The sequence below is a fragment of the Ictalurus furcatus genome, chromosome 19 (assembly GCF_023375685.1).
Source record: "Ictalurus furcatus strain D&B chromosome 19, Billie_1.0, whole genome shotgun sequence".
NCBI classification, from domain to species: Eukaryota; Metazoa; Chordata; class Actinopteri; order Siluriformes; family Ictaluridae; genus Ictalurus; species Ictalurus furcatus.
Window position 1 is genome coordinate 16,942,798 of NC_071273.1, and position 72,089 is coordinate 17,014,886.

Genomic DNA, 72,089 nt, shown 5'->3' on the forward strand with positions numbered 1-72,089 from the left:
AGGCCAGACTTGTGAAGTCTGGACAAGAGGCTCAGCAACTGGACAGTGATCCAATTCAAGTATAAACATGACAAGGACAAAGCCTCAATATGATGCGCAACAACAACCAAAAAAGAAAAGGTTCAAATAAATACATTGTATAAAAGAAGTGAATCAGACACTATCCTCCCACCCCATATAACAAACTGACTTATGCACCAAATCCCTACAGTGTCCTGACAATGATCTCTGGAGGCTGTTTTACATAAAAGCAAGCAGAATATGAATAATCTTAGTAATAAAGTTGCGTCAGTGTAGCGGTTCCAGCAGATTTGCTGAACCAATAGGAAAGAGGCAAGAGAAAGAGCTGAGTTGTGCTCAGCTGGACAGGGCTTTTTCTCATAAAAGGAAAAGAGAAGCAAAGTAATAGAAATAAGGAAACCCCCTCAACCTGAGATCTTATATTGACATGGCTCCCTCGCTCCCAGCTGACAGGACTACATTTATACCTTTTCATCACTCAATGATTGTTTTCCCTTTTTTTCATTATGGTCCTTAGCCTGAGAGTGAAATGGGGGTCAGTGGAGAGGGGTCTAAGAATATGCTTGCATTTATTTTATTTTTTTTTGCAGGATTTGATGTGTGTATATTTGTGTGAGTTGTCAGGCCATGGGGTGGATTGTCTCCATGGGGCCGTGGGTCTTAAGGGCAGGGGAGAAGAAGGATCATTTCAAAAGAGCCACAGCAATATCCAAGACCAGCGTCACTTTGCTCAGGGGGACTTGCAAAACCCCCTTCTGCACTCACAAAAGTCTCTATGGCTATTCTGTACAGCAGTGCCCCATAGTGGGCTTTTCTTATGTACATTATCAAGGATAAGGGCTGGAGAGGATGGTAGTGCTTTTGGTGTCTGACCGCATGTCCCCTTTCAGGTCCTCTCTCAGCTCTATCCCCACAAGCGAAAGTGCCATGTAGGGGTCAGCGGACCTGCGGGGCATAGCCTTCCTTCATCAGCCCCTCTTCATAGTCTGTCTGACACAGGATCATGTTGTTCTTCAGGAAGAATTTGTCCCCCACACAAAACCTGAAAAATGAGAAGAGACACAGAGAGAAGGAAAAACAGAGAGAGGGGGGGTTTATTCAATGTGAGATAATCATAGGTGGTTTCCATCTGGCATCCTAAAGCATTCTTGGGTTTGTCTGTCTGGGGAAACCCTTAAATCTTGTAAGTAGAAACTTTACAACCAAGGGTTTCCCCATTCACACAGGATTCCAAGAAGAACCCCTTACCATGAAAGAACATTTGAAGGGTCAGCCGTGCGCTTCACTCAGCGAAGAGGCTTCCTCACACAAAGATAGCCCTTTTCCATTGACAAGGTGTTTGTGCTAGTGCCTTCTCAAGCTATTCTCTACTATTACTTACAAACAAATGATGAACACTAGGTTCTAGATGTCAAAATTAGTTTGATTCCAATTAACGATCCAAGGAAGCCATTTCTATATTGACACTGAAGGATTTGATATTGGTTGGTAAAATCTTCTCAAAGCTTGACATACAGGATGTAAAAGCTTTCACAGTTGTTATAACATTGTCGGAAACAAGGGTTCTTGACAGGTTCTTTGGATGGTTAAGAGTCCCAGCTGATATGAAATGGCATAATGATTATTATGGCTGCTGAAGTGAAGCACAGTAGTGGTGTAAAAGCATGTTTTTTTCTGCATTCTCTCTGGGAGTCCAGAAAGGTGGAATGGGGCATGGAGAGTGCTAGGGGTGCTGGTCATTAAGGACAGGGTTAAGCCTGCCAAGGGGAACTTGGAGTGCTAGGAGTGGCATTGCTAAAAGCAATAAAACACACCTGCTTATAACAGTATATTTGTGCTGTGTATTGTTGCTTAAGCGTTTGACTTTGGATGGTAAAATATGTTCTCAAGGCTTGCAGTATACGTAAAAAGCTTGTAAAACACTCAGCAGCATTAATATACTCACAAATCCTAAATCTGATGGTTCAGCTCTCAAACATGGGTCTCAAAATTGTTTTCATGTTCTCTGAACCAATACTGGCTCTGGCACTGAAAAGGTGTATGAGAGAACTGAGATGAGGGAATTTGAGACAATGAACACTAACCTGACCTCTAACTCTGAAGTGCTTGAGAGGACCTGACCTGAGGGAAGGTGCTGTGTTTACAGTGTGCATCTCTGGAGTGTATCGGTAGCGTGAAGCTGCTTCTTCACCTGCAACATGAATAAATCACAGCCTGGCCTCCACTCACTCTGCCCAATGGGCCACGGTCTCACTTGACCTTTTAGAGAGGAGATTATGTTGGCGAGGAGAGAGAGAAAGTGTGTGAGAAGGGTAATGATATGTTATACATAGGGAGGGAGAGAGACAGAAATGGAGAGAGTGAGGAGAAAGAGAAATAGGGTAGGAAAGATAAAAAAGGAATGAGAGAGAGAGAGAGAGAGAGAGAGAGAGAGAGAGAGAGAGCTCCTCTGTGTGCTGAGTTGTCCTAAGGGCTGCTTATCTTGCTCACAGCGGGTTCGACAAGGTCAGACTACAAGTGCGCAATTCTGTTTACCAGTGTGCTTCCCCTCCTTCTTTCTTGCCGCATGTGTGTGTGTACCTGAAACTCCCCCATCACCATTTTAGCTAGAAGATTAAAAGACTAGTTCACTTCTCAGCTTGAGGCTGGAACAGGAGCGCAAACAAACTCAGCAGGCTTCAATCCCCCTGCGAGCCCATTTGCCTCCAATCAAGAGCTCTTAAATGTGCTCTGTTGACCACACTGCATTGTTTTAGGGAATGAAAAGATCAATTGAACAGAGACACGTTAACCTTTCCATCTATCTAGCAACCTAACAAGCAGTGGAGACAGCCCTGCATAAACTGTTTCTAATCACAAACTCTTTCCCTGTGAAAGTTTGTAAAAGATTGTATTAGTCACAGGTGACAGTGTCAGCCGGCAGCCGCAGCCATTAGGCAGAATCAAGTATCAACAAGTAATATCCATTAATTGTGCTTGTTGACATGGTGATTAACACAAAGCAGAGGTGTGCTTAATGTAATGGTGTCGTTGGCACCAATAAAAACGTCCTGTTTAAATGACACATTCTTCCCAGGAATCCATTAGTGTCCATCTTTTTTGACACCCGGGACCCTCTCCTCCTCCTCCTCGTACCCCCATCCCTCTCTCTATCTCGCTCCCCCTGCTAACAGGAACCTTCGGTGTTTATTTAAAGCCTGTGTTTTCCGGCTGCCTTTTTGTCCCATCACCGCCCAGTTTCACAGCACCAAATTGTTTCTGCTTGGTGAAATGTCAACAGTGCTGGTGACATCTGAGCGCCAATTATGACAAGGATATTGCAGGCAGCCCATCAGAGGTAGCAGTAATAAATGCCCTTGTGCTGCCCTCCATCTTGTGGTTCCTGCAGTCATTACAGATCACCACATGTTCCAACTACCAGCATTCAAACCCCAGCTTCGTGTGTGAAGCCCCCAATAACACTTTCTCACAGAGTTCAAATGCTGCTTCACTACCTTTATTTTTTTGGAAATGTAAATGTACGAATTTAAGCTGACAGCGCTCTAGTTCGTTCTTTCTTTCTGTGTTACTTTCTTTTCTTCCTTCTTTGTTTGTTTCTTTCATATTCTTTCTTTCAAATTTAAAATGATTCATTTTCAGAATTTATTTCTTGTTGCCTTCCTTTAGTCATTCTTTGTCTTCCTCATTTATTTCTTCCCTTCTTTTCCTTGCTTAGTTTCTTCATCTTCCTACCTTCTTTCATTCCATTTTCCCCTCCTATTTATTTAATTTCCTTCTTTCTCGTCAATCTTCCACTTGCTTCCTTCCTTCCTTGTATGTTCCCCTTAATTCCTTCCTTTCTTGTTTGTATCTCTTCTTTTTTTATTCATTTATTGGTCTTCCTTCCTTCTTTGTTAATTTCTCTCCCTTCTTTTCTTACCTCTTTATTTATTTCTCTTCTTCCTCTTTCTTGTTTTCCTTCCTTCCTTTCTTCTCTTCCTTACCTCCCTAACTCTTCCTTTCTTCTCTTCCTTGTCTTTACTTCCCCTCTCCCCCTTCCTCCTCCTACTTGCCCCCCTCAGGTCTGACAGTTGTGATGAATATGTCTATTGAGAGCCATCTAGCTGAAGAAAAGATTCCAAGGCAGCACCTAATGATGTATGACTACTTCTGCGATTTGCCTCGGAGGTCCATGTTAACTATAGTAGTAACATCTCCAGGACAAAATAACAGGCAGCTGCTAAATGAGGGATAGAGAAGAGTAGGGAGAACATGAAGCAGCTGGAGAGACTAGAATCAGAAAAGAGAAGAATAGAATAGAAGCAACTATTTCGTGCAAGTTCTTTGTTTCTTAGAAGTAACATTTCATTTGGTGTGGATCTGAGGGACAAGGTGGCCAATTGCAGCACACAGACTGTAGAAGTTCAGTCCCCATAGCAGTCTACAGACGAATGTGGCTCCGGCAAGCTCCCCATCTGACTTTGACCCATGCTTGTGACCTCCTCCTGCCTGGCACCTGTGGCCTGAGCCCCTGTACCAGTCCCCAGAGAGTCTTTGGGCAGCAGTGGCCAGCCTCATCAGCACAAGGCAAGCCGTCTATAGTGGGCTGATGAGGCCAGAGTGGACAACAGACTCATCGATTAACTGTTCCCCTAGCTCTAATCTGTGTCTAATGGGTTGCTAGAGTCACTCAAAATCTAACACAGACACACACAGACACACACAGACACACACAGACACACACAGACACACACAGACACACACAGACACACACAGACACACAGACAGAGGTCAGTGCCCATTAACTAAGCTGAAGAAATAGCTCCAGAGTTTGTCGGGTTGTAAACTCTGATCCAACTCTAAAAAACCAGACCAGGCTTCTACTAGAACTTGGTATTGTGCTATATCCTGAAATACAGTGACTATGAATGATTATCTCCTTGCTTGAATGGAGACACATAAATCATATCTGAAACATGCTATTCTGTGCAACTGATTCACATTTTGTCCATCTCACAGCAGAGAAATGAATTCAGATACAAACAGAGGCTGAGCTTTATATTTCTTTGTAAAATGTCTCTTAAAATGTCTCTCTAAATGGCTTCCTGGGCCTGGAATTCAGTGCGATGAAATCGGGATAATCGCTGGCAGTATGTAACATTTTCTCCTCTCAGCTGTGCTTTTGTGTGGGCTGCGGTGACTAATAAAGCTGCTAAAAGGAGATGATGGTTGTGTAAATGTGTGTGCATGGGGGAAGGGGTGGAGGGGCTGAAGTGTGTGTACAAGTCTGATTGTATCCATTTAACCACAGAGTGGGAATGTTGGGCCATGGTTGACCCTTTAGAAGGAGAATAATTACGTGCTGTGAACCCTGCTAACCTCAAATAGCCGTCTACGTGCATCACGAACCCACCGTTAGACCAAGGTAGCCATTTTGTAAGACAGATTAGATGTCTTCATGAAAGGCCACGGCATTTTGTTATGTTTGTTTGAAGCAGTGGAATGAAAAAGCAGAGGCACCAGATGGATAGGGGTGCAATGCTGGTTAAATAAGTAAACTATAGAAATCGATAGCTTTCGATTTCTATTTATTTTCACCAATCAATTTTCTAACTTCTTGTATAATATTACTATGAATGTACGAGGGCTGCACAGATCCTTCCCAGTCTCCAAAAGAGAATATGGCTGATTATGTCCTTAAATGCCAAACAGGGTTTATCTCCTGCTAAACTGGGCTTTTAGGGGGTGTACTAGTTGGCGGTTGTTATTTATGTATTTTAAATAAATAAATAAATAAATAAATAAATAAATAAATATCAGTTCATTTTCATGCTTGTGATTTCCCCATTTTGGTTCCTTTGTACTTTGAACTAAATGTGGAAAGCAGGCCCAGAGTGCACAGCACTGGAAGCTCCTGATAAGCAAATCAACATTCAAACCCAATTCAGCGCAAGTGCCAATTGAAAGCAATGGGAGTGTGTCCACCCTCAAATCCTTTTTAAATATCTATTGCCATCGCAGGCAGCTGACAGAGTCTGGATGGCCTTACTGATGTTTATCCAAGAACACCAAAGTGCTGGTAGGCTGAAACCGGGTTGTAGTCCTGACAAAACTGTAATGGAGAGGCTTTCTATTTATCCATCTGTTTTTCATTCAGAGAAGTGCATGAAGTTTTGTGAGGTGCTTTTCATGAAAAGTGATGCACAACAAAGCTGCGTAGGCGTGTCAGATGACATGTCTATGCATGTCTGTAGAGATAATACCATGTCAAGTTGCTGACAAATGAATTGGCATGTAGGCTAATGAGGTGGATTTATATATCACACTGTTGATGCTCCGTTCTCCAGTGTTTTCAGCTCACAAAGAAAAGAAGGTCTTGCCAATATACAGTGGGCTGACAGCTAAATATGCATCTTGAACTCTCAGTATTGAAAAGATGTGTATTTGAGACTCAGCTTGTGCATCTCTGTGGGTGAATTTTCGCCGTGTGTTTAATTGTCAGTCATGATTATTTTTTTTATATCAGCAGTTTTGCAGTTCCGGAGTCCACCATACTTCAGCCATTTCCCTGCTCAAATACATACATATTTGAAGGACCATGTGACTTCCAGACCCGCCTATAAAAATTCTTCTAAACACCCATGTTTCAAAGTGTCAAGAAACTGCTGCAAAAGTCTAGCCTCTGGGTGAGAAACAGCAGCAATTAGTGCAGACACCACACCATAAATCTTGCTGTGAGGGCGGGTGAAATTGTGATGGGCAGGCGTGGCGGCGTAGAGAGGCCTCAGCAGCGAGAGTGCATTCCTGACGTCGATTTTATTAAACACTTGATTGGCTGGCCTAATGTAAAAAGAAAGATTTGCCTGGTTCTAAATGGGTTTTAATGCCGGGAAGGCCAGTGGACCAGGCTAGGCTCTCGCTGATGAAGATTAGCTGACTCCTTGCATTAGGAGAGTGTGTCTCGCGCAGACAAGTGAAGTGGCAAGACAATAACCCGGTGCTAATTGTGCGTAACCAGAACCTGCAATCTGCCCTTCTGATGTGCACTGCTCTTAGGGTTTGTGTGTGTGTAAGAGAAAAACTGAGAAACAGACAGAGGTATCCACTCCACTGGCTCTTCCAAGTATGAAGGAGATTGATGCTTGCAGTTGTCCATGGTGAGCAGTGAAAATGGACTCACACATACGTTTATCTCATCAAGGAATAAGCATAAACTTAAAACAAAATACGTCTGAAAATAGCGAGTGAGGTAATTCAAACTCAAACACCAGTAAAGACCCTAATAGGGATGGGTGATTTTGCTGACACAGTTATAGAGTGAGCAATAATCACTTTTAACTATTTATTTTTGTTTAAAAAAAATGAAATGTTTAGTTGTCAGTAAAAAAAGTGTTTATTGTAACACCAGGGCCAATAGATTACCAAAAAAAAAATTTGATAAGCGTGTAACAAGCATTTCTTTATAAAATTTTTTTTTACTCATTTTATGTTGATTTGTGTGAAATAGTGATCACAGAGATGCTGAAGCAGATTCAAAGTGCATAAACCTTTGCAAGCTCTCATTTTGAACTGAAATCAGAAACAGTTTAAACGACAGTCATTGATTGCAATTTGGATATCCTTCATCTTGGATGACACCCCGAGCATTTTTAGATATCCAAAATGCTCACACACTGCCGATTTAAAGTGTTGTTTGTAGTGAGAATAAAGTTGTGGTGTCGCATCCCTCTGTCATTGTTTACACCATGTCTGCTCTCTGTAGGTGTCTGATTAGCCGAACTGAGCAAGCGGCACTCCTCACATTCACATGACTCGCTCGTGAGAGGAATTTGCAAGGCAACTTAGAACACTGATCAAAAAAAAAAAAAAAAAACACTGAATTTGACAGAGGATTCTAATGTTTCTTTAGTTCATAAACCATGATGATTTTAATACAGTGTTTCATGACTAATACATGCCCAAGTAAGGTCTGCTGTACAGGGGATCATTAGTGGGCTATGTCCTCCAAAATGGGATACTACATCTCCTAATATTTGTATTTCATTCATTCGTTCGTTCATTCATATTCAGTAACCACTTCATCTTGGTCAGGGTCATGGTAGATCCTGGTACGATAGGTCAGAGTCTATCCTGGGAACACTGGGCACAAGGCAGGAATGCCCTCTGGATGGGATGCTAGTCCAAGTACATGCACACAAAAATACACCAAGCCGTAAAAGTTATATTTTTGGGAAATGGGAGGAAATTGGAGAACTGGAGGAAACCCAATTGGACACAGGGAGATCGTACACTATTTTTTTTCCTTTCTCAAAAATATTTCTACTTTTAATAGAATGAAATAAAGTTCATCTCCATGTTGTTAATCTTAAAATTAGGTTTCCCTATAACATTTAGTGGAATGACAGGTTTTAGGAGTGTGTGTGTGCATGATTGTTGAATTTGCTGTCAATATACCACTGACCTCTTAATTTTGGGTAGCATTAGCTGTTCAATTGCTAGGGGAAAAAAGCACATGTGGAAATATTTCCGTGACGCTTCCCGGAAGCCTTCATCGATGAGAGCCTTTTTCTATCAAGTAAGTGAATTAAGAGAACTTGCCAGTTTGATAAGAACCTTCATTAATCAGCAAATATGCACCAACACCTTTATGCTAGTTCAGAATCTCAACAGTTGGTTAGTGGATTAGTGAATTATGACTGGTGGAAAGCAAAACCAATGTGTGTAAAAGATAATCAGAGTGAATATGTATTCTAAGATATTTAGATATCTTTGAGTGTGTATGTGTGTTGGCTGTCCAGAAAGTTCATTTCCCAATACAATTTTTACTACTGAATGCCTAAAAACCTTTCATTAGACTGGTTATGGCAGTTAAAATGTGTGTATTTGTGTATTCTGTGTTTATGAAGGGGGGCAACGACGACAACACACTGCTGATTAATATGTAAAAAGATAACTGATAGACATCACTTATATCTAAGTGTCTTCACGCCTCATAAACATACGTGCTTCTGAGCTTCAGAGTTTGATGGAAAATGCCAGCAAACGCAGTGGATCTGATCAAAGCTCGCAGGTTGGGTAGAGACAGACAGGCAACGCTCACCTCTGGTTACAGAGTTGGCAGGCAAAGCAGTCCAGGTGATAGACATTCTCCTTGGCTCTCATGACCATCTCGAAGGCTGGGATGAGCTTGCTGCAGGCTGCACAGTTCCCCGTCACACCAAACAACCTGCCAAAACATGGGAGGAATCGAGTGTTTTGAAAGACCATCACTAGATAGCTAAGGTTCAATACCACAATGCAATAGATTGCACAGGGTTGCTTCTTTGGTTTAGCTCTTCTCCCCATAGCTCCTCATTACGTTTCAGTGTGATGGGTTAAACAATCATAATAATAATGGCTTCGAAGGTGCCCTAAAGGCACAAGCGACAGTTCAAGTGCACTGGAAATATCACGCAATGACTAGTGCTGCTGACACCGACTCGACAAGGTTAGCACCACAGAGGCCGAGCAGGGACTCGGCCCGGGAAAGATCTTATTATTTGAGAAGGTGTCCTCAGAACAGAGAGAGAGGGGAAAGAAAGAGAAAGCGCGCGAGAGACAGAGAGACAGAGAGACAGAGAGAGAGAGAGAGAGAGAGAGAGAGAGAGAGAGAGAGAGAGGGAGAGAGAGAGAGAGAGAATTCATTAGGGATTCATAGCTGTGACTGTGCTGCAACCTAGTCTGAGTAAAAAGGGGGAAGAAAAAGAGAGAGAGCAATCTGATAACAAAATCATATAACAAAATAACCTATTAGGCAGGCTTCTCCAGGCACTTTTAGCCGTCATTGTTAAAATGATAAAACTGCATGCCACTCTCAAAGCCTGTAAGAGATCGCAATCTGATAAATGATCTCCAGGCCTGTGATATGCAGGGTTGTTTATTAACCTTCGGAAAAAAGCATGTTCCCCACAGGCAAAGCATACAGCAGATAGACTGCGCTCTTATGAATACCTACAGAATTAAGGGATCCCCTCAACACACCTTGGGACAACAAAGGCTATCGTCTGTAGCGGTCAAACTGACTAACGGAGAGCAGAAGGAGGCTTCGGCTGCAAGTTCAGTGGCAAAAATGATTAAATCAAGTACGTCTCTCCTTTTGAGCTGTCTAAATATAGCTACATTTGTGTTATCTTTTTCATCCTACTCATTTCTCTCCAAATGCCTCCAAAGGGCTTAATATGAAATACATGAAATAATGAATCTGTCGTTGTAAGAAGCCTTGGATCTAAAATTGCTAAATGTGAATGTAAATTTGCACTGTGGATTTATAGTGTGATAAAATGCATCCCCAAACAAGCATGTAAGCAAGGAGATGTACTTTCATACGATTATACAGAATTAAAATTGAAATGCAGTCAGACATGCGCACGTATGACTCCAAAAAAAAAAACAAAGTTAAGATTAAACCCTGCTTTGTTTAAGGTGGAGAAAAACATTCCGAGTTTCACCTGATGAATGACAGATGATGCCCATATGAAAAAGTGACGCCTCCAGCTTTTTTGTTGTCAGGTTGAATCAAAATGGCACTGCATTTTTTCCCCCCACTCACACAATCTGTCTTCTTCGACTTCCCATCTCTTGCAAATTTAAAGTGGCCCATGCCTTTAAATGGACATGTCACGCTATTTTCATTTGAGTGAGTGGGTGCAGAGCTGTGGGCTTTCCAAATACAAAAAGCTTTGCTTGTCCCACTAAGTGAGGAATAAACCTGCCTTTATCTGCCTGCTGTCTCTCAGCTTCAACCCAAAAAGTGCACAGTGTTAGGAACATAGGAAATCATATCAACAGCTGGACTGCTGTTTTAACAATCTACAAAAACACAGACCGCTGCATTGATGACAGTTTGTACAAAACCGCACATGTAAGGTTAAAGATTGTTTGACAGGTCATTGCATGCATCCAAAGAACGGGATATACTGCTAAATACGCAAAGACTGGAGCTAAGACAGTACAGGCAACTGATACAAAATTAATAACAATAATAATAACAAAAGTAATAATGTGCAATAGGTGATTTTGTGCTTAAGGACATGGGACTACTACAATTTAATTTTAGCACATAATATAGTTTAATGCATAAAGGAAAATAATATTTAATAATTGTAGTTTGCAACAGACAGGAGTCCCATCCAGGGTGTATTCCCATCTCATGCCCAGTGTTCCCAGGCTAGGCTCCGGAACCTTCTAGACTCTGAGCAGGTAAAAGTGGATATTTAAGCTGAATGAATGAATGCATGGGAAAACTGAAGTTCTTATAGAAATGTTATTGTTAGACAAAATATCTTTTCATTTGAGTGTACTATTTGAATTTTTATTTTTAAAAAATCTTATACAATCAATTTTGCACATTCTTTTGAAGGGTGCCATTAAATCCGGATTTGACTGTAGCTGAGCACATTTCACACTAAATAGCTTCATGTGAACCTGGTGACTTTGTGCTGTGGTATTGCCCAAACCTATAGTGCATTTCAACAAATAATCATAGCACGATGTGCTTTACAAAGGTGCACAGGTGAAATCCCTCAGAAGAATTGCTACAGCACAAACCCTGGACCAACTGGCTAACAGGCCATTAAACAACACACTCTCTCTGGGACTCCTGCACCCAAGAACACTGTGACAGAAGAAAACAAAACATAATGCCATGTCCATTATAATTCTGTATTCACTGCCATACTGTGTGGAAAACTTGTCATAAAGCTCAGATGCTCAGAAAACCCCCAAAGAAAAGGCTGGATCCTGAATGCCCTGCAAGAACAACTGTTTACACGGAGCACTACTGCCCTCGCTGACTGCTAGCGGATTTCACGATACATTTTTTGGCTAGACAGACACACACACAGCAAAATATATCCCTAGTCATAAATACCAAAATAAAGACAGCACAACTGAACTGATAAATGACCAATTAAACTGCAAGTACCCTCTTTACTAAAGGTTCGTGTGTGTAAAAACCTAAAGACGTGCAAGCTTATTTTAGAGTCTACAGAGGATTACATCTTTTAAATGAGTAAAATATCAATCAATGAATATCAATGAATGCTTTCTTTAATAAATAAGGTTATGAATATCAAAAAAGTACTATCTAAAAGTACAAGGCAGTGTCAGTAGAAATAGATTAAATAAGCACCTGCAGTATGAATTATTAGCCACAAATTAATATGACCAAAGGGCAGGTATTATGTGTCTGATATTTGAGCACAAAAAAATGAAAAAAGAAAAAAAAAAGGCAAAAAAATTCTCTCTAAAAATACGTTCTCTAAAATTTAATTCTTGGAAGTAGTTTTAGCTTAAAAAATAAATTTAAAAAAATGAAAAAAATTCACAAAATTAACCTTAAATCCAATCTTAATCCAAAACTGAACTCAGATTCCCAGGATCCTTAGCCCCAATTATCGAGCTACAGGCAACACCGACTACGGCACATACAGTTCCCCGATCTGAACTTTTGATTAAGCGCACCTGTTCCCTTTCTCTCTCTCTCAAGTCTTGCTCTTGGCCAGTGATGAGTCCAAGCGTGTCTGTTTTTCTTTTTGAATGGCGTTTTGCTCTTTTTTTTTTTTTTTTTTTTTTTTTCAGTTCTATATAGTTTAAGGGTCTTTCTTAGCATGGTGTATTGTATGGTCACATGACATTTGCTTGTCGTTCTTTCACCATTGGACTCTTTCAATAAACCTGCATTTGCATCTGAAGTCTCCCGACAGTCTTGGTTTTCAAACAGTAATGAGGAATTTTCTAGAAATCATATCATTACAGCAGTAAAGCTACTTTTATAGCAGCTATTTGCCACTTTGGCTACCGTGGATACCAACAGCATTCAAGGAGTCTGCACAAGGTTTATTTATTTACATATACCTCATGCCCATTCATGTTTGCACTCCAATTTTGTGTTCATATTGTTTTCGGAGCAATTTTGTGAAACAGCTATCCACCAGCTCGACACGTAATTATGAACTGTTTCAGTTTAATCTTCCAGGAGTCTTATTGGCATCTAAACTTTATTCAATATTCTGCTTACTCATGGCAAACAAATCTATGTTACATCCATGTCCCATAAGAACGCACACCAAAACTGTACAAAGAAAATGCAGGGTTTTGATCTCGTAAGCGATGAATGTCCAAAAAAAGATGTTCTTTTCCTTAGATGCTCGAGGAACAATGAGTAGAAAATGAGCCCAGGTATTTTGGGAATATATTTCCCAACTTGTTTTCAAGCAAAAAGCACTTTTGAATTTAGTTTGTCTCTTGTTCCTCAGCCTGACAACTTGAGTTGTCAAGTTTCAAAAAGCTTATGAATAAAGGAAGAGGCATGTGTCCTAACAGAAACTCTTCTTTTCTTGTTTGTTCCATAAGGCATTAAAATGTAAGACATTCGTTACTACAGATTCTGTGTTGGCTGCAGTTGAGAGAAACCATTCATATTAAAGGCACAGTATTATATGGATAAATAGTTTGAAGACATGTTGCTGGGTTGTTATTTGTAATATCCTCAATATGGTCAGCGGTTCAACAGTACCACGGGTACGATGGTAAACATTAAAGCTGACCCATACAGGACTAGAGCACAGTACGTGTCTCATAACAAACGCTCTATCTAATATGCACTCTATCAAAAGTTTAGAGTTATTACAGATGATGAAGGTGCACCAAATACTGATGTCTCCTGAGAAGGACCTGAGTCCACGCCATGCAGGAGAGGAAGGAGGGAGGAGGCGATGGATGAAGCCCTACCTGCCACTTGTCTTTGCTTGCTCCGTCAGTTTGATGCCAGAGACGCTAATGGTTCTCTGGGGAGGCAGCAAATTAAGTGTGCTTGGCTAGTAATGAATTCAAAGGGCACATGTTCTCCAAATCTGGTCTCTAAGAGGAGCAAAGTATAAACCTTGACATGCACAGACCAACACTGGATGATAAAGTACACAAACGTACTCTTCTTTTTTTAGGGCGGGTTGATTAGCTTGAGGCATGGTTAACTTTTCTGTCTGGCCAGGAGCCCAGTGGGAAGCCTGTTACAGAGGAAATCACTTTTGCTCCAACTCAAAGCTTGACAAAACAGCATATATATTTAAAGAGGCTGAAAGAGGCAACACGAAATTAGAATTCATCGCGCCGTAGATTTCAGCAGCACCTTATTGGAGAGAAAAGGTGCACAGCAGTACTTCATGGCTGAATGGTAAGTATTTGATGAGAGAAAAACAGATACCAATTAAATTATTCCACAAGGCTTTAGCCCAGTGGGTGCAGGAGCGAAACCCAGGCACTCAGCTCGCTTGTAATGATTAGACAACGGCCTGTTGGAAAAAGCACAAGTGATGTCACCTCAACATGGTCACCAAGTTGTACAATTCGTATAATTTACTTGCCGTCACACTCGAATGAGAACATTTTATTATTATTATCATGTGCAGAAACAAACCGAAGTAAAAGCAAGACGGCTCAAAGCACCTTTATGAGTTTATCCCATGTTTTTTTTTTCTCCCTTCAACCATTTATGTATTCTCTAAACATCAAGGGCAACAAATTAAGCATACTTTCTTTCAGGGCCAATCATTACTTTTTCCCTTTAAAGTAAAAAAAAAAAAAGTAAAAAAAAAAAAAAAAAAAGAGCGAGCGATAACACCGCCACCTCTAGAGCCATTTGAAATTCTGACAGTGGCTCCCTCTTTCTCCTTCCTCCCCTTCCCCTCTGCCACCCCGCCACTTCAATTGCTCTGGCCTCGGCATGCATTCATCAGCTGCCGAATTAGAATTTGTTTCCTCACAAACCATTGATCATCGGCCTATTACCAGGCAAATGACAGTTAATTACCCACTACATTAACCACCGGGACCCGGGGACCAGCTCCGCGTGCCATCAGTCAACATGATGAATGTGGCAAGTTCAGTAATGCACGGCCGTTCTCTCGTCCGCCTGCCACGCTGAGAGCAACCCCTGGATCTCACTTCCCGGCACCCAGGGAAAATCTATGGCAATCTGCATAATTACAGGCTCAGGGTTAATAACAGAAAAATGATTTGTTGCGTCTCGAGCAGCAGGCGCCCCACGCCAGCATGCGGCACCGGCTCCATGGCCCACGCTGGCGTAAGCTTGAAAACGTCAGGGTTTAGTAAGGGAAGAGAGTCGGAGTGTGAGAGCAGGGGAAGGGAAAGGAGAAGGGTGGGTTGGTTGATGGAGAGTGGACAAGGCTGGCAATGCGATCAGACGTCTGCTTTCTTCAATTTATACCCTCCTGTGTGTGCGATTTCCAAAGATTAAACAACTCTTGGGGCAAAATTATTTCAATTAAGGGCAGCCATGCTCTGGGAATTGGCTGTGGGATAAGATTTTCCTCCTTGAGTGCCCTGCTTTGCCTGGCTGCTGGCCGGATCACTTCTAATCTGCACCTGGACTCTGATATCCTAATGATGAATTATGCGCCTCTCTTCTCTTCCTGTTGCTGCTGCAGTACAGATGGCTTTCCGCCCAAATGTCAGTCCGCTCGGTCTGATGCAGGGATCTGAGCTAATCATCAAGAAGTACCGTTTCAGTCTCCCGAGCGTCTCATGAGCATCTCTCACTGATGAGGCTTCACATCCTCTATTTCTTCCACTCTATGCCTCTTTCGTGGACACTGGAACAGTAGTCCTGTAAGCCACGACATTTAATATGGAGAAACATGCTTCCTAAAGAGGGTAATTGTTTCCTGACAGCAAAGGTTACTGGTTCTGTTTGCCACTACAAGATAATTCATTGTAAACAGTTTTGTAAGAAGACAACAAGTTCAGAAAATGACTACCTTATGAGCGAGATTACATAGATGAACAAATAATAGATAAGACAGTGGCTTAAATTGCCTGCAAAGGAATAAGAAAAGCCAAACATTTGCATTTGAGCATACGGGCGCTGCCGGAATCAAAACACCACTGTACAGGCTTCCATTTTGTGACTCTTTTGAACAGAAAATCACAGTGAAACAAAGGAAAAATAATTACGCCCTTGCTAAATACAACCAAAGGCCTTTCAGCACTGAAATTTGGCAGCACTGTGTGGGGACTGGGAGGACATTTTGAAGAGGGTGTAATGAAAGTTTTGAACCCCCGCAGGGCCCAGATGTGCACTTCGATAGTGCCAACCCACCTGCAGTCACAAGCTGAGTGCCAGGGTGCACCACACTAGGCCTGCAATTATCTGCACCAAACACGCGTGGTCCCACGAGTCAGTGCTCTTCACAGCTAATTAAGCTAATCTCAACTGGAGGGGGACCATCCAAAAACATAATGCGTCCAGTCGACTGATTCTCGAAAACCATTTAGAAGCATTTTTAAATGGAAATGCTGGTAGTGTGATCTTTAGCTGTTAGAAGCAAAATGATGGAGAGGGACAATGCTGTTGTGAAGAGCTCCTAAATGGATCCAGTGGCTATTGTTCATGATGTATCCAGGTCAAAACACAGACATGTTTTGCTGCACGTGTGGTATCGAGGCAATGCCAGACAGGGCTGCATCTCATATACTTTATCATAATCGCCACATTTTATTTTACAATAATGAGATTGCAGTAGCCTGCAATGTGCAAATGAGCCTTCTAACAAATCAACAATGCGTTATTGTGTTCTCTGAGCATTCTGAGCATAGATGCATCAGATACTTTTAGCTTGGTGTTTTGACCAAATGTAATAAATACATTTTGGTCAAATAGACCAAAGAACCTCTCAGTTTGTTTTCATACATTGCAAGTCAGAATGTGTAGCATTTAAACACAACCCTAACTGAGTGGCTTCTTTTAACTTTAATTTTCTTGCCGTTAACATGTACTCAAAGTATGATGGGAAATCAGTTAAAGTTCTGGAAACACTATGTTTATTTTTTACTTTTGATTGTACAGAATGTTCTAAAATGCCTTTTAACCTTTAACGTTCCCAGTGTTCTTCTTGACGAGTTGCTTGGGAATTGAATTTCCTGTGTATTTCTTATGCACATGCTAGACTACACTTAAGAAGGTTTTTTTTTTTTTAATAGAGCTTCTCTTTTTGAGCGTACACGCCAAAACGTCAAACAGTTCGTTGCAAAAGCCCCATTTTATTATGTACCGTCAAGGCCGAAAAATGAAAACAATGCCGTCCTACCCTTGAACCATCGGTTGAAACGCTGACCCTTCAATCATGACAATTTAACGCTGAAGGAAAACATGATTCAGTAATTGTGCCTTTATTTCAGATTCAACTAATGGTGAATACATGTACTCGTTCTGACCTCTCTGCATTTACAGATTACATGTGAAAAGCTCTATTTAATTACAGTAAGTGAAGAACACACACATTTGCAAGAATGAGCCTTAATGCGTAGACTTGGAAAGTAAATTGTAGCACATAGAGGTTAATGGTGGTCAAGCTTCTTTTTTCCCCCCAAACACAAAACACAGCAATTACAAGGTGCCTTAAAAACAGAACAGGAATGGAACATTTTTCTTTGTGCCTGATTTTGAAAAAATGATTATTATTTACTTATCTTTTTTTGCAATTTGATGTAAAGGACGGTAAAGTTACAGTCATTGACTATGTAAGCTCTTGTAAAAGGTCAGCTAAAGAAAACCTAAATCAGAAAAATAGATCGAATCTTTGCTAAACATTAAATGTAGTGCAGTTTTGTTGGCCATGGCCGTATGCAACATGTTTAAAGTTTCCCAGCACACCGATGTGCTAATACATTCCACCTTCCTCATTAACAGTTTGCTGTAGACATTCTGTGCTTCCTTTAGCGCTGAAATGAAGTGACATTTAAAAAAAAAAAAAAAAAAAAAAAAGACTTCTGTCAAAACAGACAAACCTGTCCAGCTCTATTAAGATGTTTTGAATGAACTGCAATGAACAGCCCAATTGTGTAGTTATACAAAACAGAAAATTAATGTAATTAGAACTGCTTGATCAAACCTCATCACCAGAACGCTATCACACAGGCTATAGCTGAGAAAAATGTCAGCAAAAAATTACTTCAAAACCTACTTGATTAACTCCCCTCTTTTTTTTATCTAACAAACAAAAGAAGTAAAAAAAAAATACTTAATATAGGTTTTTAATTAGATGAAAGTCCTAAATGGCTTCCCACAATCAGCATGAGGGGACGTTTTTGTAGACGTAATGATTGAAATGTTTTAACTGCTAAAATACAGATGGGGATTTTTTCCCCCCTTTCAGTGAAAAATTCCCACTGTTGGTTAAAATGAAAATCCACCTTAATGTTCTTCAGACTAAAAGTAATTAGTTGAATAAAGATAAAGCCAAATGAACTCATGATCAATACGCTTTCCCCTCCCTCTGTCATTTGAAAAAATCAAATTAATTATCCGCACCCCCTTTCGGTATCAAAAGCCTGCTCTGCTTTGTGCCAGGGACATATGGGTATCAGAGTAATGCGTTACCAAGTGCAGCGGCTCCACTTCCCCGAGTGTGATGTCTCTTTATTATTCCAATGTGTGGCAGGGAGGAAAGAATCAGGGCAAATGATCTCGCTACCCATGCCTAACAATAGAGGAGTCTCTAATGAATGGACCAAGAGCAGCCAATTATTTTAATGAGAGCACACAAAAGCCTTAGGCCTGATCAAATCCAAATATCTGGAGCTGTTAGAATGTGAGCACGAGCAGCGCTGGGGTAATTCTGACAGAAGGGAAAAAGCTTAACTGTTTCATTATGGCATACCTTTTCCCTTTCAGCAAAGGAACTTCTTTCAACTTAAAATAATCGCAGACAAAGACTTTTATGAATTATGCGGTTACACAGTAATCTAAACCATTACTTGTAGGTGACTGAAGATAAATGTGTCGTATGTAGATAGAGCTGTTGAACAGAAGTAGTCTAGATTAAAGTACAAATCTTCAGTCAAAACACATCATTAGAATAATAGCGTTATCCTCGTACAGTAGCTCTTATTCACACACATAAGATGGTGGCCAACGTGTAGCTTAACTGCAGTACAACAACTCAGGATAGATGCAGACTGGTGTGTGTGGGGTGTGCAAACCCAATGCAGATGAGCTGGGCTGAGATGCGCACACACGCGCGCACACACACTGGTGATTCCTTTTGATTGCCTCTTTAGCATTTCAGGGAGATTAAAACTGTATGGAAAAGCAGTGGAGATTCAGCACAATCAATACATAACCACCAGCAACTGCCTCAGCTCTCTCTCACTCTCTCTCTCTCTCTCTCACACACACACACACACACACACGTGCGCGCACACACACCTGGATTAATCCAGTGCCCTTATTTCCCCCCACACTCAGATAGGTATTTAATGAAGAGGCAGGATGTGATTTGAGGATTGCATTGATTACTTACAGCTCTACAGCACTGCCTCCCCCACAACACACATCAAACAGCACACAGGTGAGCAGGTCTAACTGTGAGGGTGGAATAGAAGAGTGAATTAATACTGTAAATTACCGAAAGCAGAAAGAAAAAAGAAGAGAGAGAAAGACGGGAAAATAGAGAGGAGGAAAATACAGAAGAAGAAAATGAACGATGAAAAAGAAAAAAAAAAAAACAGCAAAATATGCAGAGAGACAGAAAAATGAACAGAAAAGAATGAGGGAAGGAACAAAAGAAAAAAAAAAGAGGAAAAAAAGAGGAGAATGTATTGAAGAAAGGGGCCAGAACGGGGCACTACACTGTGCACGCACAGACGATTGGACAGCTCGGACATCGCCAAGTAAGATTCCGATAGACATTCCGTCAATGGGAAAATCACATCCAGATCCAGAGCCTATCCTGGTAACACTGGGCACGAGGTGGAAATACATCCTGGATGTGAAGTCAGTCCATCACAGTCCACCATGCACACACACATTCACACACTCATTCACAATTAGGGACAATTTTACATATCCCAGTCCACCTACCAGCATGTTTTGAAGAGATAGGACATGAGAACCCAGAGTTAACCCATATAAACACAGAGACATCATTCAACTCCAAATAGTAAAAACTTGAATATTTAATAGTTGCTGGAAAGGTCTTTGAAGCGTGGTTAAACAGAGTCTGTATGTTAAACGAGCTGAATGAATTCTTCAAAAGTGTTGGGATACTAAGAAGAAGTAGCATGCGGAATAACAATACAGTGCTCACCTTGCAAAAACTCTAATAAACAACACTAACTAAAAGCCAATTCTGACATTCGCCCTGCACTGCACACGTCAACTGAGCTACACACAGCTCACTATGATGACATCAGCATTCGCACAGGAAGCTGTGGAAGCTGTCATGTGCAGCCCATACTGTCAGGTAATGTAATAAAGCTGTTAATTCCTTCAGTGAGACGGGCTTGTTTGTGGCTGCGCCCGGGCCAAGGGCAAAGCCAGAGCAGCTCATTTGCATTCCTCTCTCTCTCTCTCTCTCTCTTGGCTCGCTCATGAATAAATCAAGCTGTTAAAATGGCTGCATTTACATCTCATTTTACAAAAGTACAGCTGAGTGACTGGACTAGATGGGGCTCACTTAGGCAGGTTGAGAGAAAAGAAATCTTCAGATTCTTTCATGTACATGGCTCACTTAATAGAACAAGGCAGAATCTTATTGGTTCAGATATCAAAGTCATTCATAAAGATATGATAATCCAGATGAGATGTACCATGTTTTTTTGTTTGCTGAATTGCTAGGAACAACAACAACCAAAAAAAAAAAAAAAAAAAAAAAAAAAAAAGACAGCAGCTTTTATCTCCACAGCCAGGTTTGGCTCAATATAAGCATGTGTACTGATGTTATATCCACAGTAAAATAACCTTGACCACGTGGTTGAAGGAGATCTCAGGGGTGGACGCTGCTTGGAGCATCTAGCAATGTCTCACAGTTCCACTAGGCCGCACACTAATTGAGAAGTCACTCAGGGGTTCAGTTTAGGGAGGGGGAAGGCTGCCCTTCAGTCCCCATCCAAATCAAGCTCTCATAAAATGGGCCTGACATGGACCGATCACCATCTGAAGGTTTCTCTCTCCCAGCACGCCGAAAAGAGCCGAGGCCTTCGCTTTTCAATCAACCCCCATTTCATCTCCATAAAAGGCTCGTTAAGCAGGGGGCAGTACAACAGGATGGAGGACGGCCCTCTCTTGTAGCATAGGCTAATTGCCAGCGGAGCACTGATGGAGTGCATCAAGCTGCCAGTCATATCAGAGAAATGCAGTGAAGCTTCTAGGTTCAGAATTCCAGATTGGGCTTCATTAGTGAGGGGAAGTGTACATGATCAAGCCATGCATAAAGCTGGACCAGCCTATAGCAGGTATACCAGATGGGGTAGCCTAGCAAGTGTGGGCAATAGGACAAGAATATCACATCATAATGCTTGAAAACATTCCCATAAAACAGTCACAACTGAATCAACCATCAATTTTAGCATCCAATCAGATGCTCATTATGATCAACAATGATGGAGTCGTCCAGTTACATTTGATATTTTCAGAAAGCCATAGTCCTGTGATATCACATTATTATATTTGTTCATGCATTCATCATCACTAAGTGCTTTATCTTGGTCAGGGTGCATCCAGAGCCTATTCTGAGAACACTGGGGACAAGGTGGGAATACACCCTGCATAGGATTCCAGTCCATCACAGAGCACCATGCACACATACATTAACACACTAATTCACACCAAGGAGTGATTGAGAATACACCTACCAGCATGTTTTTGTGGAAGGAAACCAGAAAACCTGGAGGAAACCCATACAGATAAAGGGAGAATATGCTAAACTTCACACAAACAGTAACTCAAGCCTGAAGATCCTGGAACTGTGAGGTAGCAAAGTTAGTCGCTGCACTGTGCCACCCATTATCATATTGCCCAAGCAAAGCATTTACTTCTAATACTCTGCAACAATGCTTAACTTGCAGCAGAATAATAAAAATGCTCTATTAGGTATCTATAATAATGTCTTTTGAAGGAAGCAGGTGTTCTTCATGCTGATATGACCAAAATCCCAGAGCCTGACTTATGCTCTCATATACTGCTAGCCAAAGGGCAAACCAAGAAGCCAGAAGGCAGTGAGACAGAGCTTTTGTTCCTTGCACAAACCTCTAAGGAGGGTCCCTGCTTTGTGAGCACAGCGCTGCACCCCCTGAGCATTTCCTTCGTTGCATGTTATGCTTTATCTCAGGTGAGAGGAGGGAAGGTTTTGGCGGGATGGTGCCAGTTGGAGGCTAACCTGCAAGCTTTCTGGATGGCGCTGCTGTCTCGAGCCAGGATGGCGGCAGGATTCCAAAGCTCAGAGTCCAGAAACAAAAGCCGGTCGGTGTCTGCCAAAGCTCTGGAGGCAGCGGGGGGCCTGCATGTCTGCACGTGTCAAACGGCAAGGCTGGTTATCACACCCTCACATGCCGGCAGAGGAGAGATGCCAGCCAAATATGCAACAGCACCTCATCATCCCCCCTTCAAAAGCTAGTTGAGGCTCCACCATGCCTTAAAATAACAGCCACTGATCTTCCAATTAGTATATGCAAGGCAGAAGACCTCTGGAGCCATAACAGTGACACAATGCATCATGAAACTGGAATGTACATGATATCTGAGAAAGGCTAAATTGGACTCCTTTTATAGCACAAAAGTGACTCTATATTCTTTGAAGCATCAATCACTTAGCCCATGGTAAAAAAAAAAAAAAAAAAAAAGAACAATTTGCGCTGATAATCTTCAAGATACTTTGGATGAGATCTAGGAAATATTCTCAGTCTGTGCTTGAAATCTGGAAAACGTTGCATTCTGACCAATTTAAACAACTTGGCACAAACTGGTGGTAATAAATACACAGGAATGACCTGCAGCAGTCCACACAAAGAGAGGTTGGAAAGGTCAAACAACCCCCAAACTGTGCTCAAGTTTAATTAATAAGACAAAGAAGAGTTCAATTTATAGACAGTTTGCCCAGAATAGCCCTCTTCGTGAAGGGAATCTGAGGCCTAGCACTTTCTGAAAGCTCTGAGACCCCCTTCCCAGAAGACTGTCCACCATCTTTGAAGTCAATGAGGGGCACAAAGGTTCATCTCAGAGGAGTAAGGATATCAAATGGTTTGGAGGGCAAGATAAAGAAATTGTCAAGAATGTCTGCTGGGAAAAATTTCATTTAGTCCGACGGAGAGCCAACATGATCACCCCTCTGAGTGCAGTCAGCAGGTGCTTGATTTAATTTCCTCATTAAGATTGCGGCAGTTTCTGAAAATTAATGTCTGTACACCGTGAGGACAAAATTAAAGGGAAAATTAAACACATACACACACATATATATACACACACACACACACATACATATATATATATATATTATATATATATATATATATATATATATATATATATATATATATATATATATACACACACACACCATGATATATCCTGAAAATATAACAGAGCTACAGAAGCCTAGCAATTTAATTATAATCACCTGTGAGAATTATTCATGCACGTTGCGAGTGTGCCGTACAGTACATAAAACCAGGCGATGGCAACAATCAGATGTATTATAAGCTGCGACTAGTATCAAATACAGGTAATGAATATATTTAATAGCTCTGCTCTTGTTCACAGGCTTTGCTCTGTCAGTACAAATCAAACCTTAGAGAATTGCATCACTACATAGCAAGTAATGGCAACATAATGGCAGGAATCGATACAACAAAAACAACAAGGAGCAGTAAGCTGCGGACAAACAGTTTCTCCCACTGCTGGGATGATAAAAGATAATATTGCACTCAGCAGGTGTCTGACTGTGCTCTTCTGCTACAGTGCTGCTGGTTCGCTTCCACCAAGCCATGGTTGGGAGCGTTCTAGCTCACTGTAATGCATCCAAACTGATATCTTTCCTCCACACCTTGCCATTTCTAAGCATATAGTAATTCTTTTATGGACTCTTGACAACATTGTGCAATATCAGGACAGCACAAGCTGTGAATCACATAACAGATTCATTAAAAGATTGAGATTTATTAATTCCTTCAATTCAAAATAAATTCAAGTGACACAGAACAACTATATGGATCATTGTGAAATCTTAAGGGAAAAATGGAATAGCCAAAATCACTTTAATACAAGTAGGAGTAAGAACAGGTTTTTTTTGTTTTGAAATTATATTCAGAAAATGTTCATTGTGGACATTTGCCTTCCATCATAAGGCTACGATGAAAAATGTGCTAGTGAGGGAATTCAGTGCAACAGTAGCAGTCCTCGGCAATAAATCCACAGCCACTCCGTTTCCTCCTCCGGACCAAATCAACCTCATCTCCAGCCCCTGGGTGGCCCTTTCTGATCAGCAGCAGGGTCAAAGTTGACATTTAATCTAGCCACAGACTCATGGAGTCTGTCCACGCATGGCACAGTCAGAGCTGTCCGACATTTCGCTTCCCATAAATCCACAAAACAAATAGGAAGAGAAAAAGTGTGGGCCCCCACCCCTTCCTTCCCACTCCCCGCCATCACAACACCACCACTTTTCTACTGCTCCACTAGCCTGCCATGAGAATGTAACCGTGGCTGGAAAAGGTAGGGAAGATTATCCTTTTATATTCCTCTCCCAGATTAGATGGAAATCATAACACAGACCGACTCGCCGAACTCTGACCCCTCTGAAACCAATTTCATTTGAAGAGATTGCAGTGATGTAGCTGGATGTCTATGTGCTTTTGCAGAGAAAATTAAAGCAGGATTTGTAATGCATTCAAAGAGAAAACACACAAGAGGGGAGGTTAGAATGAATAAATTGCTGTCTCTACCCAGTCTCCTCCGAATGTACAGGCTGGCACAACCACACATCAGTAATAACATTTATTAAAAAAGAAAAAATACTGTGAATTAGGATTGTCAGATTTTAAAAGGAGGTTTTGGAATTTAAACTTTAAAAAGGTTTGACACAGCAAAATAGATGAATAAACTTTTCTAGATAATTTAATTGTTTTCTAGGTTATGAATAATTTTATTGTCCATATTTCCTCCAATATATAGGATATATATATATCCTTATATTGAACACCATGTGCCTTTTTAATAGCATGGGGAGCTACTGTAAATTTCCATCCAATCTTCAGTATCCATTTCATTTCAATGGAGTAAACTTTGAACAAAACATGGAAAATAGGACAAAAAGCATGAGAAAGACATTCCCTTTGCCCTGCTCCATTCTAATAGATAGCTCTTGTGCACTGGCAAAAAGTATGCTTAACAGGGCCAGGTGGTGACATCTTAATTTTTCACGGCTGCAAACATGGCCGTGTGCTGGTCCACAATCGCCCCATGCATTATTCCTGCCTTAAGCACTGAACGTCTGGGGATGTGGGGGTAGGAAGAGGAGGAGTAGGGGGGTATTGTTTTACAAGGCACCCAGCTGCGGCCTACTTGCCTCGCCCTGGGTTCTTTTCAAGGAGTTGTCGTGGGTGACCCCCTCTGGCTGACAGTTATTAATAATAACGCACAGTGGGGAATAGTTCACCTTGTGGCAATGGAGAGGCCGTTGCGGCTCACAGGCCGGCTTGGGAGTCTCCAGGGGCAGGAATCATACGACAAACCACAGGGAACCAATAATACAGTCGGCGATGAGCATGGAAACAAGAACTGAGCTTCTGGAAATTTCTGTACAGTTGCAATGATCAGCCCTGAAATGGCTCTTGATTACTCCCTTTTGAAATTCAAGATTTTTCTTTGCAGTCACTTAAAATCTCACTAATGTCTTAATGTAATGAATAAGTTTGCAAGCACTTAAAGATGCCGTCTAACATCTTGTCTTATTAGCAGTATTTTCTCTGTTCAGTTGATCTCTCTGTACATTTGAGTACTGAACAATCCTGACAATTCAGGCATGTCGTATACACCTATTCATGTCCACACTAATTCCCCTCCCCCCATCCTCCAAATCCCACACACCTCCACTCTGCACCGCGCTGAACTGTTCTACTTCCCAGGACCTTGACAGATTTGTCAAACCATTAATTAGCAGTAGAAATAATGGTGAGATTACACAATAATCAGTACTGTAATGCTACAACATATTTACACCACAGATTTTCCAGATACATTTTTTCCCACAGATATAAATGACAGAATATGACCAAGCTCTGGTCACAGTTTAGTGCATTTAGAGCATGATTTTATGGTTTATAGACCAGACTATAAATCTCCATGTCATCCTAACATGCAAAGATATTACAACTTCATGTTTGACTTTAAGTATTCGGACAGATCGGCAATATCCTAATCCATTTGAACTGTTTTAATCCATCTATTCTCCATATGCTTATACTTTTTTTAAATTTTTTTTTACCTGTACATAAAAACTTCCAAAACTGGGACATAATAATATAAAAATATGGTTAATTCAAAAAGTTGGCCTATTATTATGATAAAATAAGGCAACAAAATTCAAATAGCTAAATATTTTGTGTAATAATGTGCTACTGTCAATCATTATTACAAGCAATTATAAAGTCAAAAAGTTAAGATTTGAATAGTTAAAAAAGAAAAATGTCTGTTCCTCCATTTAAAATTTTCTTTAATTACTCATTTAATTTAATTAGGTGCACAAAGGTATATTTTCCTTTTTTCACACTATTACTCATGCCCATATAAAGACAGCTTCAAAGCTCTTCAAGCTTCAACCTTCCCTCATCATTGGCTGGAGTGAATTAGTTTACTAAAATCAGCCTCTTTGCTGAGGAAAACACAAGTGTCCTATTTCCTCTCAAGAAACATGTTCATCATTTTTTTGTAAATGCCAGCAACCCTTTAAGGACAACACAAATTTGCTGCTGATAACACCATGATGACATAAACAAGGCCACTAAAGAAAAACTTGCATCCACAAGGGCCCTTAGGGGTACTAGTGAGGACGTGGGCTCAGTAGTAGGGGACAGAAGGGGCTATCTAATGAGACTGAGCAGATAAGGAGAAGAAGAATCTAAGAGTCTGTTGCTGCAGGCCCATTTAAAACTTGACCAGAAGAGGTCCTTTTGTACACACAGAGTGCTCTATTGTAACAAGTACCGTAGAGACACAAGGTTATCCGGGGCTGTATCCACACCTCAAGTGCTTCTGATACTGCTAGACTAAAGGCACCTCCTAAAAGAACATGCTCTCCAGAAGGATTTGCCTCTTAAGAGTCATTTAAACACCTTCCTTCGAAACAAGACCTTATAAGTTTGTGCTGTATGACTGGAGACAGTGATTGTTTTAACAAACAAGCTGGATACTTTACATTCTGACTTGGAGCTTAAATATTAGACCACACTTCAGTGATGTACATGTCTGAACATGAGGCCTGAGATCTTATAACAAGTACAAAAACACTCTGAGGTACTGGACCTATCCATGAGTCTGCCAACACTTTCTTTGTAGCATAAATCATTATAACTCTGCTTATAATTCTTTGTTAGTTGGTAAAGAGTCCTTGTAAGCATTTTTATAAACTCTGATAATGTAAAATAAAGCTCTAATAATGTGGTATAAATAATTCATTGATAATGCAAGAGTCATGATTCATTATAATGCTATAGTTTGGTACTCTGCAACCTTTATAACTATGACCTGTGAATTATTCTAAAACTACTAACATTTATTAGCAATGATAAAATCATTATAAACATGTCATAACCGAGTGCTTCGGGTAAAGTAAATGATATGATATAAAGGATTATAAGCACCATTATAACGATTAATGTATATAGGTTTTATAGGAAGTGTTACCAAAAGTCTTTCATTCTTTAAAAGACAGAACATGGAAATAAGCATAGGTGCACACAGCTATTACATGTTGCGTACAATACTCTTCCAGAAAACAAGCTTGAACCAGCACTCAGGTTCAACAGTGCGGAGGTGACATCTAGAGAAAGGAAGAGCAAATTCATCCAAACCTGTCTTAATGAGGTCTGTTTGAGACATATCAGAATTAACTCGAGCTACCCATGTATATTTAGTACGCATACACAACACGGGCCACTATCAAAAGAGCAAAAAGCGCTCGGTTTTATTCCGCCTACTCGCTACTGCAGTCTTCGCCTTGGATTATTTTTATATGATAGTAAAATTAAAATGCACCAGTATGACAACCTAATTTATCTGCTAGAATTAGAAAATGCACATCTTATAAAAATTACATATTTATTAAGATTTATATAACAATATATGACATGAAAAAAAACTTACTATATATATATATAAGAATGAGTCACTGCAATGTTTAACAAACTTATGATTAATATTTAAATGCTATTCAGAGCTCTTTATATAGAGAGAAGGAGTTTTGATGATTTTTTTGTGAGTTTAATGAAGGCAGCCAATTCATTAGCTTTGAAAACATCATGTCTTTCACAAATACATTTACAGTATGAAGTAAAAAAAAAAAAAAAAAAGGTAAGTAACTAAAAATGTCGTGACATCAACTAAAATATACATATGCATGCAATGAGCAACTATTACGTTTTTATACATTACATAATGTTGATTTTTTTTTTTTTATTTACATCCTCTCTTAATTCAGTTGTGGTTTAGAAGAAAAGAAAAAAAAATGTACAATGTACTAATTATTTACTGCTCATACCTAAATAGACACAGGCAGAGAAACAAAAAAAAAAAAGTTAAAAAAAGGGGGCCAAATAGTAACAATTTGTTCCAGGTAAAAACCTTTCCATGAACAAATGCACAATGCTTCCAGACTAATTCAACTGCATTAACAACTTCATATCTATATTTTCACTGGATTTCCCTTCTAATCCTTAGCAAGAAATAATGAATAAAATTGTTCCAACATGCCTTTTGTTATTGCCGGTGATATCCGCGACCTCAAAGAATTCATTAAAAACTAAAATATAAAATCTTTTAAATAATTTATTAAAATACTGCAATGGAAACAAGATTACATGAAATTTTTAAAAAGTATATTAAACAAACATGATTTGAATGGGAGATCAAAGCAATTTATAAACCACTAAGCTGAATATGAAAAAAAATTGGTACTTGAAAAAAAGAAAAAAAAAAAAAAACTGTCAGTGTTTCTACAATGCCTAAAAAAGTGAAAATGGCACGTTCTCCTTGAAATACAAAACAACAAACCAGTCTCATACTAAGAAAAATATGTAAAGAAATGTCATTACTTGTGCATGCGTATTACCTGAGAACAAAGTGATAAGGGCAAATGCATGAGCAATTACCATAATTACCACACCTAATAACATATCCATGGAAAATAGCTATGGACCCTATTCTGAGCCTTGCAGGACTACATCAATTTATGGTGTTTTCACTATGTCTATCAAATTAACCAATCCAATTAAGTCCACTATAGAACATTTTCACTGAAACCATGACGTGTTTCAGAAGAACACTGAGGTATCCACCACCATCATCAAAACGCCAATTGAGGAAATGAATATCTTTTGGAAGAATGGTGTTCTTCCCCATAGTACACTTCCAGAGACTTGTAGAATCTCTGCCAAGGCACACAGAAACTTTTCTTGTAGCTCATGGTGGCCCGACACCTTGCTAAGACACTTGATCTGGGATTTTCCTTTAATTTATTACCCGTGTGTATATGCTGTACACCAGTTCACGGGTGCACACACATACACACTCTCCAGCCTCTGAATATTCTTTGTGAGCTTGTTTTACAAAGGTGGCCAGATTGTTTAGAGAAGGAAGCTGACCAAGGAGTCATGCTTGATGCTCTACAGTGGTGGAGTGCAGGGAGAGAAAACTCCATATGCACTGGTCATTAGGAGGAGAGCTGGCCTCAATCTTTCAGCTAGTCTCAGAGGAAGTGCACTGCACCAATTCCCAATGGAAAGACTAGCTAACCTTTCTCGGATGACACAGCTGCACTGTGTCATCTACTAATGAGCTGACATGGATTATTATAGGGATTCATTCATCACAGGGAAAAATGTGTGATTTGAAACTTTCTGACAGAGTTTATAGAGGTTCTTACACAACTTCGAGTTGTGCTAAGTTAAAAAAAAAAAAAGCTAAAGAGTTTGATTATAAGAGCGCAAATGACCATCTACACTATGGAAATGTGTGTGGCAGTCTAGGAAATTTTTTACATTTTCTACTAATATATATATATATATATATATATATATATATATATATATATATATATATATATATATATATATATATATATATATATATATATATATATATATACACACACATATATACACACACATATATACACACACACATAGATGCTGTTCCTGAACTGAACTGTCTTTCTCTTCTACAGAATGAGACCCAGCCTAGCTTATACATTTATAACCTAAACTTCTAAAGGAAAAACACTACGGACAATTTTAAATGGTTATAATTTTACAATGGGAAAGGGGTTATCACTTTGATTATTACCATCATCCACATCAGTCTCTGTTTTATCACTTGACATAAAAGTGTCACGCACCACAAAATATATTTGAAAAATATTAATTTTTTTGTCCAAACCCATTTGTGACTCTTTGCTGTTTTCCAGCCACATTTTAACAGAGTAGCTGCTTAGACAAATTTATGTGTAAAAAGAAGAAGAAGAAGAGCTTCCCAATAACATGTCCATTTTTTGGTCGCGATTACATGACTATGTAAAGTCATAATTTTACTTTTCATCACTGACTGTACACTGAACATATGATGTGGGTTTGAAGAGATGTGCCATATCATTAATGCTGGACTAGCCAAAAAGAAACAAGATGAATATTACCAAACATATGTAAAAGATATTCAAGACAACTTACTCCAATTCCCAACTTTATCCAGATAAGACAAGCCTGCCATACTTTGTTGATCTTTTGTACAAGGCTTGTAGTTCGGACTTCAATACACACACGAATTCTGCACTGCCCACGATATGGCAGATGTAAATATGAGAAAAGTCTGAGATACATTTTCAGGGTTCATTTCCATGAGTTTATACAGGACATGGCGGATGTGGTCCAGCAAGCTGCTTCTGAATGAGTGAGGAAGACTAGAAGTTATTACAACTAAACCATGCAACACATGTTGGTTATCTTACACCGATAGCCTGCTTTCCAAAATGGTAATAAATCCAGTCATGTCGACAACTTCTGTGAGTTTGCTTGCATTTACAATCTTAGTAAAACCACTGTAGAGGAAAATTGAAGTTGGATTTTAAAAAAAATGAATGAATAGATAGATAAAATAAATAAGTGGTCCCCCTGTGCTGTCTTTAAAATGGATGCCTGAAATTTACAGTTTTCCATTAACTGATGCCTAACAGCTTTCCCCCCTGCTTGCATCCTGGCCTTGGCGGATTGCTTCCATGTCTGTGGCTACTCTCTGTGGGTTGCAGCAGTTTATTTCCACCACCTTCCCAACTTAAATGTGTCGGTCTCTTTTTTGTCTGGGCTTTTTAACCTTATCGCACGTTGCTCTGAAATGCAAAAGCACTGGTATAAACATGGTCATTGCTGTTATTCTTTATCGTTAATGGAGACACCAGCACAGTATCAAAAGAATTATTTTGGTGATAGGATGGTCCGACACCACATATCCATACTTTGAGCGCAGTAAAAGAATCAAGGTGGGCGCGATATCAATAATTACTAAATGTCTCAATGCTCCGAATATGTATCGGTTGATAGTGTCCTCAGTATCTGGAAGCTGTAGACCAAAACACTTCCTGGTTCTTATTTCTACTGAAGAAATGTCCCATCTTACATTTGATAAATAAAGAATAAAATGAAACAGGACATGATTGTTTTCCAATAACAGCACAGCCGAAGTGTTTAATTCCTCTTATACCACAGCAATGTCTAAAGATTACAATTTTTTAATATTTAAAAAAAAAAAGATATGTCATACTTTTTATTCGTTAAGCGTTATATTTAAAGTTTGTCCCCGAGACAAGTTAGATCCTGTTATCACTTACGTTATAACAGCTATAAACAGTCACGTTTATCACTCTTAAAGTAAAAAAAAAAAATAAAATTCTGCAGCTTCCCATGGTACCAAGAAACCAGAAAGGGCATAAATCATCAGTTACAACGCACTGACACCGGAGACTCATTTCATAAATTTTAAATACATGTCTCCTTACAGAAATCTTCACCATTTCAATGGTTATACATTTTCTTATGTTTTTATTGTTAAATAACAAAGCTTTTTTTTTTTTACAATTATTATTACCCTTTTGTTATTACGTTACACGAAGCTGTACTAGTCCCTGTGAACGAGCTGTTATTATAGAAATGATAACAGATTAGAACTCATTAATATAAACCTGTGATTTTACTCATAGCCAGTACTACTGGCAGAGCTGCTGTCATAGAAACGTATTAACACCTTCTGACCAATTGAAAATTAAACATCCAGTAAATACTATCTTTCGAAAACAACCCTTTTTTTGTTCTTATTTAATTTATTTTGTGCGTGTTGTGATAGGGATTATTTCTCAGCTGGTGGGGCCACATTGCTCTTGGTCGCTCATGGTTGTAGACCCCTGAAGAATTCTATTAACCCTGGTTATGTCAGCCTTAATAACATGCCACACTGCTAAACAGGACTGGATTGATTCTGTGTGATGGGGGTTGGGTGGCCATGTATAATAAAACCAAGCATAATTCACTTTTAAATAGAAAGCTGAAATGGAACAAATAGAGAGAAGGCTGAGGGAAATCAAGTCTCTCTTTATCTCTGTGACCAACTGCAGTGCTAACGTAAGAAAATAAATAAGGGAATGATCAGGTGAGAGGTAGTGCTTTTGTAAGAGTGGCCACTGATTATCTCGGAAATGGAGGGAGGTTTTTGTGAGCGGGGCTGCAAATATGATGTGAGGAGCCAGGTTTGCCGTTCAGTAAGAGCCAGTGAGCAGATGCCAAGCAGCAGGGACAGACAGGAAAGTCGTGTGATAGCTACAGTGAAATCAATTCAGTCACCTTGAACTTTTGATGATGAAGAAGAAAAAGAAGAAGCAAGCAAGCAGTACCTATATCCTCCCAAATGCTGACAAGAATAAAAAGATCTCAGGCAATTACTGAATAAAAAAAATAAATAAAAAAAAACACTACTGTGCTACACAACGACACAGAAAATGAACTTGACTTTATAAATCCATCACTTTTAACTTAAACTGCTTATTGCCCTTGTGTGTTACATCTGCTAAAATGTATTTCCAGGGCACTAGGTTATATATTCTATCAAAGAAAGAAATAAAGAAAGAAAACGATGCCATCATCCATGGTTCAAATTTATTTTTCTCTTCCTGAGCTGTTGTTTTAAGGCACACAGGCATGTTGTCATGAATGAAGATGCGCTTTAGGAGGATGCAGCCAATGAGGCTTACTGCAGGAAAGTAATCTGAGCATAGCCTCAGCCCTCTGGCCGCGTATCCATCTCATCTCCCCAAAAGTCTGTTCGTCTGCGTCATGCCTAATGGAGACTCTCATCCCTCTGCCCAAATTAAATGAACTGTGGCTTTGCAAAGTACCAAACTGTTGTAGCGGCTCCTACCATGTTCAAAAACAGCCCTGAATTCCCGAAGAGGCGCAGCGAGTTTAAATAGACACATGCCTGTTAACAGATATTATAAATAAATAGGGCTGGTACATGCAAGAGTGCCTTTTTGCCCCCACCCATGTTAAAAAGGTAGCTGGTGAAATAACTGACACGAAGTGAAGAGTATGAGTGAACACTGGCATGAACTGCCACCCCTTGGTGTTCCTTCTAGTATCATGTCCTCATCATTACTGTTACTGTCCATAACATTAATGTGATGTCCTAACACTAGCTAACTACTAATGAGTCTACATGGATGAATTCCTAAAATTATTCTTGACAATGAATGGTTCGGTACCAGAATATCGTTCAGTTCACTTTTCTCATTTTTCTGGTGTACAATTTCCTGAGTAAATGCTTACATCATGTAGACATTACTTTTTATTTTTTGGTATTTTATGAACACTTGCAACTTTTATATCAAAATGTAAACTGCTTCAAAATTCTAAAGGGTTCATTATCATTCCCAAATTGTCCCAAAGAAACCAAATTTGGGCCAGCATCCGTGCGGTTGCTGGACCAGCTCAGTGGGCTTACCAAGCCAAACTCTAATGAAAAGTGTGCAAACAAATGAAAGCATGTCAGTCTTGAGTGGTACAATAGTGTGAAAAGCACAGTAGTGCTCGCTAGACTGGACACTCAGCCTTCTTTTAGTGAGAGGAAAATGAGCAGGATCTGGGGTGGTCTTAAACTCAATGCTCCAGTCTCTGTGGTCCAGCACACTAATTGGATCCAACAAGTGAATTCCTTCAAACTGAAGGAGAAATGCTAGCGGTTTATTGGCTCATAAAGATCTGTCTTTTTCGATTAAGAGAACGGCGTATGTAAAGGCATGGGAGAATACTCAGAATCTCAATGTGGAGAGTAATCAAGGCTTTTAGACATTTGCTTTAACACGGTGTTTAGAAGAAGAACCAAGAAGGACGCTTTTGAATGTGGTCAATGCAGCTGTGAGGACCAGTGTGGCTTTGAAATTGATTTCAGGCATCAATTAAGTAAAAACCTCAAGTCCCACTATACAGGCTAAAGAAATTTCTTGATTAATGTAGACCTTATTTTATATATATTTAGATAAGGTCACATATCCTACGTCTTTCACCAGTCTATAACCAAATCCAAATATAAACTTGGTAAAATGTTTGTTTTTTTTGAAGTATATGTCCTAAAATGGACATTTTTAGACACATATGCCAAAGGCATTAGTCCAATGGATGCTACTCCTATCCAGTAAGCAGTTTGGACTGGATGCTAGTTGTTGTTTTAAGGTTGAAGGGGACTTACCGGAGGTAGTCCCGCCGGCAGAGGATGAGGTTGGCCTTGGTATACAGCGTGGAGCCCACCTCACCAAGGCGGCAGTCACAGCATGCACACTTTAGGCAGTCCTCGTGCCAGTATTTGTCCAGGGCCTTCAGCAGGTAGCGGTCCTTGATCTTCCGGTTACAGCCGGCACAGCCCTTTGGCTTGGTGTCCGGCTGGACGGAAAGCATTTGTATACCTGCCGAGGAAAATAACATCAGACCAGGTAATTTTAGAGCACTATAAATTACTGATAAAGCAGTTGCTCACACAAACAATAAAATGGACAGTGAGACTTATTAAACCATGACTACCAAACATCCAAAAAGAGATATCCAGACTACTACTAATAACTTGAAATTTCGTATGCATACACTAATCCAACAACAACAAAAATATATATCCAACAACAGCTGCACAGTTCTTCCCATCTCATGCTTGCTTTTCTCCTTTCTCTCTCTCATTCTTTCTTCTCTCTCTCTCTCTCTCTCTCTCTCCATAGGAGGGGCCAGGAAAAGCTTTGCCCCCAGTGCAGCCATTGTGTAACCCCCATTTAGGCTGTGAAAGGGCTTTGTTGGGTAGAGAGGCTACAATGCAGGCTCATGCAGACGGCCTGTAATTAGTATTCTCCTTCCATACAGCCAAGAGTGAGCTCTACCCGGCGCCTGCACTCCTGGTTCCCCTTTTGTCCTGTCCTAATAGTTTTTGTCCTCCATTAGAAGCGTGCCTGATTCGTGCCTGTTGTGTTGACACCGGGACGCTCTGCCTCACCCTCCCTTGCACTAACCTCGTACATCTTGCTATCCTAAGAGTAAACATGCACGGAGAAAGATGAGACTGGGTGCTAGTAAACTTTAAATTAGAAGGGAGCCTTTTTTTGTCTGACGCTCCTACTTCCTGGGCAGAAAGAGTGCACGAGATTTATACACAGCATCAATTAATGTTGTGATTAAGATTTCTGTAGTGCATTGCACACATAAACAACAATGAAAATCTACCATACGAACAAACTGTCTGAGAGTACTGTACTAGAACAACCCCTGAAGGCCTTGGTGTACTAGGTACTGCAAAGTGTGAAAAGTTTGAGTCTTGGGGTGGGGAAATAGACAAGAGCGTGTAAGTGTTCTGAAGGAGACCAGATTATTTAATGTAGGCTCCGGTCATTTTAATGCAAACAACACGGTGGGTTTCAAAGAGGTAGATATAAGAGGAGCACTTGAAAGATAGAAAATAGTGGAAACCATGAATGTTTACTGTCATACTGTTTGTGCTAATGGACGCACTCTATTTTGCTGCTCTGCATTTAAACTGTTGACCTTTTTGATCTGGCCGGATGGGACTGCGTGAGGAGCGCGCGCTGATTATCACCTCCAGCTGCCGATCAGCGACGCTCATCCGCACCACTTCACAGCACAATCATTACCAAGAAAAGCAAAGTTTCGACTCCACTCCATCCACCAGAGGCTCCGCAACCCAACTGCATTGAATGCACGTCTCCCCTTTTCCACACTCTTCCTCAATATCGAAGCACCGTGTTGATCTATATGAACGGATCCAGCCTGTTAGATTTATCGGTAAACGCACGCAGAAAATTCAAAACACATCCCAGCTGATTGTCGGGTACGAGTGACATTTTATTTTATTTTTATTTTTTTATTCTTTTTTAACAGAATCCGTACAGAATAGTGTTGGACTGTTCCTGTAATGAAATATTAGTGTGGGACCGTCTGCTTTGGTCAGAGCGCGAGCGCGGAGCAGCTGCGCGAGCCGGCGGTGCTGACATTTCACCCGCTTATCAGTTTAATTACTGTTGCCATGGCAGCCAAGCGCTCGGAAAAGGCCAATAACATTGGCTGTTATTACAGGGAGCCCAAATTGTCGTGGCACGACCACCAAACGGAAGCACAGTTAAACTCGGAGACCGTGAAAAAAACACTCAGAATCACGACACACGGCACCGACGCTGGAATAGAAATATAAGCACAAATTATATTCTAACACTGGTGCTTTTTTCTAAAGACAACAAAAAAAAGATCAAAAGGCTGTCTAAAAACGTTTTATGCGTCCGTTTAAACTACAAGCTTTACAGATCGCAACCCAAAAATCGTTAGGATTTTGTGCAGACTCGAGCAGCTCATAATAAGCTTCTCACATGAAAAGAAACAAAAAAACAATGCACACGCTGGAGACCTTACCGAAACTTTTCTCCCTTTTCTGCATTTGTCGACCCGCTCCGGCGCGTGAAAACACCACCGTGCGACCAGAGGGTTTCCCTTCTCCGTGAAGTGAGCAGCTGGATGGGGGGCGGCTCGCTTTTGTTACGGCTAACAATCCTGTTTCGCCTCGCGAGAAAAAAGAAGAAGAAAAAAAAGGAAACGCGAAAACGGTAAACAAAGGCACGCACAGGGGGTTGAAAAATGGGCTCGAGCTCAGCGCCGTCCGTCAGAGCGCGACTATGAAATGAACCTACTAACAGCAGCAGCAGCAGCCGTGGCGGAGGCGAGAGAACATAATGACAGTGGACGACAAAGGCGTACTCTCTTCACTTCACCCCTCCGCGTGCCGTCATCCCTACATCGTATGGCGCGGATCGGGGTGCGCGCGCACTGCTATACATAAACACTGAACAGCTCGCGCTTCTTAATGAATGTATTTCTGCAAAAGGGCAACTTGCTTTAATCTTGACAAAACGTCAATTGTGCAAGGAAAAAAAACAAAAAACACAAATCACTTAAATAGACAACCCCACGAGGGAAGAAAGAAAAGTGGAATATAAACTATAACCAAAGCTCCGTTTTACAGTGGAGCCTACAATTAATCAACTGCCGCAGTGTTTATGCATCTAAATCCGAGTTCTGCTTAGACCTGCTATGGAACATCATAGTTACATTCAAGTCGCTCAAAACAGAGATAATGAAGCCATTAAGTGCATTTCTTTTTTAATCTCATCAACACTTTATACTTTTATTAAACACAAAACCGAAGCCGAGTATAAAACTAGTTAGGATCTAGGCTACTCGACAACAAGGCACTCACTCACCTTCTTGTCCAACTTATGCAGAAGAGTGAACTTCAGTAGCTACACAGGCTACACTGGTACTGGTACACTCTCCACTCTATATTCCTCCGAGCAAGATAATAAAAAAAAAGTTCACGAAACCGACCTCGAGCTGCAGATCACGGTTATCTTCCGCTCGGAAATAACGAGGTCCGCGTGGATCGCCCGCACAAAAAAAAAATAAATAAAAAATAAAAAAAAAGCTACAGGTGTTTTCGCCTGAGTGATCACGGCTTAAGCATACCCGAAAGCTCGGAACAACTTGCTCAACAGCGAATGAGACTCGAGGAATAGCGAATCCTGGTTTTATGATCTCGCGAAGCCAATCCCTCACCGGTAAGACAACTAGACGACGAGGAAAAACAGGTCGTTAGCTTAATAAGACACAGCCGGAGTGACGGCGCGCGCTCCCTAGAGAAACTTTGCGCTCTCTTCACTGACTGGCGCGCGTGCACGCGAGCTCTTGCTTTGGAGACTCGTAACTGTTACAGTTCCTCTTTCTATGTTGCGTGCAAGCAATTTACATGCTGTAGTGTGCCGCTTTTTGAGATACACCGAAGATCATATTGCAGTCAATGCGATCTCGGACATCTACGACCATTAGCTGTTATCCGAGCAGGAACGTCCAGGAACCTGTGGAGTCATGACACGGTTGTTTTCCTATTATTTAGGTAGAGATATAATTATTTGGGGCCATCTCATATTCACAGGTTATCAGTCCCAATCATGGACACATCCACGTTGAGCACTTTTTGTGTTTCTGTTCTAAGACACTTTAAACCTGTGGAACCTGGGGTACTGAAACTGTCAAACACAGGTCTAAGATGTAACTATTACACCATGCACTCTCAGAAATAAGGGTACCAAAGTGTACTTTTCCTTGTCACTGGAGTGAGTATACCATTTGAGAAGGTCCCTGTATTGTAGCTTTAATGATCATTTAGAGTAAAGCTTTAATGGTACACCAGTGGTCCAATCATGTACCTTAAATTGTTGTGAATGCACACTATATTCACATTTCCTAGTGAAAATACATACTAAAGGTGCAATCGATGTACTCTTGATGGTACATTCAGCACCAGGGGAAAGTACAGTTTGGTACCTTTTTTTCTGAGATTATGGGGGTACAGCAGAGGAAAGCTGTAGGCCTACTGAACAAAACGTTTTAGTGTAATTGTACAAACATGTCTGAGTCTCAAGGCATCAGTGAGGAAGAACTTATCAGTAACCACGAATGTCTTAATCTACCACTTAGACCAGACGAAAGCATTTAAACTCCACCCACACTGGCCTTAGAGGTCAGACTGTAAGTGTGTACAGTGCGTATAAGCAGTTTGCATAATAGCATTGCAGCAAATGGTTGGGTCAGTATCTTCATTCTCATTTCTCAGATGTAGCACACACTAGTGCAGTAATTACTGCCTTTTTTCACCAAGTGGAGCGCCTGTGTTGTCATGTGTAGGCCTATATCGCTCCTCTGATCCCCTGTGCAAAGTAACTCTACTTATTCCTCATCCATTGGTTACACCTGCACACTCTAATTAGTGCCTATTGATGCCCAGGTTGCCAAGGAGAATGATGCATAAGGCCTCCTGCTCCCTCCCTTCATAGTGCACACACACACACACACACACAATTAGCTTTGCTTTTTTTTTTTGCTGTTGACAATGGGCTAAAACTTTTCTCAGTCTCAGTGTGAAATCCCTCAATAAAAGAGCAGGGAGAAATGAGAAAAGAAAAGAAGTGGGAGAGATGGTGTCAGACTTGGTGTATTCGATTGTTAGCATTGCGGCCTCTTGCCAATCACTGTGCCTAAAATGCAGCGGTAATGAGATGGGTCATAAAAATGCTCCTCGCCACCATTATGACTGATGAGATGCATTAAAGCTGACAGGGTATATGACCTGCCAGTAATTAGGTTTTTGTCATGGATTGAATTATTTCAGAGCGGAGCTATCTGCGTAATCATGCCATTTGTGTGTAAAGGAGTAAGAGAGAGAGAGAGAGAGAGAGGGAATAGGAAAGGAGGTGTGTGTGTGGGGTGGTGGTGGGGGTGGGGTGTCTAACCTCTTCATACTTTTTTTTTTTTAACCCCCGCCTCCACTTTATATAGTGTGATCACATCAATTACTCACCAAAGATATCTGAATTATTGGGAGTGAGGAGCTACAGAGAGTGCCATCGTTAGACCATGCAGAGGAAGAGTGCACTCTGTAAGTAAAACACTCCATCCAGCCAGTCCGCTCAGGGTGAAGTGATAGGATTATACAATGTAACCCTTATCAATCTTTATCACATGATTTATTGCAACAACAAAGAAGGCTTCAATGTACAATTGCTATTTCCATCAAGTCAGTTTTCTATTTTATTATATGCTGTGATCATCCCGATTAATCTCAGTGATCCAGATTTCTGTATATGGGATTCAATGAATCATAGCATCCACACATAATGATGTAGAAGTCCCTCCTTTTTTATTTTCAATATGATATGGGTACTTTAAACTGTACTTTTCCAGTAGTGAGATCCTCACAGTGAGCAAGCTGACTCTCTCTACAAGTTTCTATTGCCAAGTTCTGCAAAATGTCAGAGGTGTGCTATAAGACAATTCGCATCCTATGCTCATGTTGATGGTCTGTAATGTGCTTATACATCACACGATTTCAGAGCACAAAATGCTCCCGTGGATTGCAAAATAAATCAAATCAACTGCAATACCGACCCAATCTATTGCCTACTCCCCCGATATCAACATTCTGTGTTTCTTTCGGTACATCCTTAATCCACAATATTTAATCAAAATAATACGCTATTTAATTTAATGCAGCAATTAATGCAGTTTGTAGTCATCACACCTAGGATAACTGTGTAATATATAAATCACAATATTCCGCATATAACGATATAATAACGATGTTCATATCCGTGCCGAGCCGCTCTCTCTCTCTCTCTCTCTCTCTCTCTCTCTTTTCCCAAACACTCTGATTACATAGCCGGTAGGAGGATGTTATCACTCCATCCAAACACTCCCTCTATCCACTCGACAACACTCCATGCAAAAGGAAGCAAAGTGTGAGGATCCCTGCTGAAACCAAACGGCACGACGACTCGGAGCGTAACGACCGAGCTGGAAATCTTTTTCGGAAGAGCAAACAGAGGCATTTCCGGAGCAAGCAGAGATGTTTCTGTACATGTCTAAGCCTCCTTTCAGTACCATACATTTTCACGGAATCCCCATATTCGTAAAGCTCGAGCTGCCTCGAACACGGGACGCAGTTGTGCACTTGCAATATATTTTTGTTTTGTTGCAAATTTAAAATGAAAATGACACACATTTCGGCATCTTTGCACACAGCCCTTTTTCTTGCAGAGATACATATAAATATATATATATATATATATGCACACATTATACACAGATACACAGTGACCATTAATACTCGTGCGTCCGCGCGCCCTTAGGAAAGCGTACCGTACCAAGGGAAAGTTGCCGCGTGCGTGTGACGAGCTCGTACGCTTCGGTTCAAACTCCTTCCCCCGGCTCGCTCTCTGGATCACTCTCGATCTCAAAGCCCCCCTTCGTCCTCCTCCATGCGAGAAAAAGCCTCGTATCTTCCGTTGGCAGCAAGGCAAGACCGACCTGAGCGCGCTTCCTTTCTCTCCCTTCTTTCTTCCCTCGCTCCCTCCCCTCCTCTCCTATTTAAGCACCTCCAGCAGGTCCCCAGTTAGCAGCGCTCTCCGGCTCATCCAAGGAGCTGACAAGCCCGGTTAGGGAGAGGCAGCGCATGTTGCTCTAATGGACCTCATTAAGCTCTACTTACAGATGTTCTCTTAACATAATTGATCTGCAGCGAGTTGAGAGGACGGCGGCCTATTCCCCAGCCCCCAATTATGGCCCGGTAATTAGATCCCCAACCTCCAGCTCGCCGTATTCACCCTTCTAACATTCCGAAATATCAAAGTATCTCTTTCTCTCAAAGCAAACCCTCCTGCCTCCCCCACCCCTCAGCACCACCACCACCACCACCACCTCCTCCTCACCTCCGTGTATCCTCCTCCTCCCACTGCCTCCCCTCCCAAAGACTCCATTCCTCTGACAGTATTGACAGTCAGATCTGCTAACCTTTGTAGTGAAGCCAAACTTAGTAGTGCACTCACTCCAATTGACAGAGCTTAGTCTTCTTTTTCTCCCTGTCTCCCGCCATCTCTCGTTTTTCTCCCACTCTCTTTCTGTTTCACTCACTCTCTCTTCTCCCCTCTGAAAAACCCTGGGAAAGCATGAAGGATGATGCGTGAGATGTAGGCCTACAGAAAAGGCAGAAAGGGATAAAAGGAGGCCATGAGGAAGGAGAGAAAAAAAAGAGAGTGAGTTTTACTTTTGATTAAAGGTGGTAATGATAAGTTCTTTCAGGGGAGGGTCTTTTTTGTAATGTCATTTCATCTTTTAATGATTCCTCTGATGGCAACTTTGAGGGTGGATGCAAAAAGAGAGGCGGGTGGTGCGAACGGTGTGAAGTGATGGCAGAGCGTTTAAAATGCCAATCAGAACCTCTCGCATTACCCGTCTAATTAGCAGCATGCTAAAACCTGGAGCACTTAAGGGAATTGCAATGTTACACTTTTTTTTTCACTTAAAAGGCGAGACAGCTTCGTCACATAGAAGCACTGCAGATGCACTTGATGCCAATCATAACTAGGCAGGTTCTTTTTTTTTTTTTTCTGGAGCACAGGTTTGTGCTCAGTTTTTGCATTTCAAATCTGACATATGCACACACACACAACATATCTGACTGTTAGCAGTCAACATTCAAAAACAGCAAACCCTACATCTTAACATCTGTTTGGAGAATGTAAAACGGTGAGATTCAAAAACAGCAACACAAATGAACTTTGTTTACATCTACGTTTAAAGCACTCAACATATACACTGTATAATATACCTGTTGAAGGAATACTCTGGTGATTCACAGTGCCAAGTATACATATCATGGAGAAGAATTTCAACCAGTTTAACGGAAAGCCTTAGGGCAATTGCTAAATTTCTTTAATAAATGTGAGTAAAATATTAACTATAGGATGAAAATGAACTACAAACTACAATCATTAGAGACTAACAAAAGGTACTAAAGCTGTTGTTTATTTATTGATGATTGGGCAATACAGTAAAAACTATTCCAATTAATTTCCCTAAGATTTTGTGGTATCCATGTGGCATCAGGCATAGACCAGGTTTATTTGAGATAGTGGTGTTAAGATAGTGTTGGCAGTGTTATTTGCTTTTAGCTAGCAATGTTACGCTGGCTTGTGAATAATCATTAGCAATGCAAATCCACAATGGTATTTCTCTGAAAAGTAGTCCCATCTGTAAAATTATACAGAGTTTGAGTTCCATTTATACATGTACACATGTTACATTTAAATATGTATGAATACAATAAAATACAATGTGACAGGGCATTCTGTTGTAGGGAAATAATCAACGTGGGGTGGGGTGGTACTGACCTGACATGAAGCACTATTCCAACTTTGTTTTGTTTTTTCCTTTTTTTGTTGTTATAAACAAAGCTATGCTATCACTTCACTAATCAGCCTAATCAGAGAATAAATTAAAGTCCTCCAGACGTCCCCCCCCCCATTACATTAATTGGCTCAGCTACATTATTGTTTTAAGTGCTCGGTTCAGTCCATCAAAATACTTTGCTAATCACCAAAAGATGACCCCTGCTGTAGATATAGATTAGATTGGGGGAAAAATTGAGTATTGATTTAACTGAGGCTTCAATGTGCAGATACAGAGACAGTGTAGTGAAAAGTGTGAGGTGCATGCATGCTATTCTACTTGCCAAGAGACTCTGGGTGTTAGTATCCAGGTGTGATGCCATGTGTTGTTTTATTGTGTTGATTTATATCCCTCTCCTGCTGACTGAGGCCCTCTGCTGAGGCTCACTGGCATTTAAAAAAAAAAAAAAGCCACAGGAGCCTGGTCTGTATTCTAATCATAACATATGTTGTACTTTTAATATCTGAAAAAGAAGGCTTCCACATATGAACTTCACCCCAACACATAGGCTACATACATTCCCTATTCCTGACTTTTCTCTCCCCCCAGAAGTCAACTGTGACTTTGCTCTAATGACCAGTAGAGCCTCTCCTCAGAGGGACATTTGATAATTGCTTCAGGTAGGTGACCCTCAAGTAGGGGCAAGGGATGCGTAGCTTTTAATGCTATCCTTCTCTCACAGTTTGCTTCTCTCTCTCTCTCTCTCTCTCTCTCTCTCTCTCTCTCTCTCTCTCTCTCTCTCCACTCCACTGACCAAATTTAGCTTTTGGCAGAAAGGCGACTACTGTGATTTACGGAGACTGTCTTTGACAAAGTCTGAAGGATCACCTTTAGTAATGGGTCTAAAGGGAGCCCTTTAGATTGAAAGAATATCCAGAGCACAGAAAATTGGGTCCCACTATTACACCAGAAGGAATCGATGGAGATTACTTAATTCAACTGGCAATTCATTTGTTCAAAACAAGCAAAGGCTAATCCAAGTGTGAGAATATCTAAGCAGAACGAGGCAGTAAAGAAATGGGTGTTTGCGTATACCCTGGGCAAGTAGGCAAGCAAACCAGGATATGGCTATAAATTTTGGGAAAAGTTACAAAGTATATCCCAGATAATCATAATTTCCCATGGACCATGCTAAAACAAATCTATTGCCAATATGACAATGAACATCATTTTCACTGTAATATAACTTTGTTATATTTCACATATTAAGTATATCTAATCTTAATACCAGTCAGGAACATATAAGGTGTCACATATCATTGCTTAAATTGAAACAGTGATGAAATATTTGTCATTTTCTTTGAAGAGTAAGACTATTGTCCACTCCGAAACTGATCAGGCTCAACACATCATATCTGCTTTTATCAGTGACCTACATAAGAGATTTTACTCAGCAGTGATCAAACTCCTGATAAATTATGCCAGCATTGAGGCTATGTCTCTGAACAGTATAGGCTAATCATAGTTTCTATCATTTTGTTCTTGTTCATGATCCGTAAGAATTTTTAATCAATTTGTCAACTGAAAATCTTTGATTCTCAGTAACTCATCACCTATGAAAACAGCAGGATTACAAAGGTATGGAAGAGGGCAGTTATCACTCTCCTCCAAACATGCTCAGCTCATCTATGATACTTGTTTAGTCGTCTTCTGTCATTTGAAAAGACACACTAGGATGATCACTTGTTATGGAACCTGTTATACAGAGTGCTTAACCACAAATAACTGTACTACAAGACTTGTGCTCAGACAGTCTATCTCTGAATCTCTTGGAAGGTGAACATGTGCACCATCTATCTGCTCACTGTCCCAGATTGACTATATCAAGGATGCTATGTTTGACTCTCACATCCCTTGTTTTTTTGCCAAGATGATGCACTACGCACAGACATTGCATTGTGTCGTACACACACTGGCAATACAATGGCTATTTTCCTGTGAGAACTGGAGCATTCCCTCCAATGTGAAGACTGTGACCACTCTGTAAGGGAGTGTAACGCCTCACCTCTGGCAGTGGGACATCTGGGCCAGTAAATGGGGTGGCTCTCTGGTAATCTGGTTTTTATCAGCTCGACAGAATCTGCCTTGTGATCCAGGGTCACACTTTTGACCTTGTTAGAAAATGTCAGCATGTGCACCCACACAAAGTAATATCAGGTGTTTCAAATGGTTCATAAAACCACAGTAACGATATATAACTAGTGTTTTATACTTATAATTAAAAAAACAGATATGGGGCATTTGTGAGTAAAAGGCTCATCAATTGTAAATGTAAACATCTTAAAAGTTTAAGAGCTTACTGTTGTTCACATTTCTCCAATAAGTCATGCATTATAATAGCCCTACAGTGTCAATCAAGTTATCCTTTGGATATGATGCAACACACACACGCACGGATGTTTAAAACCAACAAAAAGATAAACCTTGAATATTATCACTTCCACTCTTTAATGATAACCTTAAGCAATGCAATGGATACTGGCAACTGCTACAAAATATCAATCGATTCTATCCAGCATGCTTTCCACTCAGAACTGAGCATTTCGAACAGACTGCTATATACCTACCTCCATGGCAATCAATCAGCCTTTATCTTAATTCTGTCAAAGAGACCCTATATTGGAGTTTGCATTTTTTGGAATCACAAAGTAAGCTTGGCCAACTGGACTGTCCATATACCACACCCTCGTTCCATGCTTCTGCTTGAATCCATGGAGCAGGCTCTAGGCAATGCCCACCACTACAAAAGATTATCATGGAGCACATCCCTGAAGGCGCATGTGATAGTGAATTTTACAGCTGAATACACTAGTCATTCATCAGCAACTACACTAGATAGGTGGGACTGATAGCAGTATCATAGGGATATAAGGAGATATAGCGTAGAGATATAGTGAGACGTAGTGCAAACCATGCAGACGCAGGACTATGGGCATAGCCCATGTTAATTTTTCCATTGCTCCACAACACAGATGCTTCTTATGACTTACCTTACAAGGGCATACATTCAAATTCAAAGTTTAGCCATTTGGTCATTCCCTAGCACCATAGGTGTTTTCAACATTTATGTAGGCAGCCCTCTGTCCCCTGATGGCCATTGGCATCAGGATACTGCTGTATTTGGATGACTAACTCCTGTGAGGCCCCACCAAGAAGCAGGCCATCTGGAACACACCCACCCTCCTCACTTATATTATTGTGTTTGGATTTAGAGTGAATTTTAAGAACAGCTCACTTACACCAAAACAGGTCACACAGTTCATCAGAATAAGAATGCTAGACACTCCATTACCTCAGGCTGCTATCTGCAATATCAGTGTCCGTTGAGGATGCTAGGACATGATGGTAGCTATATCAAGGTTCTCCCTGAATTTTGCTAGAACTGTGGACATTGCAGAAGTGGGTTGTCAGCTCATGACTGGACACCAAACACCACATACTGAAATGTGTCTTTGTCTCAGTGAAAGAAGCTCAAGGATTAGAGAGATAACCACCACAGAGTCCTCCTTTACAGGCTGGAGGGCAAGGTGGTGCTAAAGGGATACAGGGGGCATATGGCCTGCTTCTTTCCAGGTTCTCAGATGTTGCCATATGATGTTCCATTCAGACAGCATTGTGACACTATAAAAATGATCAGGATTGCACAAGGTTGAAATGGTATGCACATCTAGTGGAGTGGCATCTGCACCTACAGAACGTAGCCCAGATTCGGGAAACGACGCTTAGTGTGGTGTAGGTGGACCTCTTCACCGGTGTTAGATCAACACATTGATGGGTGTGTTTTCTCCTGATGGAGCTGGACAGCCTGCTGGTGGATGACCTGTCCTTTACCTATAGATGAGTTAAACTCCTAGCCCCTTCTGTGACCATGATCATGCTCCAGATTCTACAAGGTTAACATGGGCTCCCAAAGGTGCAAATGTAGTGATCATCTCTGAGCACCGTTCAGTACAGTGTAAGCTGACTCCTGTTCCTCATAACATTGCTGGTATTTGTTATCCAGGTGTTTCATCCCACTTATAGGAAGAATGAAATAGAATGAACCTTGGATAATCACAAGGGTTTCTTGTCATTCAGAACCTGCACTGGCTTGGCTATTGTTGTATGATGACAGTATTTACTGCAAATACTGCATTATACATGGCTGTATGACCTTGTTAGAAAATGTCAGCATGTGCACGCACACAAAGTAATATCCAGGTGTTTCGCATGGTTCATAAAACCACAGCAACAATATATAACTTGTATTTTATGCTTATAATTTTTTTTAAAACTCACAGATTTGGGGCACTTGTGAGTAAAAGGCTCATCCACTGTAACTGTAAACATCTAAAAAATTATATGAGGCTCTGGGTTGAAGTAAAGTTTAAGAGCTTACTGTTGTTCACATTCCTCCAATAAGCCATGCATTATAATAGACCTACAGTGTCAATGAAGTTATCCTCTGGATATGATGCAACGCACACACACACACACACACACACACACACACACACACACACACACACACACACAAACACACACTCACGGATGTTTACAACCAACAGGAAGATGAACCTTGAATATTATCACTTCCACTCTTTAATGATAACCTTAAGCAATGCAATGGGATACTGGCAACTGCTACATAATATCAATCGATTCTATCCAGCATGCTTTCCTTGAGTAGTTTGGCTGAAATTACTTGTGCACTCAGAACTGAGCATTTCGAACAGACTGGCATATACCTACCACCATGGCAATCAATCAGCCTTAATCCAAAACCAATTTACTCTGCCTGAAGAGGAAAATATCTTTTAATCTCTAACAGACAATACCTGATTGCAGTGCAGAGCGTCAGTTGACAGTAAAATTGAACTGTGTATGCAATGGAACCCTCTGCTTATGTGCCACATAAAAGGTCCTTTTAATATTATTTAACGTTATCATTTTAGCATATACCATAAGCCCGAATGTCCATATGAACTGTGGCACATTCTATAAGATTTCCTGATGCTCAAAAGCCAATTCAACAAGTGAACTATATCTCTTGATCATTTAGCAGTAATATTTCACTTACATATGTGCAACTAAATTGAACTTCAATTCTGTTTATATGAATAAATAATTCTCTATATAAGAATTCTGTATATATGACTATTGGGTAGTCAATATGCTGAAAAGTCTCTTGCAGTAAAATGAGAGGTGTCATATTTGCAGTGTATTTTCTCTCTTGACTATGAATTTCATGTAAGAATCCATATCTTGCAAGGTGCAATTTCTTTTCCACCTCAGTGCTCATCTGAATACCAATCAATAATCATTTGTGATTTCAGACAGAACCGTCAGTGCAAAATGAGCAGCCATCCAGTAAATTCCCTGTCAAAATCCACATCCAATTAGCGAAACATTTTGTGTACAGCATATGATAGAGAAGAGAAGCCTTCTATTTTATCTTGCTTGCTATATAACAGCCCTAAATATAAAACTGAAATCTGTTAGTTATTATTTTCATCTAGCACCAAGTTATCAGTTGATCAAAAAGCACTGATATCTGAAGGCAGTGTCTATAATACATCTGACGCTACAAAAAAAATGGCCAGACAGTTTTTATGGACTAAGCAGTGCTAATAGAAATCATAGCAAATGTTATGAATGAGCCTGAAATCTCACTTAGCGTTTATGTTTAGCCATTGTAGCACTGTTTGGTTGAATAAAATGTATGCTTCACCGGACTCATTGAAGAACTTATTGTAGCTCCAGTGCAAGATATTATGGATGTCAATAAAGTGCCTGTGCACAGTCTGAGTTGTTACAGAATACTTTGCCTCCTACCATTCATGATCTTGATAGAAACTCCCCGCTAAAAGAAAGTATAATGCAATCACCATCCAGCTAATCATACACACAGGGCTCCCACAACTGTCCATCCTATACCGCTAACCCTACAGGGTTGCGGGGAATCTGGAGAATATCCCAAGGAGCATCGGGCACACTCACATACACATTCACACACCCATTCATACATTACGGACACCTTGGACATGCCAATCAGCTTACCATGCATGTACCAGGCTGGGGGTGGAAACAGGAGTACTCGGAGGAAGCCCGCGGAGCACAGGGAGAACATGAAAAGTCCACACACACAGGGAGGTGGTGGGAATCGAACCCCCAAACTTGGAGGTGTGAGGCGAACATGCTAACCACTAACCACCATGTTCCCACATAGTGAATACATTTCCTGCTTCATTACTATGTCCCCTATCAATTACATAGTACTGGGCATCACCTGGCTTTCTGTTCACATCCCCTTTATCTCCTGGAGTGATAGAGAATTCATGGCATGGAGCACAAAATATAAGTACCTACATCTCCTTACCCTACAGAACAACCTATGTACAAAGTCTTGAAATATATAAGAATGTTCAGATCCCTGCCTCTTACTGTGACATAACAAAGTTAAAGCCCCTGTCTTATCCCCACATCATCCCATAGACTGCCTTCCAGGAATATCACCACCATATTGTCAGGTCTACACATTCTCATTCTCTGAAACCTGTGCAATGGAGGAATATGTGCAGAAGACCGCCATTGGAGTACATCTGTCCTTCCACTTACCCACCAGCTGCAGGTTTCCTCTTGGAGATTAAGGTTGGATGCCTCTGACACTCAATTGATTACAGGGACCTTAGCTTAGTTTCACTTAAAACACTACAACAGGTATGTAGTACCCATATCTTCACAAAACTCAAAACAAAAAAATGCACAAAACAAAAGTGCATTATAATCACATCCAGATCAGGGAAAGGGTCCGAGCACTATGAATATCTGGTTATGTCTTATGGATTGGCCAATGCCCTCTCTGTGAATGCATTGCTTTGGCATTTTTATATAGTTTTCTGACAGTTTAAAATTGATGACATCCTCATATTATCCTCCTCAGAACTCAAGAACATCCAACATCAATGACTGATCTTTTCACAGATCCTTGAGAATCAACTCTATATTAAACAAGAGAAATGTTTCACAGACCCTTGTGGAAGGGGGGGAGGTGTTTATTATTTTTCAAACTGGGGTTTTATGCTAGACGTAGATGCATCAGAGTGTAGAATTGGAGCAATTGGTCTATGTCTGTGTCACCTTGTTGTTAAATCAGTATAACCGACAGACATTGCCTGACATTCATTCATGATAAACTCAGGGATCTGCTTCGCATGATAGCAGATGAATTCGATTTCCTCTTGGATTCTCATTGGACTGTTTGTCAGCACTGTTCTTACTACTAACTGCAGAGGAGCTCACAATATACATTTCGTCTGTGAGAATATCAAACATGTTTGAAAAATTTCAGAGAGACTATGAATGTCGCTGAAATGGCTCACACGATATGAGTGGTTGCTTTAAGTCTGTGACGTTGCAGAGAGTAGTTGCAAAGGTGACTGCTGCCCCTAAGTCTGTCAGCCATCCCTTTATGCTTCAAGAGGTCCACCGTCATTCCAGTTCACAAGACGCCTGTCATCTCCTATCCGAATTATTACCACCCTGTCATGCAGATATCCACTATCATAAAGTGCTTTGAGCAGAAAGTTAAAACCCATATCTGCACATCTAACCATGTGTATACTTTGCCCAGAGAGACAGGAGGTCATGCTAGTTATTGTAGCAATTGGATCTGAGGAATCTTTCAAATTCTTGATTCAGACATTCTGCTTTTTTGCTTGAGTATGGTATCTGGATGAGAGACTGACATTAATGTTAACATTATTGCTTTCCAGGCATGAGGTATGAATTGCACTTCCCTGCCAGAGATGATGTCTTCCTTCATGCATGTTAAGGGTGGGTGATCTCCAGAATTATAGTGTGACCTACGCCAACCAATTATAGGCTACTTCCTGACTCTCTAGTATATATACCTATCAGCAACACATTGCAAGGTCTTGCTACTTCTGAGCCTTATATTTATATGCTATTTGTGACCCCCATGCCTACTGTCTTGGTTTATTCTTTGGCTTAACCTTTGAACTGATTAAACTGTCTGCTTGTATTTTAACTACTTGCTGTTCACCCACAATGAATTTGGTTTGTGATTTCATACATGGATGCCTGGATTTCACAATAAACTTAAATAAGTCAGTGCTACCATAAGCACAAGTTGCTTTATTTATTTATATTAAAATCTTTTTGTTGTTGTTGTTGTTTTGTTGTTGTTGTTGTTGTTGTTTTTATTTATTTATTTATTTTACATATATAATGGTTTATATAATGATTTCAGGTTGTGCTTGAAAAGAAACAAGTAAAAAGGTTCATTACAATATAGTAGGGAACAGAGTAATAAAAATGTGTGAACACATTTACATCTACTTTGACCATGAATAAAATGAAAGGGGTAGGGCTAAGTTGAAAAAAAAGAAGAAAAAAAACCCCCATGCATTTAGTAGCTCCAGCAGCTCAGAAGGTTATGCTATAAATACTGGAGCACTTAGCATTGAATGAACACTATTAACCTTAATAGTCACTGAGGCTTGTGAAGATGACAGATTCTCAGAGGCAATGGTTCCTGATGTTGAGGGGAATTCAAGAGATAAAACTTAAGAAATGAGAAATGGGTTTATTTGCTCCTCTGTTGAGTGCCATCAAGGTAAGAACATATTAGCAGAATAATAATAATAAAAAAAATCAGTGCTTTTTTCAATAATCTATTTGACACAAGTGCAGACCATACTGGCAGTTCCCTATGACAGCATCCATGATAAGCATCACAGCCTTTTGCCAAAACTTGGGGCTGTGAAAATTGATTCAAATTGTGCTGAATCTCCTCGATCAATCCTTAGCGAGCAACTTTCCATTAAGAAGGAAAGGCCAGTGGTGAAGACATCAGTTAATTAGGAGAGCTAATTTCACACAAGAGTCAGGTTAACCACGTCTGTGACCTCAGTTTCACAGAATGCATCGTGGACTGCAACCATGGCCACCCAGGACTACACTTCCCAAAGCACACAAACTTTGTAATGCTTGCAGTTGCTGGACTTCTGACGACACTCACCTGTTGCCACACACACACAGACACACACACGCACACACACACACACACACACACACACACACATTAAAAAGGTCACTCACTTGCAAACACTTTGTGAAGTAAACACTCAGTTTATTTCTTCCTGTGACTATTCCTGTGATTGTTGCTCTGTTTATTTTACTTTGCCAGTTTTCTGTTTTGTTTAGTTGTTTTTTTTTCTCAAGTTTTTGCCTTAGCCCAGTTTATACTGTTTGTGCCTCGCCTGACCTACGCCTGTTTTGTGATTCTGAGCTTGCCTTTATGTTTTGGATCTGTCTGCGTGTCTTTAATAAAATACGCTCAACTGCAACTTCATACATGTGAGCCTCCTGTGATCTGACAACAAGCTTGATCAACTGCCACTCCTTAAAGTCTGATCATCAGCTATTGTTGAAATCATCAAATTTGGATATATATATATATATATATATATATATATATATATATATATATATATATATATATATATATATATATATATACTTTTTCTTTCTTTGTTAAATTTATTTTTTTGCAAATATAATACTCTATAGTAATAAATTAAACAAAGTCAGTATTTGGTGTGGCAACCCTTTGCTTTAAAAAAAAATTGTACTTGGTAGTGCCTTAGTGGTTGCTGCATTTGCCTCACACCTCCAGGGTTGGGGGTTCGATTCCCTCCATGGACCTGTGTGTGCAGAGTTTGCATGTTCTCCCCATGCTGTGTGGGTTTCCTCTTTGTACTCCAGTTTCCTCCCCCAGTCCAAAGACATGCATGGTAGGCTGATTGGTGTGATTGTGCCCTGTGATGGATTGGCATCTGGCATAGACTCCAGGTTCCCTGTGACCCTGTAGGTTAAGCGGTATGTAAAATAGATGGATGAATCTTGCTCTCAGTTCTTATTTTTGCACAGAACACCCGGCAGTCTATGCTTTTTTTTTGTCTGAAAAGTTCTCTTTCGTAATCTTTTGTTAGTGACATACAAACATTTTTCTGTAACATTTAATTTTCATTAAAACTTTAATGGAAAACTAATGTTTGGAAATCTAAAGCCTTTTTTACTAACTCCATAATGTAGAAGTCATAAAATAAAAATCCATTATACACTATTTACTACATAGGCCATTCTGTATAAATATAGAGATCATTATCTAGAGACCAAAGCGAGTGTGACAGACATGCACACTCATCACGAATTGTTGTTGCATATAAAATTAGTACATCAATATTAAGTAGACTAACAGTACAATCACGAGGCATATCGAAGTATGCCAGTTATCAGTCAAATATGTTAAGTGAAACCTTAAAAATACAGGTCAAATGCTGTTTTCTACATTAAATACACAACTAATTACTACCTCTAATATTTAATTGTAATTAAACTGTAATTTTTTTTTTACTTGCCTGTAGTTGTTTCATCCCCTAGAGTGTTCTGAAGTAAATTTCAAGCTGAAAAAAAATCACTATGCATTGTGATACTTTTGTGCAGTAGCACTGTGTTGGTGGTACACTGGATGTTGTATGGTTAATAATGTAGTACACTATCCAGTTAAAATGACTGTCCATTGAGAATTCATGGTATGCAAGGAACGGATTCAGACTCAACTCTGGTGTTTAGTTCCTCATTAGCATGTTAGCATTAATGCTGTGGAAAAAGCTCAAGGAGGCATGTCAGCTTATAATGAGAACTAGCCGTGTTAAGGTGACTTGCTTGTTATCTAATGCCCTCATGTCTTGAAGAAGCATTGAAGAAGGGACAAGCAAGACTCACACGTTGTGAACTCTTACCAATCAGCCAGGCTGAGGGCAGCAAATAGATGAATAAAGCAAATGAATAAACATTATGAACAAGTGACTTGTTAATCATTTTTGGGTGAATCATGTCATCACCTTTTGCATTCCTGTGCAAAACTGCAAATTAGGCATGAAGTTCATGCTCCTTAGTGCTTCAAAGCCGCTCGAGATGCAAATGAAATAAAAAGCGAAGAAAACACACTGAAGAAAAATAGAGCTGATACACATTCAAACTGTGAATCCTTACATCTCACCCCTGCCTTTATGCCCCCACCATCATCTCACCCACCCCTATTTTGTGTAGAAGCGACAGAGTCTCCTCATTCATGTTTTAATTGGCTGCTCACTTTGCTTGTTAGGTCCCAGTGGAGTAGTTAGCTAATCCTCCTGTGATGATCACATCAGATTTTGTTCTCAGAGGACCAGGGACACCAGGCACCCGCTTCTCACATCACACCCTATTGTACCCTCAGTTTTGACGATTCAGATGCCATCTCCCCAGTAACCAACTTAAACACAAAGGTAGGAAACACATTTTCCTGAAAAAAAAAATGGAAATTACATACCCCCACTTTTTGGGCAGCTTCAAAATCACTCTGATCAACCGCTGCACCTTTCGTGTCTGAAAACATCGGAATTTTAAGTTGGCTTAGGAAGGTGGAAGCAACAATGTGCCGAAGTAAGAAACAGTATACTAAGATTTCTAGGTTCTGTTAGAAGATTGTACAAAGACTACACATGGCCCATTATTTTTCATTTTTGAGGATTTGTCTTGTTCACATACTCCTCAGACATAATGGGTTGTGGTGATATTTAAAAGTTGTTAAAAGAAATTAGGTGTCTTGTCCAGTATACTGAACCAGATATATTGACACTCACCAACAACTTTATTAGGAACACCAGTACACCTGCTCATTCGTGCAATTATCCAATCAATCAATCACGTAGCAACAGGACAATACATACAATCATGCAGATAGATGAGCTTCGGTTAAACTTCACATCGAATATCAGAATAGGAAAAATGTAATCTCATTGAGACTTTGACTCTGGCATGGTTGTTGGTGTCACACAGGCTGGTTTGAAACATCCAATGAGCAGCAGATCTGAGGGTGGAAAAGCATTATTTGCTGAGAGAAGCTGGAGGAGAATAGCCAGGCTGGTTTGAGCTGAAAGGACTCAAATAATCACTCTTTACAACCATGTTGAGCAGAAAAGTATCTCCAAACACAGAATACATGAAACCATGAGGCGGCTGGGCTGCAACAGTGGAAGACCATATCAGGTTCCATTCCTGTCAGGAATTTGAGGCTACAGTGGGCACAGGCTTAGTGAAACTCTACAGTTGAAGATTGGAAGATCAAGTGCCTTCCTTTTAGCTCAAACTACAGTAGTATGGCCATTCTCCTCTGACCTCTCTCATCAACAATGAGGTTGGTTGGTTGGATGTTTCACACCAGCCTGTCCGGCACAAATAACCATGCCAGAGTCAAAATCACTGAGATCAAAATTGTCCTCATTCTGATGTCTGATGTGAACATGAACTGAAGCGCTTTACAGTGGTGCTTGAAAGTTTGTGAACCCTTTACAATTTTCTACATATCTGGGCAAGTCAAAGTCCTGACCTTAATCTAACAGAAATGTTGTGGAAGGACCTGAAGCAAGCAGTTCATGTGAGGAAACCCACCAACATCCCAGAGTTGAAGATGTTCTGTACTGAGGAATGGACTAAAATTCCTACAAGCCGATGTGCAGGACTGATCACCAGTTACCAGAAACGTTTAGTTGCAGTTATTCCTGCACAAGGAGGTCACACCAGATACTGAAAACAAAGGTTCACATACTTTTGCCACGCACAAATATGTAATATTGGATCATTTTCCTCAATTAATAAATGACCAAGTATAAAATTTTTGTCTCAATTGTTTAATTGGGTTCTCTTTGTCCACTTTTAGGACTTGTGTGAAAATCTGATTATGTTTAAGGTCATATGTATGCAGATATATAGAAAATTCTAAAGGGTTCACAAACTTTCAAGCACCACTGTACCTCTGTCTGCATGATTTTATGCATTACACTCTACCACATAATGGGCTAATTGCAGTGCACTAATTAGCAGGTGTACAGGTGTTCCTAATAAATTGTCATATATCATCATATATGAAAGGGATTAGAGTATGTGTGCGGAGATGAACACATCCTAGGTGAAGTGCTTATGAAGAAAACTGGGAGCAATTTCCCATTTCGATTCAGCTCGGATAAACGGTTTTGAAATTTGGAGCAAGATTTATACCGTTTACGGCATTACTGAATCTGCCAGACCACGTTATTACATCACTCTCTCATTGTCTGACCTCAGACTGCAGATATGAGGGGAAACTGACAGAAAAAAACATGTACACATCTTTACAACACAGCCATATGCCAAGTAATGTAGAAGAGAATGAAGAAACTTTTTCATTCAATGCAAAATGCTAGCTACTGTTATTATTTAAGACATACACTTGACAAAAAAAGGTGTAACCATAAAAGACCTCGCTAATCGTTTCACTTTGGAGCTGTCATCTACGGCAGCCATTTTGATGTTCTCTGTGCCTCAGCACTCTTATGGCTCAGATAAGTGATATTCTCAAAAGCACTCAAGTCATCAGTGAGGGAGAAAAAAGACGTCTGTGATCAGTGAGAGACCGACTTGGAAAACAAGTCAAATGCTGCTGTGAGTGCCTCATAAACAACACACTCTGTGAAATATTGAACATGTGACAAGGACCCACTGAGTATATGTGCAAGGCTTGTGATGCTTGTCACAACAGTCATATTTTTTTCTGTCAGAACATAGGACTAATCAGCCTAGGTACACATTTGTGAAAAGTCTCAATCTGATATAGTTCAAGTGAAACAATACTCTGTTTGAAACTGAGGCATTGACCTGAAGGTGTAAGAGCAATGGCAAATAGGCTTGATATAAATCACAACTCATTAATTGTTGATGCAAGTGCAGAGTCTTGGACCAAAATCATTTGGTTCCGGTCCAAGCCGTGATAGTGGACGCATAACAAATGGCCTCGCTGCCGAGGTAAATCTTCCATTTTGTTCAGTGCTATTAAACATGCGTACTAGAAATAAAACTCACCTCTTGCCTTTCCTACTAGTACAGAGGATGGACTTGCTCTCTACCACTTGTGCATTTTTTACTTGTCCTTTTGATGATTTTGTGTATGAGACATACTATAAGCCCCTTGAGAGAGTGACTCATAATAAAGAGAGATTTCATTAAACTGGGATTCACTACAGTCTGCCATGGAGTTAAATAAATTCTCTCAGCTCTTTTAGGAAGCCATGAAACTGGCACTAAACTGCTAACTTAGAAAAGCTCTATTTCCCTGTATCATGAGTGACAGAGTAGATATGCTATAATGACGCCTTTTAATCTATGTATATTAATACACCTGTACACCTGTTTATTTGCAATATCCTCAGCCAATCATGTTGCAGTAGCACAGTGCATCAAATCATTCAGATACAGGTCAAGAGATTGAGGTAATGAACACATCATACATTGGGGGAAATAAGTATTGAATGCGTCAACATTTTTTTCAGTAAATACATTTCCAATGAAGTTATTCAAATGAAATTTTCACCAGACATCAGTATTAACTCAAGAAATCTGCAAATATAAAGAATTCACAACATTAAAGTCCATAAATAAAGTTATGTGTAATAAAGTGGACTGACACAGTAAAAAAGTATTGGACATGCTAAGAAAAAGCAGTTCTCCAAGGCAAGGTAAGGCAAGGAACCAGCTGAAATCTGTAAGTAATTATACCTCCTATCTGTGCAAATTAATATCAGCTGGGTTAGTAAATTGATGGTGTATAAAAAGGCTTTTCATTACCAAGGTGTCACACAAGAAACATCTCATGATGGGTAAAAGCAAAGAGCTTTGCAACTTTATTTTTGCGAAACATATTGATGGAATCGGATACAGACGTATTTCAAAACTTCTGAATCCTCCAGTAAGCACCATTGGGGCCATTATCCGCAAGTGGAAGCAACATCACTCCGTCATCTACCGGCCATGCACAGGAGCTCCTCGCAAGATTTCTGACCAGGGAGTCAGAAGAATAGTCAGAAGAGTAGCCCAAGAGCCAAGGACCACACAGAGAAAACAATAGGCAATGCACTCCCCTGCTCACGCTCACCCCGCAAGACTCCATTACTAAAGAAAAGGCATGACGAAGCTCATTTAAAGTTTGCTACAACTCATTTGGACAAGCCTATGAAATACTGGGAGAGTGTAGTCTGGTCAGATGAGAGCAAAATTTAACCTTTTGGCTGTCATACTACACGCCATGTTTGGAGAAGAAATGACACTGCACATCACCCTAAAAACACTATACCAACAGTGAAGTTTGGAGGTGGAAGCATCATGGTGAGAGGCTGTTTTTCATCGCATGGTACTAGCAGACTTCATATAATTGAAGGAATGATGAATGGAGCCCTTTACGGGGAGATTCTTGAGAAGAATCTGCTGCCATCCACCAGGATGATGAAGATGAGATGTGGGTGGACCTTCCAGCAGGACAACCATCCAAAGCATACAGCAAAGGAAACTCTCAGTTGGTTTCAGAGAAAAAAAAAAATCAAGGTGTTAAAATGGTCCAGACAATATGTTTAGAAGAACGGGCCAAAATCACACCTGAATACTGCGGCAATTAATTTCTTCATACAGGAAATGTCTTGAAGCTACCATTACAAACAAAGGCTTCTCCACTAAGTATTAAATAAATTTCAGTTAGCGTGTTCAATACTTTTTTTCCTGTGTCATTCCACGTTATTACACATAACTTCATTTATGGACTTTAATGGTTGGATTTCTTTATATGTGTGGATTTCTTGAGTTAATACCAAAGTCTGGTAAAAATTTCATGTGAATAACCTCATTGGAAATATATTTACTGAAATTGCTGATCTCCTGGGATTTTTCTTTAGATATGAGAATGGCCAGACTCCTGCAGGTGGATTGAGCTGACAGGAATGTTATAGTAACTGAAATCACAACTTTGTACAACTGTGCTGAGCATAAAATCATCCCATAAAGCAACTAAGAACATGCTGAACTTTGTGGTAAACAGGGGAAGACCACAGATTCCCCTACAATCAGCCAAGAACAGGAATCTGAGGCTACAGTGGGTACAGGCTCACAGAAACCAGGCAGTTTAAAATTGGAAAAAGAACAGATGATGCTATTCCAAACAAGGCCATTTTCAGTGAACTTTTGAATAGATCTGTCGAGAAAAGGGTTTTTTTAAAAATAATTTTAAAAATGTACTGGACATATACCGTATTGGACACTATTTCTTATATACACTGTTGACATCCTTGGCAGCATTGCAAACTGCACAATTGAAGGGCTCCAGTGAATTAGTATACATATATACTGCATAGCACAGTAAAAAATCCACAGTGTGACATTTTGCCCTTTTATTCATTTTTTTTTTATCCCCACTATATTAATTTTCAGTTCCTTCTGTTTTCAAAATTCTTTTTTGTCTAGATGCGTAAATTTTGTGATTCATTTGCAACATCATAATTTTGTTTAACATTTCAAAATCATTTCCTTGTTTCTGACATTTCGCTATTTTATTTGTTACCTGTGATTGACATGAACTCCACTATCTTCAGTTCAAAATGTCTCACGTGTTTGCTTACTACATAGGGTAAAACTTAATGGGGCAGTAGAACACGTAATACACCATATGCTGAAAGAATGCTAGACACTGAAATGTGTATTTGCTTGTATTTGTTTTATTTTGCACTCAAAATAAACTTTCTTTCTATTATCAGTGAGATTGCACTCCTGGCATCATTTTGTCCACTAACTGTATGTCCACCGAGGGAGGCACATGAAAGTGTCAGACACATTTTAATGTTTAATAACCTATATGCCTGTTTTTGTCAATGAAAATCAATCTGCGAATTTTTTCTATAACCAGTCACCACCTTACAATGTCCAGAGAGGTCCTAATTGTGCAGGTAACATTATGTAATGGGAAATGAACACAATCAGTGTGCAGATAGTTCTGGATTTAGAGTAGTAACTGTGCTATGCCAGCTAATGTTCAGCTTCCCTGAAACAAGGCCCACTCAAAGGACAGTACCGCTAATTCAGTCTACTCATCATCTGTTTTTTATTATTTTGTACCATTTTCCCTTTTATTTTTTTACTATGACACAGTGGTTTAATAGAAATTTCTGTGTCATAATCAGCCCATGAGCCACTGCACCACGTCACATATCCCATTCACCTGTTTCACGTTTAGCTCATTAGCACTGTGTATATATAGTCATGTTCAGCACTGCACTGTTGTCTCGCATTGTTTGTTCTGTCCGGTTGTATCATGTTATGCTCGTCTTTGATCCATGTAAGTCTTGTGTTGTGCTTTGTTTGTTACTTTATTAAACATTTCACTTATATTCTGCAATTGCATCTGCCTTTAAATCCAAATCATGACACAATGCTGCTCCTTGTTGCCTTCCCCCTACACAACGAATATATAGCTACCACTATTCTCAACTCCAAAACAGGGGTAGCCTCCAGATAATTGCTTCAAACAAATGAGCTGTTGAAGGTCCATTAGGCCAGCGTCTTGCTTGGCTAATAGTGTTCAGTGATATGAAAGATTGCTGGAAGGGATTCTGCCATGGAACAGATGGGGCCATCCTCTCACAGCTGTAAATGAGAATTCAGAGTGGATCCTGAGACTTTACCTTTACCTGAGCTCTCGTGACAAAAGATGGGACGGTAACGTCTCCGGTTATGTCACACTTCACGAAATATAAATGCCCTCTGTTCAGTACATTTGGATGTAATTGCTCACGGGTGCATGTTGTCGTACCCATAATTACACAGGTGCAAGGAGAAATGTTTTAATGGTGCAAAAATACTGCCATCACAATTAAGAAAAGGACTTATGAGCTATTTGTTCATTTTATTACCAAATAGATAATTATTGGAATCTTGGTCCCTGGAGGTTATTTATTTATTTTTATTTTATTTTAGGTATTTCTTTAAATGGAAAACGCATTACTTTCGGTTAGAACCAGGGACAAATGCAAGAATCTCATTTCTCACTTTGCTCCTTTCAGCTGTATTTATAAATGTTGCTGAATCGTTAACATGTTCACAAAGGTGTCAAACTGGTAAAACATCACTCACACACTTGTCATCTGACTGAAAATTCCTTTGGGTTCTCTGCTCCTCAGTCAGAATTTCATCTTTCTCGGAATCTCCTTCAGTGTGTGTGAGTAATGATTGAAAGGATTGCTCCTCTGGGGTCAAAACAGCACACACCTCCTCTAGTAATGAACCAAAGGCCAGTACTGGTCTAAATATCTTTCAGCAGGTTTGCTTGACAGAAGCATTCCATGAGTAGTCAAAAGTAGCCCAAAAACTTGCCTCATGGTGAATAAAACCAGCCCAATTGTCAAAATCTGACCACCCAATCCTTGTATACACTTAATACAATTATGACCATTATACTGTCATGTATAGAAATAACGGCCTACTATACACCTATTAACCAATCACTTTTTAAAACATCCAGTGGTTTTCCACAAAACCATTTAAAATGGTTTTGCAATATTATAGACACTGTGATATATAAACAATACCCAAGAGAATGAATAAACCTGTTCACTCATGTAAAACAAGCATACAGAAGTAGTTTACTACTGTCGTTTTATCCAATCATAATGCACAATTTTATCTGTTAATTCACAATATATGCTGCCCTCTCCTTGCTGCAGTCCAGGTTTGATTCCCGTTCAGGGAACCAATCCCAGCCACTGCAGGGTTGCACAAGCTCAGTGTCGGTCCCAGGCCCGGAAATGGGGATGGTTGTGTCAGGAAGGCTATCCGGTGTAATAACTTGTGCCAGAATCAAAATATGCAGATGGGTGATCTCCTGTGGTGACCCTGAACATGAGCAGCAGAAAGAGGGAAAAAAGAGTACGCATTTACTGTTTGCATAAAAAATAAAAAAGGCTACCTATTTAGCTTGCAAAAAAATGGAGATATATATAGTCGCACACAGCGATCTGCGGGGTCCAAATACCTTTCACAAACAGCAATGTCAGTGATCAGTTCTTGCCAAGTTACATGGAACACTCAAGGTACATGATAGCTCAATGTTAACACTGCTAAATACCTTGTAGGAAATCTATTTATAAACACTGTACACACAATGCTGCACAACACTGAAATTCAGCTCTATCGGGCAGTGCCTGAAAAACAATTATTTGAACGTAGCTCCACCCCTATGGCCACCCACACTGCAAAGATCTCACCATGTTTTTTTGATAGTAATTGAGTTACAGATTCTACTGAATATTTTGATATCAATTTTGTGAAGATACACCAAAAATCCCAGGGACTGCATTGCAAAGTGGGTTTTGTAATTTATGTGAATGATCTTAAATTTGATTGGACCAGGCAAAAAGGTCCAGTATGGCTTGAGCTACTGAACCCAAAAAAGAAAGAATTCCTCAGACCCCTAAAACCCCTAAGACCCCTATTAAAGTCATGTATGCAAAACATCCACCCACCAACCCATGGACCAAAAAAATTGAAGTCATAATTTACCAATTCTGCTGTCAAGTTGCAGACCTAGCAACCCTGAATTTCAGGCCAAATACCATTCTAGTGACAGGCACTCTTGTCTCTTTTAATTATTTTTTTCATGTAACATTTATTTTAGTCCAGAAATACTTAATTAGCTGTTCCTTTGTGAATGATGCAACACGATCTTTTGACTATTGAGCTTGGTGTAAAATTGAGAATGAAATCGTTTAAAGTGAAAAATAAATAGCATTTCATTAGGAGTAAAATTGGTTTAGTGCATGCGTGTCAGTGTTGTGTGTGTGTGTGTGTGTGTGTGTGTGTGTGTGTGTGAGCTCATGGGTGTAGCAGTAACAGGAGGGTGGAAGGGGGTAATGATTTTTTAGAGTTTCCCAGGGTGTAGTTAGAGAGGCAACAGAAGGCAGCCCTGGCAGAGTTCTCGGTTTCGATTATGTATACTCTTTTATTCAATCATCGCATCGCTCTGTGCCTGACATTTGGTCAATAGTGCAATCTTCTAGTGATCAGAATACGCCAGACGGCCTGCCACACAGAATTCCATTAGTTTTGCTTTCAAGGGATGCTCTTGAACAAGATATCTAACTGGATGTACTATAACAAGAACCAGTTCTCTTTTCACACTCACTTATTTCACAGGAACGTCATCTGAATTAGACATTTAAACCACTCTGAACTGTACATTGGAGTGTGTGCTTCATTCTGTTTTGGGATTATGTATTAAGGGTTATGTATCAAAATCAAACATAAGCCAATCACTTCACACGTCTGTTTGAATGTTTGATTTGAATTAAACATGATGTCCATAAAAAAAGTTATATCCATGCATCGTGTCCATAAAAAGTTAAAAAGTATAATCCTCAAAACAGGAAATGGACAGGTTTGCACCAATGCACGATCAATTATCTAAACAAATCCTAACGTGCCAGTGGAGTGTACATTCATTACTAAAAGTCTTTGTATCCTCTGAGTTTTATTAGACTTAGATTTAGACTATTCACAAGGTTTACGGCAGCCTTGAGCTTTAAATGAGGTCTGCCTTGCACACAAAGCAGGGATAAATCAAGGTAAAAGTGCTTTTCAATGGTGACATACAGTATTGTGCAAAAGTCTTAGGCACATGCAAAGAAATGCTGTAGAGCAAAGATGCCTTCAAAAATAATTAAATGAAATGTTTCTCCAGGGAAAAAAAAATACTATGAAGAGCAGTAAACAGTAATAAATGAAACAAGGGCAATATTTGTTGTGATGGCCCTTTCTTTAAAAAAAAATAGTAGTTTCAGGTAGAATTTGTGCAGGTTTATAAGGAAATGATCTGTAAGTTTTACTGAGCATCTTGCAGAACTAGTCACGGTTCTTCTGGAGAATTTGACTGTCACACTTGCTTCTTATTTTTGGAGCCAAACCCAGCAGCCCATTGTGTTTTTGGTCTGAAAAGTGTCTCTTACCATGTAAACTGCTGCTTTCTTTATTAACATACAAACATTTTTCTGTAACATTTCATTTTGTGCTGGAAAATGAATGTTTGGGAATCTAAAATGTTTTTATACTGACTCAATAATGTAGAAGTCATAAAATTCAAATCTGTAACAAAGTCTGTGCTAAAAAAAATATAGGGTGCCAAAGACTTTTGCACAGTTCTGTATATCACTTGCATATGGAGGTCACATTTCACTCATCATGCACGGTACCTAAAAAGCTCTGCATTTCTTTAGTTGCTCTAAGTGTGTGCCAATGCGTGCCAGTAACTTTCTCAGTAGGTCTCAGCTACAGAGCAGGTTCGAGGCTAGCACAGCTTTGTGGAAATTATTTGGATATGTTTAATAATTAACCACAGCCAGTGCATCTCATTCAGCTTTGTATCACTCCTAACAGTGCTTATGAGACAGTCATTGGATCTCTCTGGCTCACCACTGTGTGAATATTTAAAGGAGGCAATATGAATAAATCAGCATCCCACAACAAGATGCAAGGCATGTACTGTAGGTGAGTTTGGATTATGGCAAAATATTGAGAAAGGTTACAATAATCAGGAAGAGTAAACAGACCATACAGAGTGAACATCTGGCTAGGAATCAGGTTTGTTCTTGTTCCACCAGTCAAACACTTTCAAATTAATTTCTACTTTTTAATTTGGTACAGACCTTTTATTAGAGGAATCTAATCTCTCTAGGGTGGGGTGGGGGCGGTTTTGTTGATATGCTGAGTTCAGGCTTTCTACTGTGATGAGAAAATCAGAAGTATAGCAGCAACACATATTTATCCAGCCTCCAGGCCTAGTAGTTAAAACGTGGTTATTAAACCAACAGCGACTGTTAAATTTACATCTCTGCAATAGCACGCAAAATGTGTTCTGTTTGATTCAAGCTGTCAGCACTTTTAAATAAGAAAGTTAACACTTGTGAGTGGCACAAATGAAACTCAAGCCGAACACTCAGCAGGGCTCAGCAATCCCACTTTGAATTAAGAACAGCTGTTTACACGCCGCTGCCACCTTTAACTTTTTCAAGCCCTCATTCAAAAGATTTAACGTGAACATTTAAGGCTTAAGGCACTATTTATAGACACACCTGTATGAAGGCGCGTGCAAAGATGCATTTCTTGTTCATTAGCCCTCATTGCTTCTGTGACACATCTGAACAGATTTTCACAAACAAACAAACAAACAAACAAACAAACCAGTGCTTGGAAGTGGAAAGAAAAAAGTGCTAGTACTCCCCTTGGCGTGTGTATTGGCCGGTATGGGCTAATCATTAAGTATTACAGTCTGAATTTCTACAGTGATTAAAAGATACTAGGTAATAAAAGATAAAAGATAATAGTTTGGCAAATGGTTGTCCCTTTGAGTAAATAAATTAATGTCGTGAACAACAGCAATATCTGCTGTTGTTCACAACATAAATTTATTTACTCAAAGGGACAACCATTTGCCAAACTATTCATTTTATAATATAGAAGAATAATATAGAATAATTTAATAATGCAATATCTGTATGATACTATATACTATTGATTTTATTATTATTATTATTATTATTATTATTATTAGTGTGTGTGTGTGTGTGTGTGTGTTAAACAGAAATTTGTTGCATGTAAACACCGTATTCAGAAAATCCACTGAAAGGAGATATATATGCATGCTCAGTTCGCAAGGAATTATGGGTGCTAACAGATGTTTAGCTGTAGGCTAGGTATTTAGGAATGGCAACTCAGGCAAACTTACAACAACCGTGTATACAGGGATAATCTGATTCCTGTACACATATAAACATCATATTCTGAATATGGCTTCAACCCGAATATAGACCTTGAGCAGAATTTGATGTGCTTGTAAACGTAGTCACTGTCTGACTCGCACATTCTCTCTGAGCCCTTTTGGAGCCAGGCCAACATTATTGGCATTAATGTTACTTAACATTAATGTTATTTTTCTTAGACTAGCATTAACGTTATTTATCTTGAGACAAAAAAAAAAAAAAATCTTGAGACTTGTCAAGAGAATGGGAACAGGCGCGCATCACATAGTGCCCCCTGGATAATGTAGTTTATGCAGGGTAATAATGAATCACCCAGAACCTGATATGGAGAAGGCAGAAAAGTACACCACAAGAAAAGTCACAGTACACCAAAGAGTAAAATGTAGTAAATAGTGTCGGTACTGCATACCAGTGAGAACCAGCCCACTTTGAGCACTGAAACAAACAAACAAGCAAAAAACATATATTCAATTACATCTCCTGATTCCTAACTCTAAGGTATGAGGTTTATTGAATGAGGTCACCGTATATATCATATCTTATACTGAATTTCTTTATTCTGATTGACCTGACAACATTGACTAATGTTCTTACGTCAGAAATTCTGACTAGTTCTAGCTACGAGGCAAATCACAGGTTTATATTAATGCACTCATTCTAACATGTTAATAGATCCAAATGACATGTATGGTCATAATTTAAGACTAATAATTTAACAGATTTTTAAAACATGTTGTTTAATAAAGAAAAAAAAATGATATGGTGAAGCTTTCTGTAAGGAAACCTTTATTTAACGTTCATGGAAGGAGTCTCCAGTGTCAGCACTTTGTAACAGTTAGAGATAAAGCTGCTCATTTAAGTTTTCACCTACAGGAAAGTCTGGGAAAGACAGTCTTTAAGCTTTTTTGTGTGGTTTCTCTTTAACAAGAGAATCTTTTTAACTTCAAAAGAAAATGAGGCAGCTGCCATAATGTAAGTGATAATATGAACTAAAGTCCACAAAATTAAATGTGATTATAAAAGGACAAAAAGCACAAAATGTTACTCTAATAAACTGTATGCGCTGGCAAATTGCTGTGTAATAAAAGGAATACAATATGGCAGGGCATGCTGTTATCATATATCATATCATCATTATGAGAATGATCAAGTTTAGTCTTCATCTACCATGAGCTATTCTTTTTAAAGATAGCGATATAGTGATATCAAAAGAGTTAATTTATAATGATAATGCCTTGAGGAAGCCTGTGGGTGGATCGGGCCCAGTCAAAGAAGAGAACTGCTGACACCAAAATTCTTTAATCATCCTAGTCCAAAATTAAGCTGGAAAGTAAAGTAATGCAAACAAAGAATAAGCTTTCACCCCTAAAGAATTTTACCCACTTTTAACCATGACTATGCTATTCATTGAAGTCTAATATTATATCCCAATGGCCCTCTGCAGGGCCAATCAATAATGTATCCCAGAGTTCAATTTGAGAGCAATAGTGATTCTTCATAAAACACTTAATATTGCAGGCAGCCGTAGTTTGGATCCGGCGCATGATGGAATTATCGGACACCATAATCAGATGCTAGAGCCTGAGTGGTCACCAAGCACAGATATTCATGTGCTGGGAAGAAGGCTTAATATTGCTGGGAACATTAATGGAAGAGGAAAGGTGAGCAAATATCTGGTGAGATAGTATGGCCACTATCAAGCAGTTAAACGATTTCTGAATAAACCGCATGTCAGTAATGGAAGGAGCCCTAAGCAATTGAGAAAGTTCTGCTTTATTGACGATTTACATAGAAATTGCCTTATTTTAGATTTGATATGGACCTTTACTTTATACATTATTATCTACAACTCCGTGTCCTTTCTATAAGATGATATGGTTCTGATTGGAATCGCACACAATCAGCGCTGAAGAGCACCTTTACTGAAGGAAGCATTTCACAAGTTCAATGCCTAATGTTGTCATTAGGTGTTTAATTAAAAATGCAAAGTGTTTTAATCTGTGAAACCACAAAGCCAATAATGGTGTGATAACAGTGAAACATAACATAACAAGACCACATAATCCCTTATTGATAGAAACCTAATAGTGGATTTTGTTCTCACTTAGTGCTAGAATGTTTGTGCAGCAAAGTCCAGAAGAGTAATTATTATTTCAGGAGAACAAATATCACCCCTTGGGCTCCAATTATTTTCATGCATTGTATCCTACTGCAACTGACGGGGCATAGTTTTTTTTCTTGAGGAATGGTTTTGCGTTTAATCATCTTATCTTTCACCTTTTCTGCATTTTCTTACACACTGTGCATCAAACACTAAAATAATGAGAATTATTTATTACATTATTGAATATATATCTGATCTCTTCTTAATAAGAACAATTTTCCTTGGTGTATTCTTTTGGACTAATGCACTAGCAGGGCCTTTTCGATATTCTGAGCGAATGCCCGAATGATTAATAATACTACATTAAGACTAAAATCAGCCTTGTTGACGTGAAATAATGAGACATTAGATATTAATGCACCGACTGCATCGGCACTGTTTTAGGCTGCCTCTGTGGATAAGCAGTACTATCTACAGAAACATGGCTGAAATGGAGATGAGGCTTGTTATTAAGCGAGACATTATCGTAATTGTGTCAATTTGTCCTGAAAAAAGATATCGACAGACCATTTTCATTTGCCCTCAGCCAAGCTCTTCTAGATATTCAGCAATCCGGGCCTTCAGAAAGCACTTGCTATGCAAAAGTCGTCATTGTCAAAGGCAACTTAAAGTATATACCAACTAATTGGCAGCAACATAAAAGGGGGAATTGAAAAATGACAGAAGACATGCTGCGTCCCAACCCCCGTTTGAAATTTGGCGAAATGTTTTCCCATATAAAAGGGAAACAAAGCATTCGCTCGTTAATGATGAAAGAGTTGCCCAAGTCCCCTGTTGATTGACGATCACTGAGATGTATGACACCTCTCAACTTGTCATGGAGGAGTTATTTGTACTCAGCTGCGATCCGTTCTGTGAGGAGAGACCAGATGTCCCGTCTTAATTAGGCCTGCAGTGATGTTTTTAATGACTTCTACCCCATTACGGGCGGAGCGCACATTGGCGAGAATGAGAGACGAGCTCTGAATCTTCTTTCCTGTCGATGTGTGTGTGTGTTTACATGTGTGTGTGCATGCACTTGATGCTCTTTGCACGATTTCTGACACATCGAAACTCACTAACGAGAAGCAGAGTCTAAGGGCTTGACGAAAGAAAAGTTGAGAGCTAAGTCAACTGAGTAGAAATGCAACTTTTCTGCTTAATCCCCTTTTGGAACTCATTTTGTCATCACATTTATGCATACGTGTTGTGTAATGTGTTTAATTCATGGCGCCTTGTTGAAAGAAAATAGGCCAGGAGAGTTGCTAGACGCTTGCTCCTTAAACAATAATATAATGTGCTCAGAAGGAATTTAATTTCTCTCTCCTGGAAAGCTCATGAGGTACACTTACACTTTCATACTGCCTAAGATCACAAATTCTGACTTCCTTCATAGAGAACCACAGACACAGTGAACGATGCCTGTTCCACAATTCCCACTCAGCCTGAGAGGTTTGTGCAAGGCAGTTGGGATGGTAAGAAGCGGATAAAATATGAACATGGCATATTTTAAATTATATCTTCCCCTCTAATGTGTCAGTGGGATACATCTGGAGAGTAGTGTTTGAGGCTGTTAAGGTGTGAATAGGGCTATGTGTATGAGCACCTGCCCAACGCCGAGAGCATGCAAATCACTGCGAGGTAAAGACTGAAAGAAGTTTCTCAAGAAACCATATTGCTTTGCTATAATGAGAGTATAAAATGTTATTAATATTTTAGAACAAGGCCTATTTTTCATTTCTGAAACCCACTGTGGGGCTTCTTTTCAAAGAGTTTCACTCAAAACCCAATGGGAGATTCAATTGACTTTAATCTTGCATTCGTTTGAAAATTTGAGCCCATTAGTTAACTTTGCCTTTTCTATGCAGTTTTCATTGCATTTCAATGAAGCCGCTTTCCTGTGGTGTTAAAATACTAATAGTTGCTTCAAATAGTAAATGAGGGGCAGAACGAATGGGGTGGGGTGTGTATAAGAGAGCGTGAGATGAGAAAGAGAGAGAGGCTGATCTAAAATATTTATATAAAACATCTGTGTTTTTATGGGAGTAAAAAAACAGCCCATGCACAGGCCTTGGGGTAAAAGAAAAAAAAAATCCAATACGCAGCTGCAAGGTACAGAAATCAAATATTTATATCCTTTAGTGAATAATTTGTGGATTGAGATGCAACTGTTAAGCATTCCACACCATGCCCGGCTCTCTGACAACATATCAATTGCGTCCAGGTGCTGGCGCTAATTGGCCGAATGCATTGTGGTTCACAGGCGATGGGGAGGTCAGGGGACTGGCCGTAATCAAATAAAGAGAAGAGCTGAATAATTCTCTTTGAAGTGAGACACACCTCACGAGCCGGACCTGCTCTAATTGCTGGTACTCAGCACGTGGCCATTCCCTGCTGCCTGAGAAGATGAAACTCACCTCCTCTCTCCACCTGTTCCACTCACCAGGGCCCTGCATGGACACATGCCTCTGGGAGAGGAACTTAGAGCTCTGGCCGCAATGCCAACTTCTCACCAACCAGTTCCTCTCAGCTCTCCTCACTTTAACTGTCAGAACATTGTGAGGTAGCTTCTATATCACTAACACAATCATTATTGCATTCAACATTTCACATCGAGGTGAGACTGCCATGGAGTGCTTTGATTATGAACAAACCTCAGTAAGAAATACTTTGAGTCTTCCAACGACAGTGCCACCTGCCTTAAAGATCTCATTACTTATATTCACCATACAGGAATATAAATGTTGATCTCCATCTGTGTTTCAGTAAGACAACCAATATGTGAGAGCTGCTTGAAAAGAGGGTTTTGATTTACTTCGAGTTCTCTTGCAAAAATAAAGAAAAGGGCCTCTTCTAGACTGTCTGGCCCATGCACTGGCCTTGAATAAATGAATTATGTCCTTATGCTTTTCATCACCTGATAAACAGCTCGTCTTCGCACCCAGACTCCCCATTAATGAAAAAGTAGGTCAAGAGCAGGGGATTTAAAAGGCACAGCCAATACACCTCTTCTCTCTGCTCCTCTGATGCCTTTAAAAAAAACCTGCAGAGTAGCAACTCAGCCCAGCGGTTTATCACGCTCCTAACTCAGCAGCGGCTTCAGTTAAATACACATGAACATCAAAGGGTGCAAGTGAAGCATGTTATTTTGGATACACTTTTGGGCTATTGTTGGTTGAGACACAGCTTATAGCCATGAAGGCAGAGTTCAATTGCTCACAGCGTTCCAAAGTTGTACATTAAGGTGTTCCATTATGAGCTGAGTATAGCAAGCAATAAATGCAATGATGCAGAAAAGACTTGATCTATGGATCGAGTAATTTAGCTGAATAACACAGTCCTTTCTACATTCTATTGTTCATGTAGAGATTAGTAAAATGAGTGATTTTGTGTATAATTTGTGTTTCCATTGTATGCAGAGAAGTAAAAAGCCTGGACCAGCCTGCTCAGCTTTGGTTATGATGGAACATAAGAGTAGCCAATGGACATTATTTAGAGCTGTGGTCAACAACCCTGTTCCTGGAGATCTACCTTCGTGAAGACTTTAGCTCCAACCATTATCGTGCCCACCTAACCATCGAATTATTACCATAAGAAGGTCTTGATCAACTAAAACAAGTGTGTTTGATTTTGGTTGGAGATGAAACCTGCAGGAAGGTAGATCTCAAGGAAGAGTGTTGGTAACCACTGATTTAGAACATAAAGGATGTTTTGATACTTGGCCCAAATACTTGAGACTGTACCTGGGATCTGAGTCCATTTAGAGGCAAAAAGTG

The 72,089-nt window shown here is 39.9% G+C and overlaps 1 protein-coding gene across 2 annotated transcripts; it reads right to left on the reverse strand.

Moving 5' to 3' along the window:
* Window positions 1–843: 843 nt before the first annotated feature.
* Window positions 844–38,741, reverse strand: lmo3 (LIM domain only 3). 2 transcript variants are annotated; one of them, XM_053650718.1, is made up of 4 exons: window positions 37,884–38,741; window positions 34,829–35,042; window positions 9,101–9,226; window positions 844–1,063 (listed from the first exon to the last, which is right to left on the reverse strand). In XM_053650718.1, exons 2-4 carry the CDS (start codon window positions 35,032–35,034, stop codon window positions 958–960), a joined length of 438 nt encoding a protein of 145 aa, XP_053506693.1. In that variant the 5' UTR covers window positions 35,035–35,042; window positions 37,884–38,741; the 3' UTR covers window positions 844–957. The 2 variants fall into 2 exon arrangements, with proteins under 2 accessions (XP_053506693.1, XP_053506692.1); XM_053650717.1 differs by having other exon boundaries at window positions 37,039–38,741.
* Window positions 38,742–72,089: the final 33,348 nt, after the last annotated feature.

Excerpts from the sequence above, each read along its gene's own strand:
- lmo3 (XM_053650717.1), bottom strand. The coding sequence starts at position 37,063 with ATGCAGAAAAGGGAGAAAAGTTTCG. Across the intron at positions 35,043-37,038 it reads GAAAAGGGAGAAAAGTTTCG|GTATACAAATGCTTTCCGTC; the intron begins GTAAGGTCTCCA and ends TTTCCTCGGCAG. Across the intron at positions 9,227-34,828 it reads TGCCGGCGGGACTACCTCCG|GTTGTTTGGTGTGACGGGGA; the intron begins GTAAGTCCCCTT and ends ATGTTTTGGCAG.